At 45.3% G+C, this 70,943-nt stretch overlaps 1 protein-coding gene and 1 pseudogene across 3 annotated transcripts; both read left to right on the top strand.

Moving 5' to 3' along the window:
- The first annotated feature begins 19,316 nt into the window (after positions 1-19,316).
- On the top strand, positions 19,317-33,938 carry LOC148143027 (uncharacterized; annotated as a pseudogene). Its single transcript, XR_015751082.1, has 4 exons — positions 19,317-19,469; positions 21,060-21,570; positions 26,176-26,346; positions 31,793-33,938. The product of XR_015751082.1 is annotated as an uncharacterized LOC148143027 (transcript).
- An 8,229-nt stretch (positions 33,939-42,167) lies between these two features.
- Positions 42,168-49,720, top strand: LOC148143026 (uncharacterized). Of its 2 annotated transcripts, none has more exons than XM_087973937.1 (2): positions 42,168-42,212; positions 48,216-49,720. In XM_087973937.1, the coding sequence occupies exon 2, from the start codon at positions 48,589-48,591 to the stop codon at positions 49,639-49,641; it is 1,053 nt and encodes a 350-aa protein (XP_087830063.1). In that variant the 5' UTR covers positions 42,168-42,212; positions 48,216-48,588; the 3' UTR covers positions 49,642-49,720. The 2 variants fall into 2 exon arrangements, with proteins under 2 accessions (XP_087830063.1, XP_087830062.1); XM_087973936.1 differs by lacking the exon at positions 42,168-42,212 and adding an exon at positions 47,477-47,585.
- The last annotated feature ends 21,223 nt before the right edge of the window (positions 49,721-70,943 follow it).

The raw sequence follows: 70,943 nt of genomic DNA, 5'->3' as shown, positions 1-70,943 counted from the left end.
GAAACTGTCCTTGGGGCTTTGAGATACCTTTGGTGCTCTGTCATTGTAGTGAGGTTGAAGTGTATTCCTTTGTCGGTGTGTGCTGTCTGGTTTGGCTTGCGAGCCTGCATGGGCATTCTGGGTGTTTTAGGTACAGTTTGGCCAATTTTGCTTTTGTGGGCCTATTGTGGGTTGGCAGAGTGGCAGATCTTTTTCCACAATTTCCCCCCCTTTTTGTTTTGCTTAGGGGAGGGACGAGAAGGGCAATGTAGCCGGAGCCAGGGGGATTGTCGGGTGGGGGTCACGGTATCAGACAGATAGCTCTGTGTCCGAGTCTGGTCCAGGAGAGGCTATTTTAGGGACAGGGATGTTCTCCCAGTGGATCTGTGCTACCTGAGTGGTGGGGGGGGGGACAGAGGGTAACAAAATTGTACATAGGCGTGAACAGCATAGTTGGATAGCCATGGCTAGCACTCTAAGCCCAGCAATGATAGCGATGAGGGCTATCAGTCCCTGCAGTCAGGCTCTGCGCGTGCCCTCTTTCACAGTGAGTAGGTAGTCCAGGGCCATCCTGTTCTGCAGAGTCACAGTACAGATGGCAACAGCCTCCACATTCAGCTGGGTGAATGTGTCTCCTGTGGAGTTTGCCACCTCCTGTACTGTGACAGCGAGTTTGTGGGCTTCTACCTGTAACTGTAAGGTTGCGGAGTGGGGTGACATCAGGTAGAGAGCTGCTTCAATGGCAGCGAGGGCTCGTCTGCTGCGTGGCATGGGCTTTGGGAAGGGAGGGGTCTGGGAGTGATAAATGAATGGTACCGCATACCCAACATTGTAGCTCCCTGTCCAGGACAGCAGTAGGCTTTGTGGCCACAGATAAAATAGGTGCCGTTGTCGGTCTGGAGATGGAGTGTCTGGGTCCCTGTCCAGCTGGTGAGGAAGGTGGTATTCTGAGTGATCCTGTTGAGGACTTGTCGGTTTAAAATGCTGCCTTCTGCAGCGGATCGGCATGCTGCGGGAGTTAGGAGCAGGGAGTCAGTGCACCAGCTCCAGCCAGCCTCCCATCCAGATGGCTGTGTGTGTTTCAAACAGATGGATCCTGCAGGTGGCCCGTGTGTGTTAGTGTCAGCAATGGTCAGGGCTGGGGGTTCATGGGAGAGGTTGTAGGTCGGGTAAAAGCACCCTTTATATTTTTCCAGGTGGTAACCCGCAGACCTCCAGCGGGCTGGGCTGTTGCCCCCATATTTGGTCATTGCTGGTGGTATTTTGAGTGTGGTAACTTCAGGGGACCTGTCTGGTTCCAGGCACCATTCCACCATGTCAGAGATATTTAAGGGGATTGAGGCTAAGGAAATGCCCCCCGTGAGAGTGGACAGGGACCTAGTGCAGACCCAGCAGCGGGTCTGATTAAATCGCTGGGCATACCCATGGGCCATTCTGAGGAAGGTGTTGGCCTGCAAATCACAGTGGGTTATGAAATGTGCTGCCCCTGTTTACCAGCAAGCCACAGTGTGATGGTCAGACTGATCAGATGGTGATGGCTGCCGCGAGCAGCTGGATTCATCCTCGGGGGTGGTCGGAGTGGTGCTTCCTCTGTGTGGTCCCTGTTCAGAGGTTGTGGAGCCCTCTTGCAGCGGGTGGTATGTGTCCATTCGGGCCATCCTTCCAGTTTCACAGCAGTCCGGGTTGTCATCAGGATCAGGTACGGACCTTTCCACCGAAGAGAGAGAGAATCTTTTTTTCTAGTGATTTTATCATGACATAGTCCCCAGGTCAGAACAGATGAATGGGCAATGATTGGGGTGTGGGCAATGCAGCCCTGACCTGGTTGTGTGAGCACTAATGCTCCTGCTAAGGGCCTGGACATACTCTAGTGGGGCCCCTTGTGTCAGAAGCAGGGCTGTGTCTGTGGTGAGTGTCAGGGGTCTGGTGGCAGTGGGCATAGGCTGCCCCATAAATACTTGAAATGGGGTGAGCACAGCTGTTCAGTTTGGCTGCGCATGTGTAGCATGGAGGGCAAGTGGCAAGGCGTCTGACCAGGTCAGTCCTGTTTTCTGGGTGGTTTTAGTCAGTGTGGTCTTCAGGATGCCATTCATCCGCTCGACCATGCCTGACGACGGATTGGTTGGGGATGGGGTGTCGCCGTGGTATCCCTAGTGTCTCGCTAATGTCGGTCTCAAGCCAAGCCATGAGTGTGTCCCCCTTTCCGTCTCTATGCTGCTGGGAACTCCAAATCTGGGGATGACATCCTTTAGGAGGCATTTTACTATCATACATGCATCACCCTTTCTTATGGGAAATGCTTTCACCCATTTGGAGAACATATCTCTGATGACCAGGATGTACTTGTAACCCTGTTTTTGGGGCATGTGTGTGAAGTCAATCTGTAAGAGGCTGAAAGGCCCCTCAGGAACTGGCAGGTACTTGGCAACTGGCTTCCCTGCATTGTTCTGCAGGCAGATGAGGCACTGTGACAGCAGGACTTGGGCAGCGGCAGTGAATCCTGGTGCATACCAGGACTGCGTTACAGTGTGTATCATGTCCCTCTTGCCTGTATGGCCAATGCTGTGGGCTGCTAGGGCCAGTGTGTGTAGGTGGGCATTTGGGCAAATGATGCAGCCATCAGGGTGTATTAGCAGGTTGAGGGAAGGAGATTGTGTGGCCCCAATGCAGGCCCAACTGTCCTTTTCCTGCTGTGAGCAGTTTCTTGGGTAGCTTGCACAGCCTCCATGGGGTCAGAGAATACTGGGGCCTGCGCTATTCTGGGGGCCTGCAGGATATAGATGGTGGGGTGCAGTGCGACTTCCGGGCTGCTGTGTCAGCTGAGGCATTCCTGAGGGTGACCGGGTCAGTGGCAGAGGTATGGGCACGGGATTTGATAATTGCTAGGGCTGAGGGTAACAGGGCTGCTTTCAGGAGATTAGAAATCAGAATAGGGTGTTATAGTGGCCTCCCTGCTGACGTGACGAAGTCTCTGTTTCCAGAATGTGCCAAAATCGTGGATGACTCCGAAGGCATATCTGGAGTCAGGATAAATGTTTGCTGTGTGTCCTTTAGCCATGACACCAGCCCTAGTGAGTGCAAACAGCTCTGCAGCTTGTGCAGATGTGCCATTTGGCAGTGCAGCTGACTCTAGTACTGTGAAAGGAGTGCAGAGGGCACATCCTGCCAGTGTGCAGTGGTCTGAGGGCCTGAAGGATGAGCCATATGTATAGAATATGAGGTCAGAGTTGTCTGGAGGTGTTTCAGAGAGGTCAGGGCATGGGGCAACGACCTGCTGGACAAGGTCTAAACAGTTGTGTTCATCCGTAATAGTGGTCAGAGTGAGTGGAAGCAGGGTGGTGGGGTTTAGGGCAGGGGCACATTGTCGGGACATGATGGCTTTGGATAGTAAAGCAACCTCATAGCCAATTCTCTGGGTGGCAGTGAAATGTTGCTGCTGGAAATGGAGTAATCTAGTTACAATGATGCTAATCGGAAAACAGTTATCATAGGAATGTCCTAATTCTCTACACAAAGCAACATTCTGACAGTATCGATGGATCAGGAGCTTCCATTCCTCTTCGCAGGTAGGTGCTAATGTCTCCTCTGAAGCGGTGAGGTGCTTCCATTGTCCTGTCCTGGGAGCAATGCTCTTGCTGGTGCCTCTCTGTCTGACCTGTCCTTTGTGTGGTTTTGGTATTGCTGGGTTGTGAAACTGCCCTCAGGGCTTTGGGATAGCTGTGGTACTCTGTCATTGTTAGTGGGTACTTGAGGTGTACAGGTATTCCCTTGTCTGCAAGTGCTGTCTAGTTTCGCTTGTCAGCCTGCTTGGTCCCTGCTAAGGCATTCTGGGTGTTTTGGTACAGTTTGGCCAATTTTGCTTTTGTGGGCCTATTGTGGGTTGCCAGGGTGGCAGATCTTTTCCCACATACAATTACCAGGAATACTTGGAATCTTGAGAAGGATTCAATTGAATTCTAGAGAGATGTTGCATCCCTTGGACTATTCCCAGAAAGTGAATGAACTATCAAGACTCCAATTAATTGGTAATTTTTATTTGTTTAAAAATGTGAAAACTTAATGAAGAGTTCTTCCAGTTAATCATTGGGTATTCAAGTTTCTCTTCAGAATTAAAGATCATAACAAAACTGGGTGTCATTGTGGGATGTTGAATCTGTAGTATGTGCTTGGTAAAATTTGGATGAACAATATTTCAAAGTGAATTTTATCATGTTAAGTACTAAGACTTTCTGGAGAGGAAAGATTTGCCCTTGTGTGTTTTGCAACACTTAATCAAGGTCAGTTCAATAGAATACGCAGACAAGTTGATGCTCGAGTTGGGAGCTGTGGCAAAATATCAGAAATAATGCAGGCAGTATAGCACGGCAATTAAGGTTAGAAAGTTAGCTAAAAAAATTATAAAAACAGGTTGGAAAGTTTTGTCAGCTTTTCTTAAAAAGAAAAGTTAACAAAATGAGTCTGGGGATTCAGTAACGGAGGATAAAGAGATGGCACATGAATTGAAAAGAGTTTGAATCTGACTTCACTAGAGAGGATACAAGTAACACCCTGGAACTAGCTGTAAATCAGGAATTGAAAGGGAGGGAGGAACTGAAGAAAATTACAATCACCAAGAATTAGTACTGAGTAAACTGTTGGAACTATGAGCTGATAAGTCCCGGGTATTTGAAGGAATTTATCCTAGACTCTTTAAGAGAAATTAGCGAGTGAAATAAGACCATAAGACATAGGAGTGGAAGTAAGGCCATTCAGCCCATCGAGTCCACTCTGCCATTCAATCATGGCTGATGGGCATTTCAACTCTACTTACCCGCATTCTCCCCATAATAGTTAATGTATTGGTTTTAATTTTCCAAACCTCATTAGTTTCAGGGATGGTTTCTTTAGATTGGAAAAATCCTTTCTTCAAAAAGGGAGACCGAGAACAGGAAACTGCAGACCATTTAACTTAACATATGTAATGGGGAAAATGTTCAAAGCTATTATCAAAGATATTATGACAGGGCACTTGTATAAGTTCAAGGTAATCAGGCAGCGTGAATGTGTTTTTGTCAATGGGAAATAATGTTGTAATAATTTTTTGAAGAACGGCCTCTCCGTACTGCGACTGAGCTGATGAATCTCCAGTGCCCACAGGGAATGGAATCCCTTCCCTCAGTCCCCACATTTCCACAACTTCTCCGCAGTTCTGGTGACTTTTTGGCTCTGTGTTTCCGATGAACAATTGAAAGTGTGATCACACTCAGGAAACGTGTACAGTCACTCCCTCCTGCGAATAGTGTAATGTTTCTTCAGTCTGTGTAACTGGTTAAAGCGCTGCCCACAGTCAGCTCACGGGGAGACTCTCTCAACAAGGGTAAAAGACGTACAAAGGTTGAGCAGCGAGACAAAATGCAAAAGCAATAAAATGTCGAACCACGGGGAAAACGTATTGTGGCTCGACCCCTTTTTTTCCTATTGGCATTTGAACACTTAAAATCTGTCAGGAACACCAGCATCCGATAGAGCATACAGCGCATGTTTGCCGGTGTCAGCAAGCCATGCGCATGCTCGCCGGGTGTCAGCAAATTCACTGGGTATGATCATCGCAGTCCGCACAAAAAGGCGCGCGATCTTCTTTTGATTGACCAATAGGAAGTACAGGAGGACCGGAAAGAGTCTAGTCCTCCTGCCAATCAGAGCCACCCCATTGTCTGAATGCGGAAGTTGGACTCTGAGTTTCTGAAGCTGCTGCTGAATGAAGATTGAGCTTCACCCCAGACTGCAATCTCCTTCCTCTGTCCAACATCTGTGAGTACGGCACTCTTTTCTCTCACCACCTTTTCCATTTCTTTTTTTTTTATTCAGGGCTTGAGTTGTTGACTTGCAGCAACTGAAAGGAAAGGCAGTGAATCGGGGTGGACAGACTCGAGAAACGTTGCTCCACGTCTGTGTCGCAATTGGCAAAATAGACATGCAGGAGGCTGGAAGAACAAGCCAGGTCGCATCAGGAGGTGGAGAAGTCGATGTTTCAGGTGTAACCCTTCTTCAGGATTGGGGATAGGTGCAGATAAAGAGTGTCCTTGGGGCAGGGTGGTGAATTGGGGATAGGTGAAAGGTCTGACCTGGTTGGTGAATGGGAGGAATAAATCTGGTTCATGAGTGATGAGGGGGAGGAGCTGAGAAGGGAGTCGTTTGAGGGGGGGGGGGGGGGGAGGAGAATGGGAAGTGAGGTTATTTGAGACTGGAGAACTCAATGTTGAGTCCTCTAGGCTATAGGCTGCCCAGGCGGAAGATGAGGTGTTGTTCCTCCAATTTGCTGTTTGGTTCATTGTGGTAATGGAGAAGGCCTAAGATAATCTTTTCAGAAAGGGAGGGGGAAGGGGAATTAAAGTGGGTAGTGACTGGGAGGTCCAGTCAACCTCTGTGGACCTGCCTGCGATGCTCAGCAAACCGTTCCCAAGTTTATGCTCAGTCTCCCCAATGTAGAGAAGACCACAATTGGAAAACATGAGAAAAAGAGTACAACAATGTGAAGTTGTGCAAAAGAGCAGAAAGGAAGTGTATTATTTAAATGGTGATATACTGAGATGTGGAGGAAGTGAGATCTGCAGATATTGGTGATTAGAGTCAGTAAGTGTGGCGCTGGAAAAGCACAGCAGGTCAGACAGCATCTGAGAGGCAGGACAGTCGATGTTTCAGGCACAAGGGAATAGGGAATGATATGTGGATGTAGAAAGGGGGCTCAGTGTCTTTCTACACCAGTCACTGCCAGTTGTCAGACAGGTGCAGCAAGCAATCAGCAAAGCAAGTGGTATATTGACAAGAGGAATTGTGTTCAGAATTGTGGATGCCTTCCTGCAGTTAGGGGTCATTGAATATATTCAAGGCTGAGTTCATCTGAGTTTTGAGCAACAATAAAGTGGATGTTTATGGGAGAAAGCAAGAAAATGTTTTTAAGACAAGTACAGAACAGTTACAGAGTCATACAGCAAAGAAACAGACCATTCAGTCCAACTAGACCACGTTGAATATATTCACAAACTAATCTAGTCCCACCTGACAGTGTTTGGCCCATATCCCTCCAAACCTTTCTTATTCATGTAATTAACCAAATGTCTTTTGAAAGTAACATCACTTCCTCTGGACATTCATTCCACACGTGAACTACTGTATTTAAAAAAAAATAGCTGCCTCAAGTCTTTTCAAAACCTTTCTCCTCTCTCCTTTCAAAATTTGCTGCCTAATCCTGAAACCCCCACCTGAGGGAAATGACACCTGCCATTCACCTCATGTATACTTCTCATGATTTTATAAACCTCTATAAGGTCACTTCTCAACCTCCTGTGCTCCAGTGAAGAAAGTCCCAGCCTATCCACCAAGATGTAGGAAGATTCATATCCAGTTATGGTCTGTTCAATGCTGGTTCAGGCTCCAAAGACCAAATGACCAACTCCTGCTCCCAATTCTCACGCTCTGTGTCCAAAGTTAAAAATCAAAAACACAGGGTTATGGTCCAACAGGTTTATTTGGAAGCACTAGCTTTCAGATTGCTGCTCCTTCATCGGGTGGTTGTGAAGAATACCATTGTAAGACACTGAATTTATAGCAAAAGTTTACAGTGGGATGTAACTGAAATTATATATTGAAAAAGACCTGGATTATTGTTAAGTCTCTCCTCTTTTAGAATAACCATGTTGGTTTTAGTTCTTTCATATGTAAATAGCAAAACCTTTTTTAAAAGTTACATTCCCAATTGGTATCATGTTGTCCCAGATAACGTATTGAAGGTGTGAGTTTCCCTGTGTGAGGCTGTCTGTACCACAACGGTTAGACTGATTCTAATCTTAAAAAATGGATTAACAGAATCTTACTTGGATTCATGCAGTTTGTGTCCAGGACAGCAAGAGACCATCAGATATAGGAACAGCAATTAGGCCATTCAGCCCATTGGGTTTGCTCATATCATTCAATCATGGCTGTTAAGTTTCTTATCCACATTCTCCTGCTTTTTCCCCGTAACCCTCGATCCCCTTGATACTCAAGAACCTATCTATCTCAGTCTTAAATATCCTCAGTGACCTGGCCTCCACAGCCTTCTGTGGCAGTTAATTCCATAGATTCATTACTCTCTGGCTGAAGACGTTTCTCCTTACCTCCAATGTAAAGGGTCTTCCCTTTACTCTAAGACTGTGCCTCGAGCCCGAGTCTCTCCTCCCAATGGAAAGATCTTCCCAACGTCCACTCTGTCCAGGCCGTTCAGTATTCTGAATGTTTCAATTAGATCACCCCTGAGTGTGGGCCTGTTAAACAGCATGAACCAGACCCTTCAGGATGAGATACAGCAGGGATTTGGTTCTACAAAGTGAGAAGGGAGGGAGAGTGTGTGGGATGGAGATTTTCAGCTTCGAGAGAATGAGAGGAAGCAGAATTCACTATAAATTAGAATTGATCAGATGGTCCAATGGGCCAAGGAGTGGCAGATGGAGTTTAATTTAGAGAAATGAGGTTTTGCATTTTGGTCAAGCAATCCAGGCAGGACTGGCACAGTGAAGGGGAGTGTTGTAGAACAAAGAGACCTTGGAGTGCAGGGTCATAGCTCCTTGAAAGTGGAGTCGCAGATGGACAGGATAGTGAAGAATGTGTTTGGTATGCTTTCCTTTATTGGTCAGAGCATTGTGTATAGGCATTGGGAGATCATGTTGTGGCTGTACATTGGTAAGGTGACTTTTGGAATAGTGCGTCCAGTTCTGGTCTCCCTGCTTTTGGAAAGAACTTGTGAAACTTTGAGAGGGGTCGGAAAAGATTTGCGAGGATGTTGCTAGACTTGGAGGGTTTGAACTACCCTGGAGCATCGGAGGCTGAGGGGCAGCCATATAGAGGTTTATAACGAGCATGGATAGGGTGAATATCCAAGGTCTTTTCCCCAAGGTAGGAGAGTCCAAAACTAGAGGGCATATGTTTGAGGTGAGAGGGGAATGATTTAAAAGGGCCCTGAGGGGCAACTTTTTCACGCAGAGGGTTGTGCATGTATGGAACGAGCTGCCAGAGGAAGTGGTGAGGCTGGTACAATTATCTTTAAAATGCATCTGGCTGGGTACATGAATAGGAATGGTTTAGAACCATAAGAGCCACATGCTGGAAAATGGGACTAGATTAATTTTGGATATCTGTTTGGCACAGACGAGTTTGACCAAAGGGTCTGTTTCCATGCTGTATGACTAATTGTCTTCGGTGAAAGCAGGAGTCTGGTTGTGAAGACTGGACTTTCAGAGCAAATTTCAAAGATTTTTTGCCCTTACTGGGAGCAGAAGAAATTACAATGAAATATTTGATTTGTGAGAGAGCAACTGAGTGAGCATGGATATTTGGGATTTTGGTGGAAAGTGGGAATTCATTGCATGACTGAGATACAGGCAAACTCTGACCTCTGACCTTTAGTGCATTGTCTGAGCTGAGATGCCACCTTTTGTTGTAAAGCCTTATGTTATCTTGAGAGGGTGCCTTACAGGAAGTTCTGGGATTTACATATTAATGATACCTGCAATCCATTCTAAAAGATGAAAGACTTAACAATCCAGATTTGACCGATATATCATTTCAGTGGCAGGCCACAAATGTCTTTCCATAAATTCTGTGCCTTATAGTCTTATTCTCCACAACCACCTGATGAAGGAGCAGTGCTCTGAACGATGGTCCTTCCAAATAAACCTGTTGGACTATAACCCGGGTTTGTGTGATTTTTAACCTTTGCCCAGGTTCGGGTGGATTGACCGTGCTAAATTATGCATCGTGCCCAGGGATGTGCAGGTGAGGGTGGATTGCACATGTTAAAGTACCCATCATGCCCAAGGAGGTGCAGGTTTGTGTGGGTTAGCCATGCTAACTTACACATAGTGTCCAGGGATGTGCAACGTAGGGTGGATTGGCCAAGGGGTATGGGCCAAGTGCTGGCAAATGGGACTAAATTGATTTACAATATCTGGTCAGCATAGTCGAATTGGACCAAAAGGTCTGTTACTGTGCAGTATATCTTAATGATTCTGGCTTTCTACGAAAGTTTGCCACGTCTCTTCTGTTCAGTTTCTCTCTAGTGTCTGTGTTAATACCTTGACGTGTCTGGTTATTCCTCAAGCTGCATTCCCGATTCATCCTGAATTGACACATTTTGTTTTGCTTCCCAACATCAGACCTGCTCACTCTCAGTATCCCAATGTTGTGAAAGATGTTAACTTTCAGGTGGAGTTATCCAATATGTAAATCTTGACGTTTTTGCTGTTCTGATCCTGAATCAGCACCTTCAGGAGAATTACTTAGAGCGGAGTGAGAACAGAGAGGGGGAGAGGGAGAGAAGGATGTTGCTTTCAATTTTGTGGAATTACAAAAAAGAATGCTCCACAGAAAGTAGAATAGCTTGTTCTGAATTTCTACCCTGCACTGACAGTGATGACTTTTGTAATCTCTTTTTCCAGAGTATTTGAAGATCCGAAGACACAAGTTTCAAAATGAACAGATGAAGGCCTTATGCCTGAAATGTTGACTCTTCTGCTCCTCGGATGCTGCCTGACCTGCTGTGCTTTTCCAGCGCCGCACTTTTCAACACTGACTCTCCCCCATCTGCGGTCCTCGCTTTCACGTCAATATCTGACAGTCACTCAATCGACTGGGACAGCCACGATTTTTGATTACAATTCTGTGAGAAGGAGCAACGCTTTTTAGTTCCTATTTCAGTACATTTTCATTATCAGTGGGACTGGATGAGAGACCCTACTGTTGCTGCGTACTAGAGTGGAGCCTGAAACAGTTATACGGCCTGGAAAGACGAACTCACAGCAGTGAGGGGCAGTACATGTGTTTGCTTGTGGCTGAAGCTTTGGACATGGAGAAACCGTGGAAGTGTGGTAACTGTGGGAAAGGCTTCCGTACTCCGTCTGACCTGGAGATTCATCGGCGCATCCACACCGGGGAGAGGCCGTTTTCCTGTCCCAAGTGCGGGAAGGGCTTTACCCAGGTCTCTGCCCTGCTTCGGCACCAGCGGATCCACACGGGGGAGAGGCCTTTCAGCTGCCCTGAGTGTGGGAAGGCCTCCAGCGATTCATCCTCCCTACTGACCCACCGGCGAGTCCATACGGGGGAGAGGCCCTTCAGCTGTCCCGAGTGCGGGAAGGCCTTCAGCGATTCCTCCTCCCTGCTGACCCACCGGCGAGTCCACACAGGGGAGAGGCCCTTCAGCTGCCCTGAGTGTGGGAAGGCTTTCACTCGCTCTTCCCACCTCCGGAGCCACCAGCGACTTCACGTGCCATCGCAGGGGGACTGACAAAGCGACTGCCGAGTGCCGTTATCGACTGGACTATTAACCCAGTTCTGGGATCTGTTGGGTTTGAATACCACTGCGGCAGATGGCGGAATTGGAATACGGTCAGAATCTAACGATGAAACCATTTTCTGTGGGTGGGGGGGAGGGGAGAAAACCCCAATTTGATTCACGCCCTTTTTAGGGAAGGGCACTGCCGTTGTGGGAAAGGATTAACTCAGTAGTCCCAGCTGCATCCTTTATCTGGTCTGGCCTACACCTGACTCCAGACCCACAGCAGTCTGTTTCACTCCACACTGCCCCCGTTCCCGGCCCCACGGGTTAAGGCTGTACCAAGGATCCAATTACAAAGGGACAACTCTGTGCTGACCGATAGTAAAGAAAGTGAGGTGGGGTGGGGGGGGGGGGCTTTGACCTTGAACTGTTTAAAAAGCAGCTACTTTCTCTACATCTTTTTGCTGGGGGGGGATCTGAAGCTGTAACAAAGTTGGGTCACAATAAAGATTACCTGAACTTACTGCTGGGCTCAGACTCTCATTGAAAGCTTTGAGCTCCAGATGGTTTTTTGTTTTAAAGCTGCTCATTTCTTCCAGCCTCCTGCACCAAGTTTCTAATGTTGTGTATCAGATGGAGCAGTGAATGAGTAGCTAGTATCATTAGAAATTGTAAATGTTTAAGGAGTACAGGTACTGCATCGTTTCATCAACATTGTAAAGGTTACTGGCAGCACTGGGAGGTGTGGGCTGTGTTCACTCGAAACTCTTATCTTTAAAATTGAGATTAGCTAAAATGATATATTCAGAAACATCATTGAAGTCTAAACGCATTTCAATTTTTTAAAAGAGCTGCTGAAATCTTTCTGAAACTTGCACTGGAATATGTGCAGTTAGGCCACAGCTCAGGACAGGCTGTAAGGGGTGAATGACCTATTCCTCATTTTGTGAAATTGGTTTCAACTATGGAGACATAGTTATAGAGTTGTAGCGCCTGAAACAAACCCTTCAGTCCATATCTTAAATGAATCTAGTGGCCCATTTGCCAGCATTTGGCCTATGTTCACCTGTACCCTTCCTATGCATATCCCCATCCAGATGCCTTTTAAATGTTGTAATTGTACCAGCCTCCACCACTTCTGCTGGCAGTTCATTCCATACACGCACCACCCTCTGAGTGAAAATGTTGCCCCTCAGGTCCCTTTCCCCACTCACCTTCAACCTTTGCCCCTTTAGTACTGGACCTTGGGTATTCACCCTATCCATGCCCCTTACAAATGTCTATAATTTTGAGGAGAAAATGAGGACTGCAAATGCCAGACATCATTTTCCACCGCCCCCCCTCCCCCCCCACTTTATCCCAGTCCTGTGCCTTCAACTCAGCACGCCCTCTTGACCTGTCCATCAACTTTTCAATCTATCAGCTCCACCCACTTCTCCAACCTATCCATCGCCAAACCGTTACTACCCGATGCCTGGAGGAGGAACACCTCATATTCTGCCTTGCAACCCTGCAACCACACAGGACAAATGTGGATTTCAATAGTTTCCTCACCTCCCCCACTTTATCCCAGTCCCAAGCCTCCAACTTGGCGCTGCCCCTTCTGACCTGTCCATCATTTTTTCCTATCTATCTGCACCATAACCCCCTTTGAACCATCATCTTGCCACCCCAACCCCCACCTCACACACACATATATACACACACACACACCTACCTTCATCTACCTATGGCATTCTCAGCGACCTTGTCCCCCTACCCCACCCTCTTACCATTTATCTCTCAGCACCCCCGGCCCACAAGCCTCGTTCGTGATGAAAGGCTTATGCCCAAAACGTCAATTCTCCTGCTCCTTAGCTGCTGCCTGACCTGCTATGGTTTTCCAGCACCACACTCCCGGCATAATTTCAAGGTAATTGGAGGAAGGTTTCGGGGAGATGTCAGAGTAGTTTCTCTACTCGGATAGTGGTGGCTGTGTGAAATGCACTGTCAACAGTGGTAGTAGAGTCAGATACATTAGGGACATTTAATCGACTCTTGGATAGGTACATGAAAGTTAGTACAATAAATGGTATGTAGGTCAGTCTGATCTTAGAGTAGGATAAAGGGCCGGTACTGCATCGAGTGCCGAAGGGCCTGTACTGTGCTATGTACCTAAGTAGAGTCAAAAGTTTTGTTTTATCAGCAGTACAGTCAGATCCGAGCAAACAAGGACATGCAGGTCATACTGCGCTTAGACAGAGTGAGGCATACAGGGTTACAGCTGCACAGGAGGTGCGCAGAAGCAAGGTCAACATTAGATTTCAAATTGGAGAGCACCATTCAGCAGTCTAATAATGGCAGGGAAGAAGCTATTCTTGAACCTATTGGTACATGTGTTCAAGCTTCTGTATCTTCTGCCTGACAGAAGATGGTGCAGGAGATCATTCCCGGGGTGGGAGGGGTCTTTGAGGTTGGTAGCCTTTCCACGACAACGAGAAGTGTAGATGGATTTCATGGGTGGGAGGTTGGCTTCCGTGATGGACTGTGCTGTGCACACCACCTTCTGTAGTTTCTTCTGGTCCTGGGCAGAGCAGTTGCCATAGCAGGACGTGATGCACCCAGATTCAATGCTTTCTGTGGTGCATCTGTAAATGTTGGTGAGTGTCATTATGGACATGCCGAATTTCTTGAGCATCTTGAGGAAGAAAAGGCGTTGTTGTGCCTTCTTGACCGTTGCATGGGTAGGTTAAGATATTTAGCCACTCCTTTCTCATTCTTACTAACTCCTTTACTTGATGCAGTCACAATCAGTTTCATACCTTGTGCTAATCTCTTTTGAAGGTCTTCTTCAGAAGGATAAAATATTATGAGGGGCAAAGGTAGTGTACATACATAATATGAAATCTTTAAACTTGAATTCATTTTAAAGAGCACAACAACGTATTTATGGTAAAAATGGGTAAACTTAACAGGTTTTATGAAGGGTGAAAGTGGGAAGTATGTGGAGGTGCATGTTAAAACAGGACCGAGTCTGCATGGCTTTGACAACAGGAGGTCATGTCTGACAAATCTATTAGGATTCATTGTGCAGGTAGTGAGTAAGTTAGACAAAGGGAGAGCCAGTGGATGTGAGCGATTTGGATTTCCAGAAGGCCTTTGACAAGGTGCCGTGCAGGAGGCTTCTAAGTAAGATGAGTCCCTGGTGTAGGAGCAAGGTACTGGCACGGATAGAGGATTGGCTGACTGGCAGAAAGGAGAGAGTTGGCATAAAGGGGTCTTTGGAGTTCCAAAGGGGTCCATGCTGAGAATGCTTGGACAGGCCAGGAGAATGGTCAGAGAAGGGGCAGATGGAATACAATGTGGTAAAGTCTGAGGTAGTGCACTTTGGTGGGAAGACCAGAAACAGAGACTCTTCTCAAAATGGGAAAGGCTTCGGAAATGTGAAACAGAAAGGGATTGGGGAATCCCAGCTCAGGGGGAGGATTGTACCATTCATTCGGGGTGGTGTAGAAAGGATCGTACCATTGAGACCTTGGAGGATTGTACCCTTAATGGCTGTGGGGGAGTAAAGGATTATACCATTCAGAGGGGGACGATTGCATCATTCGAAGGTGGAGGGGTGTGGAGGAGGAAAAGGGGCGGGGAGGATTGTACTATTCACATCACGGGGTGTGGATTATATCATTCACAGGGAGAATTATTTATTTTTATTTTTCAGAATTTCCAGGATACAGGACATATGCCAATTTTCCCCACCAGAAATCGACTGAAACTGGGTGCACTAAAAAAATCCAGCAGGAAGATTATCAGTAAAAAGGTCTCGTTTCGGTCAAAGCAGTTATAGACTTAGAGTCACACCGCACAGAAACAGACACTTCAGTTCAACTCATCCATGCCGACCAGATGTTCCAATCTGGCCCAGTCCCAAGTTCCAGCATTTGCTCCATATTCCTCTAAATCCGAACTATTCAACCTTTTAAATGTTGTAATTGTACCCACCTCCACCACTACCTCTGGCTGCTCATTCCATACACGCTCTACCTTCTGCGTGAAAACGTTGCCCCATGGTTCCTTTTTAAATCTTTCCCCCTCTCATCTTAAATTTATACCTTCTAGATTTGGACTCCTCCATTTCGGGGGGTAAAAGACCTTGGCTATTCGCCCTATCCGTGATTTTCATGATTTTTTAAACCTCTCAGGTCACCCCTCAGCCGCCTCCACTCCAGGGGGAACAGCCTCAGCCTAGTCAACTTCTCCCTATAGCTCAAATCCTCCAACCCTGGGAACATCCTTGTAAATCTTTTCTGAACCCTTTCAAGTTTCACAACATCCTTCCAAGAGGAAGGATGCCGGAATTGTACACTTATTCCAAAAGGGTCCTAAACATTCTCCTGTACAGCCACACCATAACCTCTCAAATCCTATACTCAATACTCTGACCAATAAAGGAAAGTATACCAAACACCACCTTCACTATCCTATCTACCTGCAACTCCACTTTCAAGAAACTGTGAACCTACTCTCCAAGGTCTCTTTGTTCAACAACACTCCCTAGAACCTTACCATTGAGTGCTGCTCTGATTTGTTTTTCCAAAATGCAGCACCTCGCATTCATCTAAATTAAACTCCATCTGCCACTCTTCAGCCCATTGGCACATCTGATCAAGATCCCATTGTAATCTGAGGTAACCTTCCTCGTTGTTCACTACACCTCCAATTTTGGTGTCATCAGCAAACCTACTAACTATACATCTATGTTCACATCCAAGTCATTTGCATAAAAAAATACAGAAAGGAGTGGACCTAGCACCGATCCTTGTGGCACTCCAGTGGTCATAAGCCTCCAGTCTGAAAAACAACTCTCCACCACCACCTTCTACCTTTGAGCCAGTTCTGTATACAAAGGGCTAGTTCTCTCTGTATTCCATAAGATCTAACCTTGCTAACCAGTCTCCCTTGGGGAACCTTGTCAAACACCTTACTGAAGTCCATATAGATCATGTCCATTGCTCTGCCCTCATTAATCTTCTTTGTTACTTCTTCAAAGCACTCAATCAAGTTTGTGAGACATGATTTCCCATGCACAAAGCCATGCCGACGATCCCTAATCAGTCCTTGCCTTTCCAAATATGTATAAACCCTGTCTCTCAGGTTTCACTCCGACAACCTGCCCACCACCGATGTCAGGTTCTCTGGCTTTTCCTTATCACCTTTCTTCAATAGTGGTACCACGTTAACCAACCTCCAGTTTTCTGGCACCTCTCCTGTGACTATCAATGATACAAATATCTCAGCAAGGGTCCCCACAATCACTTCCCGTAGCCTCCCACAGAGTTCTCGGGTACACCTGATCAGGTCCTGGAGATTTATCCACCTTCGTGTTTCAAGACATCCAGCATCACCACCTCTGTAATATGGACATTTTTAAAGATGTTATAATCTATTTCCCTACACTCTATATTTTTCATGTCCTTCTCCAGAGTAAACATTGATGCAAAATACTTGTTTAGTATCTCCCCCATCTCCTGTAGTTCCACACATTGGCTGCCTTGCTCATCTTTGATGTGCCCTATTCTCTCCCCAGTGACCCTTTTGTCCTTAATGTATTTGTAAAAACACTTTGGATTCTCCTTAACCCTATTTGCCAAAGTTATCTCATGTCCAGTTTTTGCCCTCCTGGTTTCCCTTTTAAGTATACTCCTACTACCTTTCTACTCTAAGGATTCACTCAATCTATCCTGTCTATACCTGACATATGCTTCCTTCTTTTTCTGACCCAAACAATCAATTTCTCCAGTCATCCAACATTCCCTACACCTACCAGACATTCCTTTCACCCTAACAGGAATATACTGTCTCTGGATTCACGTTATCTCATTTCTGAAGGCTTCCCATTTTCCAGCCGTCTCTTTACCTGCAAACATCTGCCCCCAAACAGCTTTTGAAAGTTCTTGCCTATTACTGTCAAAATGAGACATTCTCCAATTTAGAATTTCAACTTTTAGATCTGGTCTATCCTTTTCCATCACTATTTTAAAATTAAGAGAATTATGGTTGCTGGCCCCAAAGTGCACCCCCACTGACACCTCAGTCAGCTGTCCTGCCTTATTTCCCAAGAGTAGGTCAAGTTTTGCACCTTCTCCATAGATATATCCACATACTAAGTCAGAAATCTTTCTTGAACACGCTCAATAAATTCCTCTCCATTTAAACCCTTAAACCTATGGCAGTCCTGGTCTATGGTTGGAAAGTTAAATCCCCTACCATAACCATATAAGGGGAAATGAGTTTAAAACTGGGCACAATCCTCCAGGTGCAGTTTCAGCAATGCTATGTTTGGTTGCAACAACACTTCCTTCCCTTTATGTTCTATTCCTTTAGCGATAAAAGCGAATGCTGCATTCACTTTCTTACTTATCTACTGTACCTGCATGCTAGTTTTCTGTGACTCATTAATGAGGATACCCAGATCCCTCTGCACCAGATCACCCCAAACCCTCTCTTAAATAATAGGTTGCTTTGCTGGTTTTGTTTTTGATCAAAATGCATGACCTCACACTTATCCACCTTAAACTCCATCTGCCACATTTTGGCCCACTCTCCTAACCTATCCAGATCCATTTGTAAGGTTCATATATCCTCATTGCAATCTACCATCACGCCTATTTATGTGTCATCCACAAATTTGGCAAATGAGCCTTTTATACGTGTATCCAAGTCACTAATGTAGATTGTAAATAGATGGGGTCCAAGGACCCAACCCTGTGGCACCTGACTAGTTACTTCTTGCCATCCAGAAAAAAAAACCCATCAATTTGGACTGTCTGTCTTCTGCCCATCAGCCAGCCACCTATCCAAGCTGATAAATCAGCCCATATCGCATATGATCTAACCTTGCGAGTTAACGCTTTCTGTGGCACTTTAGCAAATGCCTTCTGAAAAGCCAGATATATTACATCTACAGGACCCTTATTATCCACTTGTTACATCTATGAAGAACTTAGTCAAATCTGATTTGCCCATCATAAAACCATGCTGACTCTGATGGATAGAGTTTTGACTTTTCAAACGTCCTGATATTGCTTCCTTGATAATTGACCCTAACACCTTCCCAACAACAGATGTTAAACTAACTGGTCTGCAATTTCCCACATATTGCCTGCCTCCCTTTCTGAATACAGGCATTACATTAGCATTTTTCCAATCCACTGGAAACATAAGATCCTAAGATATAGGAGCAGAAACTAAGCCATTCAATCATGGCTGAAACGTTTCTCAAATCCATTCTCCCGCTTTCTTTGATCACCTTGACAATCAAGAACCTACCTATCTCTGTATTAAATAAACTCAATGAATCTTTCTCATGTCCAGGGAATTTTGGAATATTGTAACTGATGAATCCACAATCTCCACTGCCACTTCCTTTAGTACCCTAGGATGTAGGCCATCAGGCCCAGGGGAGTTGTTTGCCCTCAATCCTAACAGTGTACCTATCGACGTTGATTGTTTAAGTTCTACCTTTTGTATAGCCTTTGAATTGCTCGTTTCAATACGAATCGTACTGCTGTCCTCCAACGTGAAAACTGAGGAAAAGTATTGATTTAGCAGCTCTGTTATTTCAGTGTTCCCCTTATTAACTCATCTGTTTCACCTTCCAAGGAACCAACATTTACTTTAGCGACTCTGTTCCCTTTGGCAGACCGATAGAAGCTTTTGATATTTTATGCTATGTTTCTTTCGTAATTTACCTTACCTATTTCTATTCATCTTCGAAAATCCCTTTGTTTGTGTCTGGAAGTTTCCCGATGTTTCAGCTTTCCAAAGGTCTGGAGTAACATTCCTGAACAGGCTGGGGGCGGGGAAAACCAACCCCCATTGTCCCCTATTGGTTGGAGGGCTCCCCCAGCCACGCCCCCTCAGATGGTGACGACGCCGTCTGGACCACGCCCCCTGTAAGTTGGCGCATGTGCAATGGGACAAAGACAGTGTGACTGAGTGTGGGAGAGGAATGGCGCCGGCGGCTGAAGGAACAAGAACAGGAGCCGCTGGAAAAGCTGAGCAGGTCCGGCAGCACGTGTCGGGAGGAATGTGAGGAGGTGTTTCGGGTCCGGGGATCCTCCTTCAGAACAGGACCAGGTTTCAGGAACATCCCGGGGAGGTCGCCAGGCCCGAGCGCCAAGACCTGGCTCCTGCCCCCGGGGAGAGGAGACAGTGAGACAGGGTAGGATTGGGACCCGCGGGAGGAGGGAGACTGGGGAGTTTATAAACTCCTAGGGGGAGTCCTCAGGCCTCCAATAGAAGCACCACAGGCCCAGTGTTTACTTCACCGGCGAAGGAGCTCTCGGGTTGCCCGGGCAACCGGCCGCCAGCTTTGTGAGGGTCAGGCGCCTGTTGTCTTGGGACGGGGTTGTTGGATTGTTGTATAATATTGATCTCCTCTGTACTTTTAATCTTGAATATTTTAAAAATGTACACTGGCTTCAATTTGTGAATTCTAAGTACAGAAGCAAAATATAAACATCTCCTTACATGCCTCCCAACATGTGCATAGGAGCCAAGACTGCCTCAGGATTTACTGAGGTGCTGAATCAATAGCTCTTTCTCTTTTCATTAATGAAGGTGGTGCCCAGCAGACTCCTGCACACAGCCTGTTCTGTCAGCCTTTATGGGAAAGATAGGATTGCAAAACCGAGACACCAATGTAGCCAAGTAATCTGAAGTCACACTTTGGTGCTTTAATCGCCTCAAACGCATGCCATTCAGAATAATGTCAAGGCTATAGGGGTACCAGGCTCCCCAAGATAGCCAGAATGGATAACATACAGGAGAGCTGAAGTGTTATCCTTATCAAGCCTGTAATGTCTTCACAAATCTCTAACAAGTTAGTTAAATGCAGTGTCCCCGTCAGAAATCCCATGCAGACTCTTCCTACTCAATCCACCTTTCTCCATGTGACTACTAATTTTGACCAGAATAAGTATTACTGGAAGCTTCTCCACCAAATTTAAACTGGCAGGTGGGACTAGATTGGGTTGGGATATCTGGTCGGCATGGACGGGTTGGACCGAAGGGTCTGTTTCCATGCTGTACATCTCTATGACTCTATAATTGCTGAGATTAACTTTACAACCTTTCTTAAACCAGGCTGCAATGTTTGCAATTCTCCAGTCTTCTGGCACCTCCTCCAAGTCCCTTCCTTCAAGATTGTTGGATGCATTTCATCAGTGCCTTGTCAAACTTTAAGTACCAAATGCTTATCGAAGACTTCTTTCATGTAAATTTTGAACTCTTGGGAGGTCATGTTGTGGCTGTACAGAACATTGGTTAGGACACTGTTAGAATATTGCGTGCAATTCTGGTTTCCTTCCAATGAAAAGATGTTGTGAAACTTGAAAGGGTTCAGAAACGATTTACAAGGATGTCGCCAGGGTTGGAGGATTTGAGCTATAGGGAGAGGCTGAACAGACTGAAGCTGTTTTCCCTGGAGTTTTGGAGTCTGAGAGGTAACCTTATAGAGATTTACAAATTTATGAGGGGCATGTATAGGATAAATAGACAGTCTTTTCCCTGGGTTCAGGTCTGTTTCCATGCTGTACATCTCTATGACTCTATGTTGGTTGCATCTGTAAGATCCTGAATCAGCACCTTGAGAATTAGAGCGGAGTGAGAACAGAGGGGGAGAGAGAGTGGGATGGTGCGTTCAATTTTGTGGAATAACAAAAGAAAAGTATAATCTGCAGAAAGTAGAATTGCTTGTTCAGAATTGTTACACTGCACTAATTGTAATGACTTTTGTAATCTCTTTTTACAGAGTATTTGAAGATCTGAGGACGGAAATTTCAAAATCGCCTTATGCCCGAAGCATTGACTCTTCTGCTCCTTGGATGCTGCCTGACCTACAGTGCTTTTCCAGCGTCGTACTTTTGAACTCTTGACTCTCCAGCATCTGCAGTCCTCACTTTCACATCAATGTCTGACAGTGACACTGGGACATCGGGACTGCAACGATTTTTGACTGTGATTCTGTGAGAAGGAGCAAAGCGTTTGCTTCCGGCTTGAATACATTTTCAGAATCAGTGGGACTGGATGAGAGACCCTACGTTGCAGCGCAATTAGTATGGAGCCTGAAACAGTTATACGGCCTGGAAAGAGGAATTCACGGCAGGGTGGGGCTGTACCCACATTTGTGTGCGGCTGAAGCTTTTTGGCCATGGAGAAACCCGAGGAATCCCGCCTTGTGAAGAAACCGTGGAAGTGTGGCGACTGTGGGAAAGGCTTCTGTGCCCCGTCTGCTCTGGAGACTCATCGGCGCAGTCACACCGGTGAGAGGCCCTTCAGCTGTCCCGAGTGCAGGAAGGGCTTTACCCAGGCATCTGTCCTGCTGACCCACAGGCGAGTCCACACGGGGGAGAGGCCTTTCAGCTGCCACGAGTGTGGAAGGTCTTCAGCAATTCCTTCGCCCTGCTGAGGCACCAGCGAATCCACAAGGGGGAGAGGCCACTCTCCTGCCCCGAGTGCGGGAAGGCCTTCAGTGATTCCTCCCACCTGCTGACCCACCGGCGGGTCCACACAGGGGAGAGGCCCTTCAGCTGCTCCGAGTGCAGGAAGGCCTTTACCCAGGCCTCTGCCCTGCTGATCCACCAGCGGCTCCACACAGGGGAGCGGCCCTTCAGCTGCCCAGAGTGCGGTAAAGGCTTCAGCGATTCCTCCACCCTGCAGACCCACCAGCGGGTCCACACAGGGGAGAGGCCCTTCAGTTGCTGTGAATGCGGGAAGTGCTTTACCCAGGCCTCTGCCCGGCTGAGACACCAGCAGTCCCACACCAGCGGATCCACACGGGGGAGAGGCCCTTTAGTTGTCCCGAGTGCGGAAAGTGCTTTACCCAGGGCATCACACTTCAGAAACACCAGCAGGTCCACATAGGGGAGAGGCCCTTCAGTTGCCCCAGGTGCAGTAAGGTGTTCACCTGCTCCTCCCACCTGCAGAGGCACCAGCAAGTTCACGTGCCATAGCAGGGGCATTGAAGGAGTGACGGCTGAGTGCCATTATCGACTGGAGTATTAACCCAGTTCCGGGGCCTCCCGGGTTCGATGGTGAAATTGGAATTCAGTCAGTAATCTGGAGTTCCAAGTCTAATAGTGAAGCCACTTTTGGGGGGGAGGGGGAAGAAAACCCCCATCTGATTCACTCACGTCATTTTCCGGGAAGGAAACTGCCGTTGTGGGAAAGGATTCACTCAGTCGTCCCAGCTGCACCCTTTACCCTGTCTGGCCTATGGTTGACTCTACACTGCCTCCCCCCCCACCCCCACTCCGTTCTCTTCCCCATTGGGCCCCTCCCTCTCCCCAGCAAATGAACAGGGAGAAACCTACTTGGATACAGAGTATACGTTGAAATTGCTGAATGAGGCAATACTTCCTACAGGTTAAGAAAGGGAGTGTGTGCGCTTTGACTTTGAGCTGTCTTTAAATAAAAAGCTACTTTTTCCACGCCTTTTTGCTGGGGGGAATCTGAAGCTGTAACAAAGTTGGGTCACAATAAAGGGTTACCTGAACTTACCGCCAGGCTCAGACTCTCATTGAAGGCTTTGAGCTTCAAATGGTTTTTGTTTTAAACCTGTTGATTTCTTTCAGCCTCCTGCACTAAGTTTCCAATGTCGTGTATCAGATGGAGCAGTGAATGAGTAGCTAGTATCGTTGGAAATTCCAAATATTTCAGGAGTGCAGGTACTGTGTCGTTTTATCGGCATTGTAAAGTTTACTGGCAGCACAAGGAGGTGTGGGCTGTTAATTAGAAATGATGTGGAGTTGCTGGTGTTGGACTGAGGTGGATAAAGTTAAAATCTACACAACTCCAGGTTATAGACCCAACAGATTTATTTGGAAGTGCTAGCTTTTGGAGCGCTGCTCCTTCATCGGGTAGCTGTTGAGCAGGATCATAAGACATAGAATTTATTGGCAAAACATTACTGTGTCATGCAGTTGATAAGATTTCCTGAACCAGTCCAGTTGCAATTCAGTCTTTCATCTTTTAGAATGGGTTGTAGGTTTCGGTTCATTAACATGTATATCCCAGAACTACTTTTAAGTCACATTCTCCCGATGACTTAAGATTTTATAAAATTAGGTGACATCTCAGCTCAAACAATGCAAGAAAGGTGTGAGGTTCAAGTCTGTCTGTATCCCAGTCCTGAGTCACACATGTTCTATTTCCCAAGTAGGAATTTATAAAATATTACATAGATTGACTGCCTGCAGATTGTGTTTTGCTCAAATAGCACAATGTATCTGCAAATGCAAATTCACGGCATAGGTTTGTGTGTGTGTGTGTGTGCGCGCATGAGAGGGACAGTGTGTGTGTTTGCATGTGCATGCTTGATAAAGTGTGTTGATGCAATGGAGTATAAGTCTGTGAGAAGGTGTGTGCATGGATTTGTGTGGGAGGTGTATGTGTGTGAGAGAGGGTCTGCGTGACTGGGTGTGTATGTGTGCGTGTGGGAGTGAGAGACAGTGTTAAGTGTCGTGAAGATCCCGGTTGAGACCGTCCTCATGGGTTCCAAACTTGCCTATCGGCCTCTGCTTGGCCAGTAGAAACAATTAATCAGTTACTGGGTGGCATGCTGGCTCAGTGGTTAGCAGTGCTGCCTCGCAGCATCAGGGATCCAGATTCGATTCCTACCTTGGGCAACTGTCTATGTGGAGTTGGCACATTCTCCCCATGTCTGCATGGGTTTCCTCCGGGTGCTCCAGTTTCCTCTCACAATCCAAAATATATGCAGGTCAGGTGAATTGGCCATGCTAAATTCCACAGTGTTAGGTGCATTACTCAGGGGTAAATATAGGGAGGGGAATGGGTCTGGGTGGGTTACTCTTTGGAGGGTCAGTGTGGACATTTTGGGCCAAACGGCCTGTTTCCATACTGTAGGGAATCAAATCTAATCTACACACTCACACATTGGAGAGGGCAGAGTGAGACTTGTCTTTCACTTTGCAGAAGGTGGGAGGTTCTGGATGCTGTGATTCAGGGTAAACACACGCTGGAAGACCTTTGGCTCAGAGAGATGGAGTTGGAAGCCAGGCTGCAGACATGTCACGGGGAAAGTTAACCGGACACTTTATTCCAGGAGATGGTCATTCTCCTCTGGACAGAGCCTTCTGATTAGGTCATTGGACAGGGTCAGAAGGGTGAGAGTGTGAATCACAGAGGTAAAGGGGATCTGAGATTGGGCAGCGGGGAGGAGCTACCTGGCTGAGTGGTGGGAGGGGAGGGGGCGTTGGGGGTAAGGGGCAGAATATTGACAGGTGATTGTCGTCTTTCTCTGCAGTTAGCAGCAGGAGGCCAGATGGCATCAGTGTCTGTCTGGCACCTGGTTCAGGAACCGACGTGCTCAGGACAGGAGAAGTGGGAATGGGAGGCTGCAGTGGGTGTGGTCCACAAATCTCAGGAGGGCAGAGCTTCTGCTGAGGGCGCATGAGAAGTCAGAAGCTATGAAAACAAAGCAGAACATCAAAGCTCTGGGTGGCATGGTGGCTCAGTGGTTAGTACTGCTGCCTCACAGTGCTGGGTTTGATTCCAGCCTCAGGCGACTTCAGCACATTGTCCCCCTTGTGTCTGCGTGGGTTTCCTCCAGGTGCTCCAGTTTCCTCCCACAGTCCAAAGATCTGCAGTTTAGGGTGGATCATCTGTGCTGAAGTGTCCAGGGATATGCATTTTCGGGTGTGTAAGCCATGGGGAACTGCAGGGTTGTATGGTAAGTGGGTTGGTCTGGTGGGATGCTGTTTGGAAGGTCAGTGTGAGGTGAATGGGCTGAATGGCCTGCAGGGATTATGTGATTCTACTGCTTTAGCCATTTGTATATTGAAAAATGATTACTGTGGTCCTGGGAAAGTTGGGATTTGTAGTGTCACTGTCCTCTGTCCATTCTCTTTCTGTCCCCCTGTCCATTTTCTCTCTCTTGACACCCACCCTCAGCTCCTCCCCCCCCCCCCCCCAACTATTCTCTTTCCCACCACCTATTATTTCTCATGCCTCCATCCCTCTTTGTTCGCTGTATCAAGCCCTTCTAAGGAGAGAGAGACAGATGGTGATAACTCTACCTGGGAGATGGGGGTGCACAAGAAATGGCTGATCTTTAACATTGAGAATAGCTACTCAGAAACAACATTACGGCATGTTCAATTCTATTTTCAAAAAAGCTGCAGGCATCTTTCTGAAACTTGCGTTGAAAAATGTGTAGTCTGGCCACAGTTGAGGACAGGCTGTAAGGGGTGAGTTGCCCATTCTAATATTGTCAAATTGGTTCAGACGATGAAGAAATAGAGTCATGGAGCATGGAATGAAACAGTTTGGTCTGTGCCGACCAGATATCCTAAATTAATCTACTCCTATTTGCCAACACTTGGCTCAAACCCCTTTAAACTTTCCTATTCGTACACCCATCCAGATGCCTTTTAAAAGTTGTAATTGTACCAGCCTCCACTCTGGCAGCTCATTCAATACATTTACCATCCTCTGTGTGAAACAAGTTACCCCTTAGGTCCCTTTTAAACCTTTCCCCGATCACCCAAAACTAATGTCCTCTAGTTCTGGCATTTCTTGAGGCAAATTAAATGTCTCACGTTTTTTCTCATCCTTTGGTCCCTAAACCTATGCCCTCCAGTTTGTGACTCCCCTGACCGAGGGAAAAGATATACAAAATATATACAAAAGATATACAAATGTCGAGCCACAGGGGGGAAAAAATTGTGGTTCAACTTTTTTTTCCTCTGATTGGCATTTGGACACTTCAAATCTGTGAAGAGCATAATGCGCATGCCCCTCGGTGTCAGCAAGCACTGCGCATGTCCGCTGGTGTCAGCAAAAGACTGTGCATGCTTCTGGTTGTACACACAAACGACTCATGACCTACTTTTGATGTACCAATAGAGAACTCGGGAGGACCGGAAGTTGTCTTGTCCTCCTGCCAATCAGAACACCGCTATTGTCTGAATGCGGAAGTTGGATAATGAGCTTCTGAAGCCCCTGCTGCTGCTCCTGTCTCTCTGAATGAAGATTGAGCTTTACCCCAAACTGCAACTTTCTTCCTCTGTCCAACAACTGTGAGTACAGCACTCTCTTTTCTCGACATCTGTTCCACTTTTTTTTCATTCTGGCGTTCAATTGTTGACTTGCAACAACTGAAAGGAAAGGGAGTGAATTCAGGGAGGGGACAGAGTGTAGAAATATTGATCGACAGTGTGGTGCTGGAAAAGCATAGCAGGTCAGGCAGCATCCGAGGAGCAGGAAAATCGACGTTTCGGGCAAAAGTCCTTCATCAGGAATTTTCCTGCTCCTCAGATGCTGCCTGACCTGCGTGCTTTTCCAGCACCACACTCTCGACTCTAATCTCCGGCATCTGCAGTACTCACTTTTTTGTCTAGAAATGTTGGTCCAGATCTGTGTCTCAATTGGCAAATATATGGCAAATGCATTACCACAATGTGATAATATAGCTTTTGCTGTGGAAAGCAGAAAGGAGGTGCATTGTTTTAATGGTGACATGTTGGGATATGGAGAAAGTGAGGAGTGCAGATGCTGGAGATCAGAGTTGACAAGTGTTGCCCTGGAAAAGAACAGCGGGTCAGACAGCATCCGAGGACCAGGAGAACCGTTCATCAGGAATGTTATGTGGATGTACAAAGAGGTTTCAGTGTCTTTCTACACCACTCAATACCCGTTGTCAGACAGGTGCACTAAGCAGTCAGCAGGGCAAGTGGTGTATTAGCAAGAGGAGCAAAAATGTGTTGCTGGAAAAGCGCAGCAGGTCAGGCGGCATCCAAGGAACAGCAGAATCGAAGTTTCGGGCATAAGACCTTCTTCAGGAATTGAGTTCAGAAGTGGGGTGGGGCCTTCCTGCAGTTAGGGGGACATTGAATATATTCAAGGCTGAGTTCATCTGATTTTTGAACAACAATGAAGTGGATGGTTATGAGGGAACAGAAAAAATGGTTTTAAGAACAGTTACAGAATCATACAGCACAGAAACAGATACTTGCTTTCATGCTGACTATATTCACAAACTAAACTAGTCCTACCTTGTTTGGCCTATATATCTCTGAACCTTTCCTATTCATAAGAGCAGAAATTAAGCCATTCACCCCACTGGGTCTGCCCATACCATTCAATCGCGGCTGATAAGTGTCTCAGCCCCATTCTCCTGTTTTCTCCCTGTAACCCTTGATCCCCTTGATACTCAAGAACTGTTTCTGTCTCAGTGTTAAATATCCTGAGTTACCTGGCCTCATCAGCCTTCTGTGGCAATGAATTCCATCAGTTCACCACTCTCTGGTTAAAGAAATTTCTCCTAATCCCAGTTCTGAAAGGTCTTCCCCTACTCTAAGGCTGTGCCCTCGGCTGCTAGTCTCCTTCCAATGGAAACATCTTCCCAACATCAACTCGTCCAGGCCATTGAGTATTCTGTTTGTTTCAGTTAGATTCCCCTGAGTGTGACCCTGTTAATCAGCATGAACCAGACCCTTCAGGATGCGGTATAGCAGGGATTAGGTTCAATAAAGTGAGAATGGAGGGAGTGTGTGGGATAGTGATTTTGTACTTCCAGGGAATAAGAATTACAGAAAGTTTGCTATAAATTAGAATTGATTGGATGGGGCAATGGGCCAGGGAGTGGCAGATGGAGATTAATTTAGGGAAATGTGATGTTTGCATTTTGGTAAGGCAATCCAGGCAGCACAGTTAAGGGAGTGTTTCAGAACAAAGAGACCTTGGTGTGCAAGTTCATTGTTCCTTGAAAGTGCAGTCTCGGGTAGCCAGAGCAGTGAAGAAGGCATTTTGTATGCTTTCCTTTATTAGTCAGAGCACTGAGTATCGGAGTTGGGAGGTCATGTTGTGGCTGTACAGGACATTGGTTAGGCCAGTTTTAAAATACTGCATTCAGTTCTGGTCTCCCTGCTACAGGAAGGATGGTGTGAAACTTGGAAAGGGGTCAGAAAAGACTTGAAAGGCTGTTGCCAGAGTTGAGGGTTTGATCTACAGAGAGAGGCTGAATCGGTCAGGGATATTTTCCTGGAGCATTGGACATTCAGGGGTGACCTTATAAATATTTATAAGGGGCATGGATAGTGTGAATGCAAAACTAGAGAGCATATGTTTGAGGGGAGAGGGGAATGATTTAAAAGGGACATGAAGGGCAACTTGTTTCACGCAGAAGGTGGTGCATGTATTGAATGAGCTGTCATAGGAAGGGGTGGAGCCTGATACAATTACAGCATTTAAAAGGCATCTGGATGGGTACAAGAATAGGAAGCATTTAGAGGTATATGGGCCAAATGCTGGTAAATGGGACGAGATTAAGTTAGGATATCTGGGCGGCACATATGAGTTGGACTGAAGGGTCTGTTTCTGTGCTGTATGACTCTCTGGGTCTTTGGTGAAACCAGAAATGTCATTGTGAAGACTGGACTTTCAGAGCAGCCTTCAAAGATGTTTTGTCCTTACTGGGAGTAGAAGAAGTTACAATAAAATCTTTCATTTATGAGACTGCACCTGAGTGAGTGAGTACATCTGAGATTTTGGTGGAAAGTGGGATTTCATTGCACTGTGGGGATGAAACCCTACCCTATCCAGTCATTTCTGCTGGTAGTTGAGACCAGACCTCAAGATTAGTTGGAGTAGATTTAGGACAGAGATGAGGAACTGCTTTTCCCAGAGAATCGTGAATCTATGTAATTCTCTGCCCAGGGAAGCAGTAGAGGCAGCTTAATTAAGTATATTCAGGACACAGTTAGATGGGTTTTTGCATGGTAAAGGTATTAAAGGTAGTTGGGACAATGCAGGGAGGAGAAGCTGAGACAATGGAGAGATCAATCATGATCTAAATGAATGGTGAAGCAGGCTCGATAGGGCAAAATGACCTACTCCTGCTTCTATTACTATGAAACTCTAACCCTGCATTTCCCATGGCTAACCCACCTAACCTGCACATCTCTGGGCACTATGGACAATTTAGCATGGCCAATCCAAATCCAGGCCAGTGAGCAATACAGTGATGTGAAAAATGAACATCCGAGAACGACAGAAAGACATGGAGAGTAAATGTCCCAGCAATCAAAACTGGATTCTAAAGATCACAAAAACTGAAACTAAAAATGGTATGTCTGAATGTGTGCTGCATTGCAGCAAAAGCGAATGAATTGACTGCACACGTTGAAGGGAACTCCTTCAATTAAAATATGGGACTCCTTACAGAGATATGGCTCCAGGATGACAAGGATTGGATCCTCAATATTGAGGAGGTGATCAAATGGAAAGCAAGATAAAGGTAGAGGGTGCACAGGTAATCAAAGGACTGATCACAGGGTAACCTGGTGTCAGCTCAGATTTTAGGTCCTGATTTCTCACCTCTCCTGGATTTCTGCTGATGATTTCACCCCCCTTTTTTTAACACCTTCTGGAACAATAAGTCAATCCAGACCCACAATCTCCCAGCCTGTTAACCATCCAGACATCGAGTGTAATCATAGCAGGGAATAAAACAAGAATTGTGAACCAAAATTAGAAATAAGTCGGTGCTTGTGCTTTATATTGTTCAATAGGAAGTAAACCAGAAATTCTATTCTCCCAGGATTCCTACAGTGCCTTATTTGAGGAATTCTCTCACCCTTACATCGAGCTATTAGTACCCACTATGATTTACAACAATATTTATACCAACAGAAAAAAAAAGTATCTGTTGTCAAATTGATATAGAGATATACAGCATGGAAACAGACTTTTTCTCTCTCACATGCACAAGTCCATGGGGGTGAATTTGTATTTGCAGAATGATATTTGCATATGCATTCTATTTTCCTCAAAAAATGCACAATCTGCAGGCAGTTAATATATGTAATATTTTGTAAATTTCACATTGGAAATAGAACCAGTCTGACACTAGACTGGGATACAGACAAATTCTGACCTCACATCTTTAATGCATTGTTTGAGCTGAAGTGTCTCCTTTTGTTACAAAGCCTTAAAGTTATCCTGGGAAGGTGCCTTACAGGAAGTTCTGGGATTTACATATTAATGATATCTGCAATCCATTGTAAAAGATGAAAGACTTAACGATCCAGATTTGTTCAATATATCATTTCAATGCCAGGACACTGTAATGCTTTTCCAGAAATTCTGTGTCTTATGATCTTACACTCCACAACCACCTGATGAAGGAGCAGCGCTCAAAAAGCTAGTGCTTCCAAATAAACCCATTGGACGATAGCCTGGTGTTGTGCGATTTTTAACTTTGTCCAGGTAAGGTTTGATTGGCCAGGCCAAATTACCCATAGTGCCCAGGGATGTGCAGGTTAGATGTATTAGTCAAGGGGTAAATGTAGAGCAATAGTAGTAGGGGAATGAGTGTGGTGAGGTTGCCATTTGGAGGTTGGTGTGGACTTGTTGGAACAGTGAGGGTTCTGTGAAGAGAAGGGATTTTTGTTAACTGTTCGGGGCGGGGGGGGAGTTGGGAAGCGGTGGGTGGAGTGCGGGGTAGGAAATTTGTTCACTTGTAGCAACTGGAATGAACCCAGGGAGGGAGAAGACTCTGCAAACTCAGATATGTGTCTTAATTACCCGGGTAAGGAGGGTTGGAAGGATAGGGTGTTGCTGTTTTCTCTAGTGCGTCAGAGTGTGAGGGGTAACCTGATAAGACTTTTTTAAAATCATGAGGGGCATGGGTAAATAGACAAGGTCTTTTCCTTGGGATGGGGAGTCCAGAACTTGAGGGTAATAGATTTAAGGTGAGGGCAGGGGGAGGGAGACTGCAAAGAGACCTAAGGGGCAACATTTTCACGCAGAGGATGGTGCATGTATGGAATGAGCTGCCAAAGGAAGTGGTGAAGGCTGGTACAATGACAATATTTAAAAGTCATCAGCATGAGTGTATGAAAAGGAAGGGTTCAAAGAGATATGGACAAAGCGCAGGCAAATGAGACGAGATTAATTTTGGATATCTGGTTGGGCACAGAAGAATTTGACCGAAGTGTCTGTTTCTGTGTTGTACATCTCGATGACTGTGGCTTTCCACAAATGTTTGTCATGTCTGTATGTTCAGTTTCTCTCTGGTGGCGGTGTCAATGCCTTGATGTCTCATTTTGCTTTCCTCCCCAATTCCTGGGAATGTTAACCATTTTGTGTCTGGTTGTTCTTCAAGAACCTGCATTGCAGGTTCACCCTGAATTGACATTTTTTTGCTTCCCAAAATCCGACCTGCACACTCTCAGCAATATCCCAGTGTTGTGAAAGATATTAAATTTCAGGTGGAGTTATCCAAAACTCAGAGATGTCAGTCTTGACGTTTTTGCTTTTCTGCCCCTATAAGATCCTGAATCAACACCTTCAGGAGAATGAGTTAGAGCGGAGGGTGGGGGGGGGGGGGGGGGGGGGGTGGGGGGGGAGGTGAGAGAGTGGGATAATGCTTTCAATTTTGTGGAATAACAACACAAACAAAATGCTTGTTCTGAATTTTTATTCTGGACTGACAGTAATGAATTTTGTAATCTCTTTTGACAGAGTATTTGAAGATCTGAAGACGGAAGTTTCAAATTCAACAGATGAAGGACTTATGCCCAAAATGTCGATGCTCCTGCTCCTCAGGTGCTGCCTGACTTGCTGTGCTTTTCCAGTGCCGCACTTTTCGATACTGACTCTCCAGTATCTGCAGTCCTCACTTTGACGTCAATGTCTGACAGTCACTCAATCCATCGGGACCACAACCATTTTTGACTGATTCTGTGAGAAGGAGCAAAACGTTTTGGTTCCTGTTTCAGTCCGTTCTCAGCATTAGTGGGACTGGATGAGAGACCCTACTGTTGGAGTGCACGGAGTGTGGAGCCTGAAACAGTTATAAGGCCTGGGAAGAGGAATTCACGGAGGGGAGGAGCTCTACATGTGTTGTGTGCAGCTGAAACTTTGGCCATGGAGAAACCTGAGGAATCCTGCCCCATGGAGAAACCGTGGAAGTGTGGCGACTGTGGGAAAGGCTTCCATTTCCCATCTACTCTGGCGATTCATCGTCTCAGTCACGGGAAGGCCTTCAGCAATTCCTCCGACCTGGTGAGGCACCGGCGGGTCCACACCAGGGAGAGGCTCTTCAGCTGCTCCGAGTGTGGGAAGGCCTTCAGCAATTGCTCTGACCTGTTGAGGCACCGGCGGATCCACACAGGGGAGAGGACCTTCAGGTGCTCCGCATGTGGGAAGGGCTTTACCCAGGCCTCCACCCTGTTGGCCCACCGTCAGGTCCACACTGGGGAGAGGCTGTTCCTCTGCACCGAGTGCGGGAAGGGCTTCAGCAATTCCTTCGCCCTGCTGACCCACCAGCGGGTCCGCACAGGGGAGAGGCCATTCCCCTGCACAGAGTGTAGGAAGGCCTTCAACAGTTCCTCCGACAGGCTGAAGCACCAGCGGGTCCACACGGGGGAGAGGCCCTTCAGCTGCCCAGAGTGCGAGAAGGGCTTTACCCAGGCCTCTGACCTGCTGAGGCACCAGCGGGTCCACACAGGGGAGAGACTATTCACCTGCTATCAGTGCGGGAAGAGCTTTAGCCGCTCCTCCCACCTGCAGAGACACCAGAGAGTTCACATGCCATCGCAGGGGGTTTAAAACAGCGACGGCTGAGTGCCTTTATTGACTGGACTATCAACCCAGTTCCGGGAGCTGCCAAGGCACATGGCGGAATTGGAATTTGGTTAGAAATCGAGTTCAGAATCTAACAACAAAACAATTGTCAGGGAGGGGAGGGGGAACCCCCATCTGATTCACTCACAACCTTTTAAGGGAAGGAAACTGCTGATGTGGGAACGGATTCACTCACTCGTCCCAGTGCATCCTTTACCTGGACTGGCTTACACGTGACTTCAGACCCACAGCAGTCTGGTTGACTATTCTGCACTCCTTTCCCCCCCCCCCCCCCCCCAACTCCAGCCGATGAGGGGGGAGAAATCTACTTGGAGACAAGGTATGGGTTTAAATTGGTGTATGAGGTAATACTTCTTCTAGTTTATGGCTATACCAAGGATCCAATTACAAAAGGAGAAAGTGAGGTCTGCAGACGCTGGAGATCAAAGCTGAAACTTTATTGCTGGAACAGCACAGCAGGTCAGGCAGCATCTAGGGAACAGAAGATTCAACGTTTCGGGCACATGCCCTTCTTCAATTACAAAAGGGCAACTCTGTGCTGACAAATAGTAAAGAAAGTGGGGGTGAGGGGGCAGGGGGAGAAGTGTGTGCGCTTTGACCTTGAGCTGTTTTTTAAAAAAAAGATACTTTTTCTACACCTTTTTGCTGGGGGGATCCGAAGCTGTAACAAGGTTGGGTCGCAATAAAGGTTACCTGAACTTACTGCCGGGCTCAGACTCTCATTGAAAGCTTTGAGCTCCAAGAGGTTTTTGTTTAAAAGCTGCTCATTTCTTTCAGCTTCCTGCGCTAAATTTCCAATGTCATGTATCAGATGGAGCAGTGAATGAGTAGCTAGTATCATTAGAAATTGTAAATTTTTTAGGAATGCAGGCACTGCAATGTTTTATCAGCAGTGTAAAGTTTCCTGGCGGAAGTGTGGGCTGTGTTCACCAGAAACGTTGTGGAGGTGTCAGTGTTGGACTGGTGTGCACAAAGTTAAAATCTCACAACACCTGGTTATAGTCCAACAGGTTTATTTGGAAGCACTAGCTTTCAGAGCATTGCTCCTTCATCAGGTAGCTGTGGAGCAGGATCAGAAGACACAGATTTTATAGCAAAAGATCACAGTGCCATGCAACTGATAGGATATATTGAACAAACCTTGATTGCTGTTAAGTCTTCCATCTTTTAGAATGGTTTGCAGGTTTCTGTTCATTAATATGTAAATCCCAGAACCACTTTTAATTCATGTTCTCAAGATGATTTAAGGTTTTATAAAAATAGGTAACATCTCAGCTCAGACAATGCATGAAAGGTGAGAGGTTCGGTCTGTCTGTATCCCCCCAAACTTGAATCAGACTGGTTCTATTTCCAAAGTATGAGTTGTTAAAATATTACATGGATTGATTGCTTTCATTAGCTGCCTGCCGATTTTTCCACAAAAAGCACACGTTGAATCTATCTGCAAATATAATACTGCAAACGCAAATTCATCCCATGGACATGTATGTATGTGCGTGCATGAGAGAGTAGTGTGAGTGTGTGTGTGTTTTTGTATGATGGAGTATGAGCCTGTGAGAGGGTGTGTGCATTGGTGGATTTGTGTGTGTCTGAGAGAGGGTCTGTGTGAGGGTGAGAGAGTGTAGGGTGGAGTGGGGTCACCCAAGGTTATCCTCATGGGTTATGAACTTGGCCATCAACCTCTGCTCAGCCACTGAAAACAGTTAAGCAGTGACATAACACACATTGGAGAGGATAGAGTGGCACTTGTCTCACAGAAGGTGGGAGGCTCTGGATGCTATCATCCAGAGTAAACACACGCTGGAGGACCTTCGGCTCAGATAGATTCAGCTGGAAGCCAGGCTGCAGACACGGTGGTGGTGGTGGGTGGGGGGATCTTAACCGGACACTTTATTCTGGGAGACAGTCATTCCCCTCAGGACAGCCTTCTGATTGGGTCAGGGATTGTCTCTGTTCTCTGCAGTTGCCAGCTGGAGGCCAGATTACATTGGTGTCTGCCTGGTGCCAGGATTCAGGAACCGATAAGAAGAGGGAGAGAGAATGGATGGTGGTGTCTCTACCTGGGAAATGGCTTATTTTTAAAATTAAGAATAGCTAAAATGATATATTCAGAAACATTATTAAAGCATGTTCAATTTCATAAAAAAAGCTGCAGACATCTTTTGAAACTCACATTGAAATATGTGCAGTTAGGCCACAGGTCAGGACAGGCTGTAATGGGTGAATGGCCTATTCCTCGTCTTGTGAAATTGGCTCAGACTATGTCAAAAAAGAATCATAGAATTGTAGAGCACAGAAACAAAGCCTTCGGTTCTGACCGATATCCTAAATTAACCTAGTCTCTTTTGCCAGCACTTTGCCCATATCCCTGTAAACCTTCCTATTCATGTCCCTATCCAGATACCTTATAAATGTTGTAATTGTATCACTTCCTCTGGAAGCTCATTCAATTTAAGCACCAGTCTCTGCATGAAACAAGTTGCCCCATAGGACACTTTTAAGTTTTATCCCCCTCAAAACAGGATAAACAGAAGTTGTGGGATCAGTCTGAAGGAAATGAGTGACGTAAGCGAAGCAGGGAACAGACAATGGAATAAGGAAAAATATGGGGATTCAAACTGTATAAATTTCGAGAGTTTGTTGGATTTAGTGTGCATTTTGTCATTACCTTACCTGGTAATGAGACAGGGCACCCACCTATAGGTGTATAAATAAATGGCGGATTCAGATATTTGTCTCGGACTGAAATTATTAAAGCGAGTGAGCTTTTGTTTCTCACAATTGGGGGCTCGTCCGGGATTTTCTTCCATCACCGGGGGGAGTGGCTGGCCTTGGACACTGGGAAGACGCGTCCCGTTCCCCATTGAGGAACGGTCTCGTGTCCCGGTTTGGTCTGCTCCCTTGGGTGACTGATGTGAATCCTATAAGAGAGACATCTGAATCAGACAGTGATAGGAGCTCGATAGAAAATACGGTGACAAAAGGGGCCAGGCAACTCTGTGCACAGACCAAGGTAAGAAAATTGACTTTTAAGTATTGCCTTGGTGGCCGGGATTGAGTTTTAGTAGTTAATAAGGGACTAACGAAGGAACTCAATATGGCTTGCGCTTTGGGTAAGAAAAAAAGCCTCCGGAGAAACAAAGTAAGGAAAAGACAATGGAAATGGAGGCGGGGTCCCTTACAACATTCCTCCGGAAAGTCCTTTGGGCAGGATGTTGTGGAAATTGGCAAAATAATACTTGTACAAGGAAGAAAGATGATTAAATATTGTTGCTTTGTATGGACTAAGGACTCCATTCTTTGTCCCGCTGTCTTCTGGCCAAAGTACAGATCGGACGAAGACTGGGTTTGTGAATATCTGAGTTTATATGTCAATGTGTGAGAGAGTGAGAGAATGAAAAGAGCTGTACAGCTGGTAGGAAGTTTAACCCTTTGTGATTTGGTTTGAGTGAACATTTGTTTGTTGGTGATTGAATGTTTGTGTTTTATTCCCTGGAGCTTGAGTTCCAGGACTGTTTTGAATCTGATTTTTGTTATGGAAATTTAACATGATTTCTTTTAAGGTTAAGGATTCTATTGTGATTATGAAGAAAAAGAAAAGGAATGATAACTTCTGTTCTTTTTACAGATCATGACTGCCTTACTGTCAGTTTCTAACTAATCTCTTTTATCTTTACATAAAAGCGATTTATGGGGGACAGTTGAAGTTTCAGTTCAACATTAGATTGTAGTAAAAGCAAAATTCTATAGTTAATATCTGTGACCTTGGATTCAGCCATTGTTCATGCATTAGAAGTTTTTTTTTAAAAAAACTTGAGTAGACAAATTCTTTTAAGGCAAGTTCTGATTATTTTACGACTTATAGTATTGTAATTGAGCAATGATTGGTCAGGACTATTTAAGGAAACTAATTCTGGATCTAAATTAAAGGACTAAAACTGGGTAATTACAGTGAATTGCAAAATTGGGAACTGTATGCATTTTGCATTTTAACTATTAAATACTGAAGAAATGAACGTAAATATATGTAAATATATATAAATATATTTATAAGTTAGGAACAGGCTTTGAAGGTTAGTCAAGCATGAATTGGTGTTTGAAGTTATGGGGAGCTAGAAATATTGCAATATTTCTTTAAAAAAAAAAGAAAAGGGGAAAAACGTAACGACTTATCCCCTTTGGGAGGTACCCATAGGGGACAAAGAGATTGGGTTTGTAAGTGCCCCCTCACCAGTGGGGAGGTCAGAACATTTAAAAAGGAAATGGAGGTCCTGGTTGAGGATCCGGTGGGGTTGTCTGAACAAATTGATCAATTTTTGGGGCCCAGTCTGTATACCTGGGCTGAATTAATGTCTATTTTGAATATATTATTTACTGGGGAGGAAAGGGGACTTGTACGAGGAACTGCCATTAAAATATGGGACAGGGAACACCCGATTGGAGATGGGGATGCTGGACAGGGAGAGATGAAGTTTCCCCTCAGAGACCCCCAGTGGGAAAACCAAAACCCGGAGCATAGAGAAGAAATGAGGGAATTGAAAGACCTGATTCTAAAAGGAATAAGGGAGGCAGTTCCGAAGTCACAGATTTTGATTAAAGCCTTTGAAATTAGACAGGAGAAAGATGAGACTCCCTCAGCTTTCTTGCAAAGATTAAGGGACTCAATGCGGAAATACTCTGGAATGAACCCTGAGGACCCAGTGGCACAGGGTCTTTTGAAAGTACGTTTTGTGACAAGAGCATGGCCAGACATACAGAGAAAGATACAGAAGATAGAAGGATGGAGTGAAAAACCATTAGATGAATTGTTGAGAGAGGCACAGAAAGTGTTTGTAAAGAGGGAGAGGACAAGAGGGAACATTTGATAGAGGGTTTGAGCGACAGGGGCAGAGATGGAAGTCGCTACAGGCAGGATGCTATTATTGTGAAAAAATAGGGCATTTTAAGCGGGAGTATCCTGATCTACAAAGGGAAGAAAAGGCAATTCCGCTTATGAATTTTGATGAAGAATAGGGGTGTCAGGGGTTCCTGCCCTCAGGGGCCCACCAGGAACCCTTGATAAACTTGAAGGTGGGACCGTGTCGGGAGGAGGTAATCTCCCTAGTAGATACGGGGCAGCACGGACATCGCCGAATTTTAAACCAAAGAAAGTAGAAATGTTTACACGGTCAATTACTGTTTCGGGGGTGAAAAGGGAAGGATTTACTGTTCCAGTATTTGAACCTATGATGATAGAAGGTCCTAAGGATAGGATCACAGGGGAACTGCTGTATATCCCTGATATAGGAAGTAACTTACTGGGGAGAGATTTAATTATCCTTTTAGGACTGGAGATTGGAATTCAGGAAGAAGAATTAGTTGTACAACTGGCAATATTGACAGAGGATGCAGAGAGAGAGATAGACCCTATTGTATGGGCTAGAGAAGGGAATCGTGGAAAACTACAGATCCCTCCCCTTTTAATAAATTTAAAACGGAAAGGGGACGTTGTCTGTGAACGACAATATCCTATTTCCATAGAAGGTAAACGGGGACTGCAGCCAGTAATTGAGGGACTGATTAGAGATAGTTTGTTGGAGCCATGTATGTCTCCTTATAATACCCCAATTCTACCAGTGCGGAAATCTGATGGAACTTATCGATTGGTGCAGGATTTGAGAACATTAAATCGAATAGTACAGATCAGGCACCCAGTGGTGCCAAACCCCTACACGTTATTAAGTAAGATCCCTCATGATCACAAATGGTTTAGTGTGATAGATTTAAAGGATGCCTTTTGGGCTTGTCCCTTGGCGGAGGAAAGATTTGGGACTATCCCCCTATGAAATCTTATTTGAATTACCTTATCTGGGAACACAGGGAGAATTGCCAATTCCCGAAACTAAAGATTTGTTTTTAAAGAAGTATATACTGGGCTTGTCCTCCTCTTTATCTTTCCTCAGAAAACAGGGTCTATTGGCACAGACTCCGCCCCTTGAATTTGCTGTTCATCCCATCCGGCCAGGAGATTGGGTCTTAATAAAATCATGGACAGAGACTAAGCTGCAGCCAGACTGGGAAGGGCCGTACCAGGCTCTTTTGACTACCGAAACGGCAATAAGGACGGTGGAGAAAGGCTGGACTCACTACATTCGGATCAAAGGGCCAGTGGACCCTCCAGTTGAGGAAGAAGTCTGGACAGCCGAATCAACGCAAGACCCGCTGAAACTCAGACTAAAGAGACTTTGAGTAATTGACTATACAGTGGCGATGTGGGCGCGGGATTATTTCTGTAAGATTGTATATTAAGCCTTTTTGTATTTTAGCATAATGATCAGAATACTGGGAATGCTTAGAGTTATGATGCTAGCCCTCTTGGTATTAGGATTTTGTCACATATCATTTTCATATGTATTATTAATGGTTCCTGAGTCTGATAATCCACAAGTAATAGACACTGATATATGTAGCTTAGTAAATTGTGGGAATGTAGCTAATCAGAGACAATACCGCAACTCAGAGATACATCTTAAGTCCTATGGGGATGGCCTCGGGGATGGTACCTGGTATAATGGTCTTGTCACAATACACCGGGCCCCCTTCCGACCAGCACGCGATTGTCCCAATAAAAAGTGTAACCCCATATATTTAACGATAAGAAAACCACATGGCACGGAGCGGTTTTGGGAGGTGGCACTTATGAGGTACAATTAAATGAAACATTTGGGATTGAAATGAAAGCAAATAGGAAGGAGTTTGTGGGCTGTTGTTTTCGAATTAGCATAGGACAGGGAAAAATAGGTAGAATTACTGGGTAATGAGATACAACCCTTCACCCCTCCCGATGATCCTAAAGTAGTAAAAATTATAGAGGTAAAGGATTTGAAACAGACCATCGAGATAGAGACTGGGTACGGGGATACAAATGCCTGGGTTGAATGGGTAAAGTATACTGTAAAAAGTCTGAACAAAAGCAATTGTTATGCATGTGCCTCCGGTAGGCCAGTGGCCCAGGTGGTTCCCTTTCCGCTCGGGTGGAAGCAAGACAGGAAGTGCATGAAATGTATGATAGCCCTGTACCAGGATGAGACTGCATGGAATGATGGGAATTGTACCTCCCTATCTCTGATGTTCCCTCCCTTGGAGGAGAAAGATGCAAAAGTTCCCCCCACATTTTCCGCCGCAGTTGGAAATCACACGTCATGTGTGCACAGGCGAGGTACAAATCGGTCGAGAGATTTGGGGGAGCTGAAATTATGTACAGAGATTAAGAATGTTACCGAAACGGAGAAGGGAGGGAACTACTCAGCATTAAAGGTTCCCCGAGCGGATCTGTGGTGGTACTGTGGAGGAGAAATATTGAGACCCACCCTACCTCCGGATTGGAGAGGGATATGTGCAATTGTACAATTGGCAATTCCATTTACCCTGGCATTTGAGAAGGAAAAGATAGTAGGGAAAAAGGGAAGGGGTAAGAGATTACTGTTAGATAATTCTTTTGATGACAGGATTTATCTTGATTCGGTAGGAGTCCCGAGGGGAGTACCTGAATTCAAAGCTCGTAACCAGATTGCAGCAGGCTTTGAGTCAGCTCTCTTTTGGTGGGCAACAATTAATAAAAATGTAGATTGGATAAATTACATTTTTTATAATCAACAGCGATTTATAAATTATACAAGAGAGGCGGTTAAAGGAATATCAGAACAGCTTGATGCGACAAGTAGGATGGCATGGGAAAACAGAATAGCCCTTGATATGATTTTAGCAGAGAAAGGGGGTGGTGGTTTCCATCCTTACTTCCCTGATAGTAGTAGTCGGGGTATTGGTGGCCATTGGCTGTTGTGTCATACCCTTAATACGAGGGCTCACCCAGAGGCTGATTGAAACAGCCTTGGTGAAACGAATGCCCCTGAGGGGACATTTGACAGAGGAACTTTATCAACTAAATAATAAGGAGATGAGTGAGACTAAGATGGATGAAATCTCTGAAATGATGCTTGCGAATTTTGGGAACAATGTTTAAAAAAGAAAGAGACAAAAATGCAGAAGATAACAGATTATAATGAAAAGAAAAAGGGGAAATTGTGGGATATAAATGAATTAATGTTATTTCTGCAAGTATAAATTCTGATACAGAATAGGAATGAGAAAATACATATTCAGCAAAAAGAAAGCATGAGACGGGATTACAGAACAATGGTGGATATATGGGCAAACAGGAAAGCATCTGTTTCCCCCTGACACGGGGACACAGGAACAAACCCTAATCAAAGAGGTCAAAGTGGCCTCTGGATGGAAATAGATGCTGATAGAAGAAAAGATATGCCTAATCAATAATCTATAATAGACTGACGTCAAACACCCTTATGGGAGTCAGAGATAAGAGTTTGTCACGGACAAAACAGGATAAACAGAAGTTGTGGGATCAGTCTGAAGGAAATGAGTGACGTAAGCGAAGCAGGGAACAGACAATGGAATAAGGAAAAATATGGGGATTCAAACTGTATAAATTTCGAGAGTTTGTTGGATTTAGTGTGCATTTTGTCATTACCTTACCTGGTAATGAGACAGGGCACCCACCTATAGGTGTATAAATAAATGGCGGATTCAGATATTTGTCTCGGACTGAAATTATTAAAGTGAGTGAGCTTTTGTTTCTCACACTAACAACATCCTTACAAGTCGTTTCTCAACCCTTTCAAGTTTCACAACATTCTTCCCACTGAGTGATCCAATAGGCTGTGAACAATCTATTTTTGTTGGGGTGTAAGAGAGGGCAATTCTTAAGGCCAGTTAACTTTCACACTGTTTTTCTCTCAAATCTTTCCCCACTTACCCTACACCTATGCCCTCTCGTTTAGGACCCCGACCCTGGGGAAAAGATATACAAAAGTTGAGCAGCCAAACAAATGCAAAAGGACTAAGAAGTCGAGCCACAGATGGGGAAAAGAAAGTGGCTCCCGCCTTTTTTCTCCTATTGGCAATTGGACACTTCAAATCTGTCAGTAATACCACCTCCCATGGTCTCCAGCGTCTCTGTGGCAGCAAGCACTGCGCATGCTCCTCGGAGCCAGCAAGAAAACTGCGCCAGCTGCTCGCCGTCCGCGCACGCGGCTCGCGCCCTTCTTTTGATGGGCCAATAGGAAGCACTGGAGGACCGGAAAGAGACTGGTCCTCCTGCCAATCAGAGCGCCCCTATTGTCTGAATGCGGAAGTTGGAGCATGAGTTTCGGAAGTTGCTGTTGTTGCTCCTCTCTCTCTGAATCAAGATTGAACTTCACCCTCGATTGCAACTTCCTTCCTCTGTCCAGCATCTGTGAGTACCGCACTCTCTTCTAAATTCTGAGATTCAGTTGTTGACTTGCAGCAACTGAAAGGAAATGGGGTGAATCGGGGGTTGGGGGAACAGACTCTGCAAGCGTTGGTTCAGGTCTGTGTCCTCATTGGCAAACGCATTACCACAATGTGATGATTTTGCCTTTGCTGTGTTAGAAAATGCAGAAAAAAGGTCCATTGTTTAAATGGTGATATAGTGGGATGTGGACAAAGTGAGGACTGCACATGCTGGAGATTAGAGTCGAAAAGTGTGGTGCTGGAAAAGCACAGCAGGTCAAACAGTATCCGAGGACCAGGATTGTTGGTGATTTGGACACGAGCCCTTCGTCAGGAATGATGTGTGGATGTACAAAGGGGCGTCAACATCCTTCCACACCAGTCACTGCCAGTTGTCAGACTGGCAATCAGCAAGGCAAGTGGTATATTAGCAAGAGTTCAGAAGTTGGGATTGCTTTCTGTGATCAGGCAGCCATTGAATATATTCAAGCCTGCGTTCATCTGATTTCTGAACAACAAAAAAGTGGATGGTGATGAGGGAAGGCAAAAATAATGGTTTTAAGACCAGTACAGAACAGTTACAGAGTCATACAGCACAGAAACAGACACTTCAGCCCAACTAGTCCATGCTGAATATATTCACAAACTAAACTAGTCCCATGTAGTTTGGCCCATATCCCTCTGAACCTTTCCTACTCATGTACTTATCCAAATGTCTTTTAAATGTTGTTACTGTACCTATATCCACCACTTCCTTAGGACATTGATTTCACACACAAACTACTCTCTTTCAAAAAAAGGTGTTCCTCATGTCTTTTTAAAATCTTTCTCCTCTCTCCTTAAAAGTTTGCTCCCTAATCTTGAAACCCCCATCTGAAGGAAACAGCACCAGCCACTCACCTCATTGACAACCCTCTTGGTTTTATAAACTTCTCAACTTCCTGTGCTCCTGTGAAACAAGTCCCAGCCTATCCACTTAGATGTCGGTATATTCATATCCAGTTATGATCTGTTCAGTGCTGGTGCATGCTCAAAAGACCAAATGGCTACTCCTGCTCCCAATTCTCTCACACTGTGTCCAAGACAGCAAGAGACCATAAAACATAGGAGCAGAAATTAGGCCATTCAACCCATCAAGTCTGCTCATACCACACACCGTGGTTGATAAGTTTCTCAACCTCATTCTCCCACTTCCTCCCCGTAACCCTTGATCCCCTTGATACTCAAGAACCTATCTATCTCAGTTTTAAATACCCTCAGTGACCTAGCCTCCACAGCCTCATGTTGCAATAAATTCCACAGATTCACCACTCTCTGGCTGAAAAGTTTCTCCTTTATCTCCCTTCTAAAAGGTCTTCCCTTTTCTAGTCTCTGGTCTCTCCCACCAATGGAAACATCTTCCCAATGCCCACTTTGTTTAGGCCTTTCAATGTTCTGTATGTTTCAATTATATCTCCCCTGAGTGAGAGTGTGGGCCTGTGTTATGGACTAAGCCAGACCACTCAAAACATTCTTTAGCAGGCAGCCCCAGACCTTAACTTTGCAATTTGATTTGGTAAGTGCACAGTGAAAATTACCTGGAGTAAGTTAGCTCGGTTGACTACTAGATTTTAAAACAGACAAAAATTTATTCACAAAATTACACAATGAAACATAAAGATCAGAATAAATAACCCCTACAGAACTCAGCCTATCCAACTAGACTCAGTTATGCTGTTCTGAATATGCACAACAGTCCCAATAAGCCAACTCCCTTTGAAAACCAGTATAAATGGAACACATGCTTATAGGTTGAAGTTGAGAGGCGGAAAAGAGAGAGAGTTTCCGCATAGCTCCCTGTTGAACTGCCAACCAGTTCAATACTGAACTAAAACTGCTCAGCTCACTCCCCTTTCTTCATACAGGTCACTTCTAAAACATGACCAATTTGGCCTGAAGTCACACCTGTTTACATAAAAACAAAAGGCCTTTCAAAATCCGTTTCATCCACATTCAAACCAGACTGATCAGAACTCGGCCGGTTTATTACCTCTCTGAAAAAGTCATGGACAGAGTCTCCTTGAGCCAGGGAAAAGCTTTTAGTCAAAAAAGGAACTAGCTTTGTTCCACCTGTTAATCAGCATGAACCAGACCCTTCAGGATGAGGTACAGCAGGGATTAGGTTCAGCAAAGTGAGAATGGAGGGAGAGTGTGTGAGATGGAGATTTTCAGCTTCCAGGGAATAAGAGAGGAAAAAGAGTTTGCTGTAAATTAGAATTGATCAGATGGGCCAATGGACCGAGGAGTGGCAGATGGAGTTTAATTTAGAGAAATATGAGGTGTTGCATTTTGGTCAAGCAATCCAGGCAGGACTGGCACAGTGAAGGGGAGTGTCACAAAACAGAGATCTTGGAGTGCAGGTTCATGGTTCCTTGAAAGTGAGTTTTAGGAGGTCATGGAGCGGCTGTACAGGACATTGGTTAGGCCACTTTTAGAATACTGTATTCAGTTCTGGTCTCCCTGCTACAGGAAAGATGTTGTGAAACCTTGAAAGAGTTCAGAAAGGTTTTTCAAGGCTGTTGCCAGAGTTGGAGTGTTTAAGACACAGAAAGAGGTTAAATAGGCCGGTGAAAATTTTCCGTGGAGCACTGGAGGTTGAGGGGTGACTTTATAGATGTTTATAAGGGGCAGGATAGGATGAGTACCCAGGGTAGGGGAGTCCAAAACTAGACAGCATATGTTTGCGGTGAGAGGGAATGATTTAAAAGGGACCAGAGGAGCAACGTTTTCACAGAGGGTGATGGAGTCTGATACAATTACTACAAAATTTCATAGGCATCTGGATGGGAATATGAAGTGGAAGAGTTTAGGGGGATATGGGCCAAATGCTGGCAAATGATTTAGAGTAATTTAGGATTTGTTGGCACAAATGAGTTGGGTTGAAGGGTCTGTTTCTGTGCTTATGACTCTAATCATCTTCGGTGAAAGCAGATGTGTGGTTGTGAAGACTGGACTTTCAGAGCAGCTTTCAAAGATGTTTTGCCTTGTCTGGGAACAGAAGAAGTTGCAATTAAATCTTTTATTTGTGAGACAGCAACTGAATGAGTGAATATATCTTGGAAAGTGAGAATTCATTGAACTGTGGGGATGAAGCCCTACCCTATCCAGTCATTTCTGCTGGTAGATGAGACTCGGACTCAATAGGGGGAATAGATTTAGGACAGAGATGAGAGGAACTGCTTTTCCTGGAGAGTAGTGAATCTATGGAATTTTCTGCCAAGGAATCAGGAGAGGCAGCTTCATTAAGTATATTCAAGACACAGTTGGATGGGTTTTTGCAGTGGTAGGGGAATTAAGGGGAGTTGGGACAATGGAGGTAGGAGTAGCTGAGACGATGGATAGGTCAGTCATGAGCTGAATGAATGGCAGAGCAGGCTCGATGAGCCAATGGCCTACTCCTGCTTCTATTACTATGGAACTATAACCCTGCATTTCCCATGGCTAACCCACCAAACCTGCACATCCCTGGACACTTTGGGAAATTTAGCCTGGCCAATCCAAATCAAGGCTGGTGAGCAATGTCGTGATGTGGAAATGAACATCAGAGAATGCTAGAAAGGGACAAGGAGAGTAAATATACCAGCAATCAAAACTGGATTCTAAAGATCACAAAAATGGAAACTAAAAACGGTGTGTCTGAATGTGTGCTGCATTGTAACAATAGCGAATGAATTGACTGCACACATTGAAGAGAATAATTATGATCTGTGACTCCTAATGGAGACATGGCTTCAGAATGACAAGGATTGGATCCTGAAAATTGAGGGGGGGTAGTCAAATGGAAAGTAAGACAATGGGAGAGGTGCTAATGAAAGCACTGATCACAGGGTAATCTGGTGTCAGCTCGGATTTCAGGTCCTGGTTTCTCTGTCCTCTGTTGATTTTCCTGTTCCAACAGAGTAAAATGTGGGTCTGCTCTCAGCTCTGCTGGATTTCTGCTGAAGCTTTGACCCCACCCCCACCCCTTTACACCTTCTGGAACAATAAAACATTGCGAATTGAGACCCAACCCACAATCTCCCAGTCTCTCAAACCAATCAGACACAAGAGTGTAGTCATAGCATGGAATCAAACAAGAAAAATGAAACAAAGTTAAATATATAGGTGCTCGTGCTTAATTAGATTAGATTCCTATAGTATGGAAACAAGCCCTTCCACCCAAAACGTCCACACTGACCCTCCAAAGAGTAACCCACCCAGACCCATTCCCCTACATTTACCCCTATCTAATGCACCTAACATTATGGGCAATTTAGCATGACGAATTCACCTGACCTGCGCAACTTTGGACTGTGGGAGGAAACAGGAGCACTCGGTGGAAACCCACTCAGATCCGGGGAGAATGTGCAAACTCCACACAGAATCAAACCCAGATCCCTAGTGCTGTGAGGTAGCAGTACTAACCACTGAGCCACCATGCTACCCCCAAATGTTTGTTCATTAGGAACTAAACCAGAAATAGAGATTTCCCAGGATTCTTATACTGCCCTACTTGAGGAATACTCTCTCCCTTACATCTAACTATTAGCACCCAGCTATGATTTACAACAATATTTACACCAACGCAAATAAAGCATTTGTTATCGTACAGACACAGAGATATACAGCACGGAAAGAGACTTTTTCTCTCCCTCATGCATGCATGCACACACGTAACTGACAGGAAGTTCTAGGATTTACATATTATTGATACCTGCAACTCATTCTAAACGATGAAAGACTTAATCCAGGTCTGTTCAATATATCATTTCAGTGGCAGGACACTGTAATGTTTTTCCATGAATTCTGTGCCTTATGATCTTATTCTCCACAATCACCTGATGAAGGAGCACCGCTGTTAACACCAGTCCTTCCAAATCAACCTGTTGGGTGTTTGATTTTTAACTTTGTCCAGGTTAGGTTGGATTGGCCAAGCTAAATTACTCATAGTGCTCAGGGATGTGCATTAGTCAGAGCACTAGGGGAATGGGTGTAGGTGGGTTATCCTTCGGAGGGTCGGTATGGACTCCTTGGGCCGAGTGGCCTGTTTCCACACTCTGGGAATTCTCTGAAAGGAAGGGATTACCCAATTGCAAACTGCAGGGCTGCGCAGGCGCAGTGCGCGGGGCTGTTGTCGGCCTTTCCCCGCCCCCTCGCATCAGCTATGACGTCATAACGCGGAAGTGGCCCCGTCCGTTTCAGAGTGAAACTCCCTCCCTCTGGGCAACCCTTCTTCCTGGGAGGGAGTGGGGGTAAAATCTGTTCAGTTCGAGCAACTGGAGTGATTCCAGGGAGGGGGCAGACTCTGCAAACTCAGGAATGTGTCTTAATTACCCGGGTGAGGAGGGATGGGATGGGGCTGTTTTCCCTCCCGCGCCAGAGACTAAGGGGTGACCTTATAGACTTTTTATAAACGCATGAGGGGCATGGATAGTGTAAATATACAAGGTCTTTACCTTGGGATGGGGGAGTCCAGAACCAGAAGATAATAGGTTTAAGGTGGGGGGAAGATTTAAAAGGGACATAAGGGGCAACGTTTTCATGCAGGATGTCATGTGTGTAAGGAATGAGCTGCCAGAGGAAATGGTGGATGCTGGCATCTGGATGGGTGTTTGAATAGGAAGGGTTCAGAGGGATATGGGCCAAGTACTGACAAATGGGACTAGATTGATTTTGGGTATCAGGTTGGCACGGAAGAGATTGACCGAAGGGTCTGTTTCTGTGCTGTGTATCTCTATGACTCTGGCTTTCTACTAATATATGTACAGTTTCTCTCTGGTGTCGGCGTTGATGCTTTGATGTCTCCTTTCCCCCCACTTCCCAGAGACGTTAATGTGAGAACCGAGAGAGAGAGAGTGAGATGGTGCTTTCAATTTTGTGGAATAACTAAAGAAAAGAAAGTAGAAATGCTTGTTCTGAATTTCTACCCTGGACTGACACTGATGACTTTTGTAATCTCTTTTTACAGAGTATTTGGCGATCTGAGGACGGAAGTTTCAAAATTAACAGATGAAGGGCTTATGCCTGAAACGTCGACGCTCCTGCTTCTCAGATGCTGTCTGACCAGCTGTGCTTTTCCAGCACTGACTGTCCAGTAACTACAGTCCTCACTTTGTTGTCAATGTCTGACTGCAACAATGTTTGACTGTTATTCTGTGAGAAGGAGCAAAGATTTTTGGTTCCTGTTTGAGTACATTTTCAGCATCGGTGGGTCTGGGTGAGTGACCCTACTGTTGGCAGCGCACTGAGTGTGGAGCCAGAAACAGTTGTACAGCCTGGAAAGAGGAATTCACGGTGAGGAGGGGCTCTACACGCATTTGTGTACAGCTGAAGCTTCGGCCATGGAGAAACCTGAGGAATCCCACCCCGTGGAGGAATCATGGAAGTGTGTCGACTGCGGGAAAGGCTTCCGTGCTCCATCTGCCCTGGAGATACATCGGCGCAGTCACACCGGAGAGAGGCCATTCATCTGCCCCAGGTGTGGGAAGGCCTTCAGCAATTCCTCCGCCCTACTGAGGCACCGATGGGTCCACACCGGGGAGAGGCCCTTCAGCTGCTCCGATTGCGGGAAGGACTTCAGCTATTCTTCTGACCTAAAGACCCACCGACAGGTCCACACGGGGGAGAGGCCGTTCTCCTGCACTGTGTGTGGGAAGGCCTTCAGCACCTCCTCCACCCTACTGACTCATTGGCGGGTCCACACTGGGGAGAGGCCATTCCCTTGTTCCGAGTGCAGGAAGGGATTCACTCAGGAGGGCAAGTTGCGGACGCACCAGCGGGTCCACACTGGGGAGAAGCCTTTCAGCTGCCCCGAGTGTGGGAAGGCCTTCAACGATTCCTCTGCCCTTCAGACCCACAAGTGGGTCCACACACAGGAGAGGCCTTTCCCCTGCACAGAGTGCGGCAAGATCTTCAGCAATTCCTCCTCCCTGCTGAAGCACCAGCGGGTCCACACAGGGGAGAGGCCCTTCAGCTGCCCCGAGTGTGGGAAGGGCTTTACCCAGGCGTCGGTCCTGCTGATCCACCAGCGGATCCACATAGGTGAGAAGCCTTTCTGCTGCCCTGAGTGTGGGAAGGGATTCACTCAGATGGGCAACTTGCGCACGCACCAGCGGGTCCACACGGGGGAGAAGCCCTTCATCTGTCCCAAGTGTGGGAAGGCCTTCAGCGATTCCTCCACCCTACTGAAACACCAGCGTGTCCACACGGGGGAGAGGCCATTCCCCTGTCCCGAATGTTGGAAGGCCTTCAGCGATTCCTCCGCCCTGGTGAAGCATCGGCGGGTCCACACGGGGGAGAGGCCCTTCAGCTGTCCCGAATGTGGGAAGGGCTTTACCCGGGCAGCCACCCTGTGGAGGCACCAAGGAGTTCACGTGCCATTGCAGGGGGAATGAAGGAGCGACTATCGAGTACCAATATGGACTGGGCTACCAACCCAGTTCTGGAACTCCCAGGTTTGAATCCCACCGCAGCAGATGGCGGATTTGGAATTCGGTCAGAAATATGGAGGTCAGAATTTAACAATGAAACCATTGGGTGGGGTGGGGGGGAAGCCCCATTCTGATTCAGTCACGTCCTTTTTAGGGAAGGAAACTGCTGTTGTGGAAGGATTCACTCAGTCATCGCAGCTGCATCCTTTACCTGGTCTAGCCTACACGTGGCTGCAGACTGACAGCAGTGTGGTTGAGTCCACCTGCTTCGCCCCACTTCTTTCCCTCCCGGCACATGGGCGGGGAGAAACTTACTTGGAGACAAGGTCTGGGTTGAAATCGCTGAGTGAAGCAATACTTCCTCCGGGTTAAGGCTGTACCAAGGATCCAATTACAAAGGGACAAGTCAGTGGTGACCAATAGTAAAGAAAGTGGGGTGGGGGGGCTGTGCTTTGACCTTGAGCTGTTAAAAAGCAGCTACTTTTTCAACACCTTTTTGCTGAGGTGATCTGGAGCTGTCACAAAGTTGGGTCACAATAAAGGTAACCTGAACTTACTGCTGGGCTCAGACTTTGAAAGCTTTGAGCTCCAACAGGTTTTTGTTTTAAAGCTGCTCATTTCTTTCAGCCTCCTGCACTAAGTTTCCAATGTCGTGTGTCAGATGGAGCAGTGAATGAGTAGCTGGTATCGTTAGAAATTGTAAATTTTTCAGGAGTGTAGAGTGCGTCATTTCATCGGCATTGTAAAGTTTACTGGCAGCACCAAGGTGTGCGCTGTGTTCGCGAGATATGATGTGGAGATGCCAGCATTGGACTGGGGTGAATAAAGTTAAAAATCACACAACACCAGGTTATAGTCCAACTGGTTTCTTTGGAAGCACTAACTTTCGGAGCGCTGCTCCTTCATCAGGTAGCTGTGGAGCAGGATCATAAGACACATATTTTATTGCAAAAATCACAGTGTCATGCAACTAATAGGATATATTGAACAAACCTAGAGTGCTGTTAAGCCATTCATCATTTAGAATGGGTTGCAGGTTTTAGTTCGTTAATACGTAAATCCCAGAACTACTTTTAAGTCATAGTCTTGAGATGACTTATGGTTTTTTTTTAAAAAGTGATATCTTAGCTCAGACAATGCATTACAGGTGTGAGCTTCGAGTCTATCAGTATCCCAATCTTGAATCAGACTGGTTCTATTTCCAAAATAGGAATTTATAAGATTCTGTGCTTTTTGAGCAAAATTGAATGTATCTGCAAATATAATTCTGCCAAATTCACCCCATAGCGTTGTGCATATGTGTGCATGAGAGTGTGATTGTGTGCATGTCAGTTTGTGCATGCGAGTGTGCGTAAGACTGTGTGAACATTTGGTAGAGTGTGAGTGTGATGGAGTATAAGCCTGAGAGAGTGTTCGAGGGGGTGGGGTGTGTGTACATGTATGTGACTGAGAGAGGGAGCGTGTGTATGAGAGAGGTATGAATAAAAGCGAGCAGTTGCGTTTTGCTAAAACAAGGAAGGGCAGGACTTGTACAGTTAATGGTAGGGCCCTGGGTCATGTTGTAAAACAGAGACATTGGGGGAGTTAGGGTACATAGTTCTTTGAAAGTTGCATCATTGCTAGACAGGGAGGTTAAGAAGGCATTCAGCAGCATTGCCTCCACTGTTCACACCATTGAGTTGGGACATCTTGTTGAGGTACAGAATGTTGGTGAGGCCACTTTCCGGGTACTGAGTACAGCTCTGGGTGACCCTGTAAGAGGAAGAATACTATTAGAGAGGGTTTGGTAAAGATTTACCAGGACTGGAGGGTTTCAGTTGCAAGGAGAGGCTGGGACTTTTTTCATGAGAACACAGGAGGTTGAGGGGTGCGCTCACTGAGATTTATAAAATCATGGAGTGGAGGTAAGGTGAATAGAAAGGGTCTTCTTAGTGTAGGGGAGCTCAAAGGTAGGAGGAATTTTTTTAGGGTGAAAAGAGAGGTGCAAAAGGAACTGGAGAGCAACGTTTTGACAGAGGGTGGTTTACATGAGGAATGAACTTGCTGAGGAAGTGGGAGATGCAGGGACAGTTACAGCGTTTAAATTACATTTCGATGGGTACATGAAAAGAAAGGTTTAGAGGATTATGGGCCAAATACAGGCAAGTGGGACGAGTTCACTTTGAGAATCCATGGATGATTTGGACCAAAGGGTCTGTTTCTGTGCTGTATATCTCTCTGAATCAGAAGTGAAACCAGTAGAATTCTGAAAGGGGTTTGAAAGGATAGATGCAGATAAAATGTGCCTTTGTTGGGGAGGGTCACAGAATCCTGACAATGTGAAAGCAGGCCATTCGGCCCATCTATTCCACATTGGCCCTCCATACTGCATCCCATCCATACACACCCCCTTACTCCATATTTTCCATGGCTAATCCACCCGAACCTGCACATCTCTGGACACTGTGGGTAATTTAGCACTGCCAATCCACCCTAATCTATAATTTACCTTCTCAAGAATGTAATCTAAGTACAGAGCTTTTCGAAGAAAAATGTCAGTCTGACTGGACATTGGGACACAAACAGAATTCACACCTCTCTTCGAAAAGCTCTGCATTTCAATGGCATTCTTGAGAAGGTAATTAAAACCAAACTCTGGGATTAACATACCAAAGAGCAGAAACCCATTCTAAAAGATGAAAGATTTAATCTAAAATTGTTTAATATATCACATTTCCATAATACTTCACTCCTTTGACTACAAATTCCGTGACCATGATCTCATTCTCCACAACCACCTGATGAAGGAGCAGTGCTCCAAAAGATAGTGCTTCCAAACAAATCTGTTGGATTATAACCTGGTGTTGTGTGCTTTTTAACTTTGTCCATGGAAACTCATGAGTTGTGGGACTGGTAACAGTTGTCATTTTGTGATCTGTTCCAAGTGAAATTTATCCTCTGCGCAGGCACAGGTGAACAGTCTGTTCTTTGACTTTGGGGATGACCAGGCTGGCAGTTATTAAATGCTTATGTTAACCAGCAGAAGCAAACTGTAGATCAGCAATCGTTACTCTTTAGCCCTGGTCATCCTGTTGGGTCAACAGAGAGAGAGAGGGAGAGGATGTCACATCTAAAGTGCATATAGAAAAGTTGTTTTGCTTGTTCAGTCAGTTGAGTTGGTTCTGCACTCAGATGAGAGTAGATACTCCTTTTAATGGATCATAATTAAACACAATGATGGAACACCTTAATTTCAAGGAACGCCAAAGGGCAAATTGAACTGTAACCTTGAAGAGAGATGTTTTTCCATTTCTAACCTTGGATACCCCAACTGAGACATTTTTACTGATAGCTCCATAATCATTTTTCTGCTGGATTTTTTTCAGGGCAAATAATTTCTGGGAGAAAATTTCTATCCTGGGAAGGCAGGGAAATTTAAAGAAAAGGCTGTTAAAAGCATTTTAACTGTGGCCTCACGAGCTCTCGTGGGACAGTGCATTTGCTATAAACATTTCAGAGAAATTCTGTCTAACTGTTGGACTGAAAATAGTTTCCCCATTGAATGTTAAACAGCTATTGAGAACATTGCACATTATAAAGTGCATTCCTAAGGAACGGAGGAGGATTGAACTTGCCAACGTGAACCACATTTTGCAGAGAGAGGACATTTCTCAGGATCGAAGAGGTTGATAGAAGTCAGCAATTGTCAAATTATTTCATGAAAAGTACAGCTGGTATGGGGAGATGATTGGGGATCACAGAAGAGGAGTATCTGTAATGAGCACATAGAAACAAACTCTTCAGTCCAGGCCAAGCAGATATCCTAAAGTAACCTAGTGACCTATTTGCCAGCATTTGGCCCATATCCCTCTGATTCCTTCCTTATTCATGTCCCCATCCAGATGCATTTTTTTTTCTTCAGAGAATACTTGGGTGAGAGCCAAGATATTGCTATTGCTCATCCTTTCCCTTCGTGCTAATTGTAGCTGGAGAAGCCTGAAATCTGAAAAGGATTTCCTGAAAAAAACATTGATTGAAGGTTGGGCTCAGTGATGGATTTTCTAAAGCTTTGCTATTGTAGTTTTCAATTTGCCAAAAAAACTTTCAGTCATTGTTGTCCAAGACAAAGTAGATATTCATTTAAGATATAATTGAGATATATATGTTCTTCACAATGGTTTTCCTTCATTACCAGTGATTGTCTGTCATTGGTACATTGAGCATCATCTTTTTGTGATTCAACAGATATGATTTGAATTGAATTCTGTAAGATGGTTTTGTATTTTATTTAATTTTGTGTGAAAGATTTCCTTTTCATGACTTTATTAAAATATCTTAATGTATTATAATGAAGCAGCTAATTTATTCTGAAATTATTTCAATTAGTTGGTCAATTGCTGAATAATAGCTGCATAACTGTTGTAAATATTGATACACAGGAAAGCTATTTTGTTTAATATATTTGTAAAGATCTTATCAAAACTATAAAATTGTTTTTCATAGGAAATAAAATTTGCAATGTTTTATTAAATGGTTGAAAGTAACTTTGCACTTAATTGCTCTGTTTGGGATTAAACATTGTTACTTTGAAAGATTATTTTTATCAGAGTTTATGGTGAGTGTATTAACAAACGAATGTTGCCATTTTCTCTTGAATTACCTCAAGCTCAATTTGAAATTCTTGAATGAGTTGAATAAGGGGTACAAAGTGAATATTTATTGCACTTTGCTGAAATTCTCTGCACTGCCAATGTATTTGATTAAATAAGATATGTATCTCTCTTGAAAACTTTGTATTTCTTTGATATTTTATTTGTCAGTGCTAGTGCCCAAACATCCTAAATAAAAACGTTTTGGCATTTGGTGAAGTTGTGAATTTTCAGTCTGTTTCACAATTAAAGACACAACCAATCTAAAGATTAAATACATATAACAACGTCAAAGAGATTGTGATAATAGAAAGTCAACATGTAGAATTGCCAATGAAACATAAACCGTGACTGCTCTGAATTTGGTACAGACTGAATATCAATTGAAATGATCAGAATTAATAGACATGATGGCATTGTGCGCAAACTGTGTGTAGTGTGAGTTCAGAATTTTTCTGATCACTTAATTCTGACACATGCAGTGATGGCAGCACCATAATCTGTTTTATTTGTTCATGGACTGTGAGCATCACTGGCAAAGCCGGTATTTTTCATCATCCCTTATTTTCCTTAAATATTGGGTGAGGACAAGATGAGGTTGAGTTGCAAGGTCTATTGGCTTACCCTGTCCCCGACAAAACAGAGACTTTGGCAGGAGAACAAAAATTGGAAGTTTACTTAAATATTGATCCTCTCGTTTATCTCTCTCAAAAGGCAATTGTTTGGTCCATCAAATTTGTAATGGATCTTTTATAGAGTCATAGAGATGTACAGCACAGTATTCTTCCAGTAACAGAGTGACCAGAAGTGTACTCAGTACTCTAGAAGTGGCCTCACCAACATCCTGTACAACCTCAACATGATGGGCCAACTCCTATACGCAGTGGGGGGAACAATAAATGCAATGGTGCTAAATGCCTTCTTAACCACCCTGTCCACCAATGATGCAACTTTCAAAGAACTATGTATCTGAATGCCCCTCCACCTCAATGTTTCTCTGTTTCACAACATGATCCAGGGCCCTACCATTAACTGTACAAGTCCTGCCCTTCCTTGTTTTAAGAAAATGCAAGCCGTCACTTTTATTCATACCTCTCAGCTAACCGACGAAGGAGCAGCGTTCCGAAAGCAAGTGATTCCAAATAAACCTGTTGGATTATAACCTGGTGTTGTGTGAATTTTAACTTTGTACACCCCAGTCCAATACCAGCTACTCCACATTGTTTCTAGTGAATACAGCCCACATTGCCCAGTGCTGCCAGTAAACTTTAAAATGCTGATGTAACAACACATTACCTGCAGTCCTGAAAAGTTTACAATTTCTAACAATACTAGCTCCTCATTCACTGCTCCATCTGATACACGACATTGGAAACTTTGTGCAGAAGGCTGAAAGAAATGAGCAGCTTTAAAACAAAAACCTCTTGGAGCTCAAAGCTTTTAATGAGAGCTTGAGCCCGGCGATACGTTCAGGTAACCTTTACTGTGACAACTTTGTTACAGCTTCAGATTCCCCCCAGTAAAAAGGCATAGAAAACGTAGCTGCTTTTTAAACAACTCTGGGTCAAAGCGCGCAAACACCATCCCACCTCACTTCCCTTACTATTGGTAACCACCAAGTTGTCCCTTTGTAATTGGATCCTTGGTACAACCTTAATCCAAAGGAAGTGTTGCCTCAGTCAGCAATTTCAACCCAGACCCTGTCTCCATGTAAGATTCTCCCAGCCCATCTGCTGGGGGAGGGTGGTTGGAGAGTTGGGGCAGTAGAGAGTCAACAAGACTGCTGTGGGTTTGGAGTCACCTGTTGGTGAGACCAGGTAAAGGATACAGCTAGGGTGGAACAAGCAAATATCCACAGAGCTGCTTTTGAGGCGATGAGCCAAGAGTTTGGAAATGAGACTAGAACAGTGAGGGGCTTTAAATCGTGATCGAAATGAAGCAGGCACCTGAGGATTAATGTGTTTTATTTCCCAATGCAAGATACTGCTTCACAAAGTTGGGACAATGGAAGAAGCAATGATGGTGATTATCTTTGGCTGTTCACCTTGTGAATGTTCCCATTGCTGCGCATGTCCGTATAACGTCAGAACTCTGCAGCATGGGAGCGCAATGGATGACGCATCTGACTCCACCTACCTGTTTGAAATGCAGCTCACAGCTTCTTCACACACCCCAATTAATCTTTCTCATTGTCCTGAAGCCGGCATACGGTTTGAATTCCCGATCTGCAGGAACGAGACTCTTTTCACTGTCTCGCGTCAGTAAGTGTCCCTGAGAACATCAAAGGCACGTCACAGCGCTGTCAGAGGAGGGGAAGCTGAAATAGGCTGACAAGCCCAATACTCACCTTTCCTGTGGGAAACATTCCATGAGAAATATTAGGCCTCTAGTTGTGGCCGAACATTTACGTTGCTGCCTTAGACACCCTGTGGGGTTTCCCCGCCCAGGGTGGTAACCTGCTGACTATGCTTTCTTCGCTGGCGATTTTAAATGACTTCCTGTTGGTTGCATTATCGCTCAAACTTCACAAAACCCGTCTCAATAAAGTCCCGTTTTCTCACGTCTGGGAATTTATTGCCATGCAGGAAACTCGTGTTCTGAACAAAAACCATAGCACACTCAAAACGTCAGCTCTGTTTACCTTTCCACAGATGCTGCTCGACCCGTTGGCTTTCTGCAGTATTCGCTGTGTTTGTTCTTCACAAATGCTGCTTCCCATTAAAAAACTTCAATCCCTGTCCTCTGGTAACTGATCCTAGTCAGTGGCAATAGGTTCTTCTGATCATGAACCTGTCCATTCCCAGCACTTCTTCTACCAGCATTGCCAACAGCCCCTGGATATCTCCAGTTAACCTTCTTTGCTCCAAAGAGAACATTCCCAAAATGGAAATACCTCATGGCTGGACATGATGCAAGTGTTACAATCGGGAAGAGATTTTAGCAAAATATTGTCAGTTAGCAGGTGGAAATATGTTCATGAAATAAAACAGAAATCCCAGTCTCCAGCTTTGTGAATCTTCAGAAACGCTTTGGGAAATGGAATTAGAGGAGAATGAAGGAATGAACTGTCCGACTGAGCAGAGACAGTCCAGACACCGCCCCCTTTTTAAGAGGCCGGGAGATTGACTCTATTATTCTCGGGCCATGAACTGATCTGAGACATTGATAAAATTCTCGTTCCTGCACATCAGGAATTCAAACGCCTTCCGGCTCCGGGTCACTGTGAAAAGTCGGGAACAGGCAAGACACGGAAAGGCTCAAAGGGCGATGGCCCCGGTGTCGGAGGGCGAGTTCCTAGTTATGTTGGAGAGGACAATGTTCATGCTGGGCACGACAGACAGAATTATGCATTGACGAACAGCCTCCTCTAACAGACTGTGCAAGCTGTGCGTTTGCGTATCTCTATATCGCAATTGGTCAGCCCGTTCGGCTGTTAACCGGAAGGTTGGTAATTCGAAACCACCCAGGGTTGGAGTGTTTGTTGCTCTCGCTCCTACCGCTTTCTTGGCTGCGAAGGTGTCAGTTTTTAATGGTGTCAGGAAAATGTTTCCCAAACGGAAATCTTCTCCACTGAGGAAGCACAAAGGGGTTTCTGAATTGATTGAATTTCTAACGTAAAGGACTACGAATGCTGAGAATCCGAGACAGAGAGAGAAACGGCTGGAGAAACTCAGCAGGTTTGGCTGTACCTGGATGAGGAAAAAGGAGTTCTGAAAAGTTGTCTCTGATTCTCTTTCCACAGATGCTGCCTGACCCGCTGAGTTGCTCCTGCAATTCCTGGTTTTGTTTCTAACTGAACGTCCGTTTCATCTTTCGGGATGAAACACCCAGACTCGCCATTTGCAGATATTTAACCCTTTCGAAACCTGTGGAGTGATTGGATTCAAACAAACTCTGCAATGATTCACTCTTTCTCAGCTCCACAGGCAGAGAGACCTGGGAAATGAAGCTGTCAGTGTGGTTCTGTATTGGTGGGCCGAGTGGTGAATGCGATGGACATGAAATCCATTGCGGGTTCCCCACGCAGGTGTGAACCCTGCCGACTACAGTTGAGAACTGTCGTCAAAAGGAAAGGGAGATTGCTCCGCGGCTTTTTTAAAGATGCAAATCAGTGGAGGGGTTGAAATATTTCAATCACGTTGAGACTGGTCGGGAATCTGCAACCCACTGCCTGTCAGGGTGGAACAAGCAGATACCCACAGAGCTGCTTTTGAGGATATGAGCCAAGTGTTTGGAAATGAGACTAGAACAGTGAGGGGCGTGAAGTCGTGATCGAAATGAAGCAGGTACCGAAGGACAAAGGTGTTTTATTTCCCAATGAAAGATACTGCTTCACAAAGTTGGTACAATGGAAGGGAAGCAGTGACGGTGATTATCTTTGGCTGTTCACCTTGTGAATGTTCCCATTGCTGCGCATGTCCGTATAACGTCAGAACTCTGCAGCATGGCGGCGTCAGATACGCACAGGGCCGGGGGTGCAATGGATGACGCATCTGACTCCACCTACATGTTTGAAATGCAGCTCACAGCTTCTTCACACACCCCAATTAATCTTTCTCATTGTCCTGAAGCCGGCATACGGTTTGAATTCCTGATCTGCAGGAACGAGACTCTTTTCACTGTCTCGCGTCAGTAAGTGTCCCTGAGAACATCAGAGTCACGTCACAGCGCTGTCAGAGGAGGGGAAGCTGAAAGAGCCCCACACGCTGCTCACGGGCACATTTCACTTTCCCCAACTCACCGCCCCAACCACTGCGGCTTCTGGGAGTGGAAAGGGAACAAACACCAAAACCCAGTCTCAGTTTTGTAAATCTTCAGGAAATAAGAAAGCTGTTCATCCCTTTGGATCTTCCATCCTGGGCTGACAGCGTTGATTTTAAATGGCTGTCCAGTCAGTGCCGATTCGTTTTGGCTGAAAAAAATATTCCTTATCTCATCCTAGCATTTCTTGCCACAGAGAACTGTGCGGCAGAGTTCATGTATATATTTCCTTGTATGGTATTTTGTAAATAACATTTGTTTGCTGGTTGTTTGTATCGGGTATTTCAGGTTCATTAGCCGCTGTTTAAGTGTGTTGGTAGGTTTGTGGGCTACCATGATGCTGAGAGCGTTGAGTTGTCTGGACATCATTTCACAGATGTCTTTAATGTAAAGTAATGTGGCTAGGGTTTCTGCACACGTTGCGTCTGCTTGTGTCAATTTGTTGATGTGAAATCGGCACACTGGGTTTATTGGTTCGGCAAAAGTGCGGATTGCAGATGCTGGAAACCAGAGTTTAGATCAGAGTGGTGCTGGAAAAGCACAGCAGGTCAAACAGCTTCCGAGGAGCAGGAAAATCGCCGTTTCGGGCAAAAGCCCTTCATCAGGAATAGAGGCAGGACGCCTCCAGGGTGGAGAGATAAATTGGTGGGGGTGGGGGTGGGGGGGGGAGCTGAGCAGAAGGTAGCAAAGAGTACAATAGGTGAATGGGGGTGGGGGTGGAGGTGGCAGGTCAGAAAGGAGGGTGGAGCGGATAGGTGGTCAGGGAGATTGGCAGGTAGGACAGGTCAGCTGTAAGGTTGGAACTGAGGTAAGGTGGGGGGAGGGGAAATGAGGAAACTGGTGAAGTCCACATTGATGTCCTGGGGGTTGAATGTATCCGAGGCGGAAGATGCGGCGTTCTTCCTCCATGCATCGGGTGGGGAGGGAGCGGCGATGGAGAAGGCCTCGGACCTGCATGTCCTCGTCAGAGTGGGAGGGAGGTGGGGGGAAATGTTGGGCCATAGGGCGATGGGGTTGATTGGTGCGGTTGTCCTGGAGATGTTCCCTCAAGTGCTGTGACTTTGCTCTGCGAGGAGTCTCCAGTCTCCCCAATGTAGAGGAGACCGCACCGGGAGCAATGGGTACAAGTAATGATATTGGTGGATGCACAGGTGAAAGCCTTCGATATACCGCAGCTCGGGTTCGATTTTCGGGCAGGTAAGTCATTTCCAGCAGATCTGACAGCATGCATTGACATTTCCCTGGTGGTCTAGTGGTTAGGATTCGGCGCTCTCGCCGCCGCGGCCCGGGTTCGATTCCTTCAGGGAAGCAATTTTCTGTGGGTTTTGTTGGCTACCCGTTCTTCTTAAATGCGCTGTCCAGTTATTGATTGGTCTTCGAAGTTCCTGGGTGCTCCAGTGTGTCGTGTCTCGTTGAAATAGTGTCCTGATTCAGATTTGTTTGTATGTGTAGGGATGATTGCTTCTGTAGCTAAGTTCTTGGTTCGCGTGCGTTGTTTTCCTGTAGAGGCTGTTTTGAATTTACCATTGACTGTTCGCTCTACTGTGACATCGAGAAATGGCACTTTGTTGTTGTTCTCCTCTTTTGTGAATTTTATGCCCGTAAGGATATTGTTGATGGTGTTGTAGGTTTCCTCTAATTTGTTTCATTTTTTGATAACAAAAGTGTCATCACTGTAGCGGACCCAAAGTTTGGGTTGGATCGTTGGAAGGGCTGTTTGTTCGAGTCTCTGCCTTATTGCTTCTGCTGGGAATCCTGATACTGGTGGTTTCATGGGTGTTCCGTTGATTTGTTTGTAGGGCTTGTTACTGAATATGAAGTGGGTGATAAGACACAGTTCCACGAGCTGGATAGTGCTATCTTTGCTGATGAAGTTGGTGCTGTGTTTGTGACTTTGGTTCTTCGAGTAGTGTCTTCAGTTTTCTTTGGCCACGTTGGTGTTAATGGATGTGAACAGGGCTGTTATGTCAAAGGACATCATTATTCCATCCTCTTCGATCTTGGTGTCTTTGGTGTTCAGGAATTCTTGGATGGAGTAAATGGAGTGACGTGAATCTTCGACTTGGTGTTTTAGTCTTCAGTGGAGGCCTTTGACTAGTCTGTATATTGGTGTTCCAAGTAGTGAGAGACTATGGCCTGAGGGGGGCTCCTGGTTTGAAGAGGAGGAGAACAACAACAAAGTGCCATTCTTAGGTGTCACAGTAGAGCGAACAGTCAATGGGGAACTTCAAACTAGCGTCGACAGAAAAACAACGCACGCAAACCAAGTGCTTAACCACAGAAGCAATCATCCCAACACCCACAAACGAAGCTGCATCAGGACATTATATCATCGAGTCACTACACACGGCAGCACAGAGAAACTACGAAGAGCACAAGAGAAATACGTATATAGTGTATTTAAGGAGAACGGATACCCAATAAACCCAGTCCGCTGATTTCTCATTGATGCTTCCAAGCTGGCTCTCAAAAATTCGGTTTGGCCCTCCATTCTTTCCTGCTTGTTTTTTGTGGGTTTCGAAAGCTTTCCCAATCCTCTGACTGAGTATTGGAGTTTGGAAGTTATGTTGTGGCTGTACAGGACATTGGTTAGACCACTTTGGAATATTGTGTGCAATTCTGGTCTCCCTCCTATCAGAAGCATATTGTGAAATTTGAAAGGGTTCTGAAGCACCAATGGTTCCGCAGAGGGGAAGAGGCCCTTCTGCTGCCCTGAGTGCGGGAAGACCTTCAGTGATTCCTCTGCCCTGCTGACGTACCAGTTGGTCCACACCAGGGAAGGCCGTTCTCCGGCCCCAAGTGCGAGATGGCCTTCAGCAGTTCTTCCCACCTGCTGAGACACCAGTGGGTCCACACCGAGGAGAGGCCATTCTTCTGCCCAGATGTCACAGTGCAGGAAGGGCTTTGCTCTTTCCTCCGACCTGCTGGCCCATTGGTGGGTCCACATTGGGGAGAGGTCGTTCAGTTGCCCTAAGTGCAGGAAGGCCTTCAGCAATTCCTCAGCCCTGCTGAGGCACCAGTCCGTCCACACCGTGGAGAGACCCTTCAGCTGGCACGACTGTGGGAAGAGGTTCATGTTTTCCTGCAACTTGTGGAAGCACCAGCGGGGGCACCAGCGCTCCCAGCAACCAGATCCCACCGGTGACACTGCCTTCGGTCACACCCCAGGACTGAACCTCTGCCAGTTCTGACAGTGGGTGCAGTGGGAGAGTAGGTGGGCTATTTTTGTTTTCTGCTGGACTGCAAATGCCTCCCCTACACCCCACAACCACAACCCCATGGTGCCTCATGGTTAGCACTGCTGCCTCATGGCACCGGAACCCAGGATCAATTCCACCCTAGGGGGTCTGTGTGCAATATACGGAGGGTAGAAAAATGGATCTGAGTAGGTTACTCTTCGGAAGATCAGTGCAGATGTGTTGGGCTGAAGGACCTGGTTCCACATTGTAGGAGTTCTACGATACAATGAGCTTTGCTTTCAATGGACACTGCAGCTCATTGAGCCCGGGACTGCACATTGCCAATGAAATGTTCCAGAGAAACCTAAGACCGCAAGACCATCGGAGCAGAAGTTAGTCCATTCGGCCCGTCAAGTCTTCTCTGCCATTCTTTAGTGACAAAAGTAGTGTAGATGAGATTAGCTACAGTGTGGAAACAGGCAATTTGTCCCAACAAGTCCACCCCGACCCTCCGAAGACTAACCCATCCACACCCGTTTCGCTTTGACGAATGTACCGAACTCTATGGGCAATTAAGCATTGCCAATCCACATGACCTGCACATCTTTGGTTTATGGAAGAAAACAGGATCATCCAGAGAAAACCCACGCAGACACTGGGAGAAAGTGCAAACTCCTCACAGACAGCCACCCAAGGCTGGAATCAAACCTGGGTCCACGGCACTATGAGGCTGCAGTGGTAACACTGAGCCACTACATGTTGCAACCCGGAGCAGGCAAGCAGGAGGTTGGGAGAATACAGCAAGCCAGGCAGCACCAGGATGTGGAGTAGTCAGCGTTTTGGGTATTAACCTTTCTTCAGGACTGAAACGCTAACTTCTCTATGAGAAACGATTTACGGGAATATTGCTGAGGGTTGGAGGGTTTGAGCTACAGGGAGAGGCTGAATAGGATGGGGCTGTTTTCACTGGAGCATCGGAGGCAGAGGAGTGACCCAAGAGAAGTTACAAAATTATGAGGGATATTGACAGGGTAATAGACAAGGTCTTTTCCCTGGGATGGGGGAGTCCAGAACTAGAGGGCATAGGTTTAGAGTAAGAGGCGAAATATATTAAAGGGACAACGTCTTCATGCAGAGGGTGGTATATATATGAAATAAGCTGCCAGCGTATATAGGTCAGGTGCTGTCAAATGGGACTCGATTAATTTAGGATATCAGCTCAACATGGACAAGTTGGACAGAAGGGTCTGTTTCCATGCTGTTTGTGTCTCTGACTACTGGTCCTGAAGTAAGTTTAAAAGAGAGTCCAAGTAAATTTGAATAGTTCAATCTTGTTGAGCTCACCTCCTGAAAAGTTTCAAATGAATCCCTCTGAGAGATACTGTTTAAACATGCTGAGTTGCACAAAGTATCCCATCAAGTTCAAAACAAACCCAGAGTTGAAGAAGTCAGAAGTCAGAACACCAAGGGGACCAAAACTGATCACAATATTCCAGGTGCAGCCTCATCAAAGTCCTGTATAACTACAACATAACTTGCCAACATCTATACTCAATTCCCTAATTGATGATGGCCAGTGTGCTGAAACCTTTCTTCACTGCCTTGTGTATCGATGTTATCAGAGATATAGGACCTACTTTAAACTGATCCACAATCCAGCTTCTGGGAGCACAGAAGCAGAGTAGTGCTGCGTGAGTGTGCTGGGCAGATGAACCAGAGATCGATGGGTCAAAACCATGTGACGCTATTGCTCAATGTCTCCGTAAGCTGCTTTCATTTACAAAGGTGGTCTGTTCTGTGTCTTGCCTTTGCATCTGCTTCCCAAAGCTTCTTCAGTGGAGGAGTGGCAGCTGGAGCCCAGGAGTTCAACGACCCCCCGGAGCTGAAGGAAGGTCCAAGCTCCAAGAAGCCGGCGGTAAGGCTGGAGGCTGGGTTTGATCAAGGATTGTATTTTTAACTCATTTAAATGGTATCTACTGTATGGGGTTATGGTTTACATTAAAACCGGAGGATCATATCAGAGTGTTTATATTTAGCAGTGCTAGTTGATAAAATACACTCTCTGGAGGAGCACCTTCTATGATGCTGCATTTCGTGCCTTAATGCACTTCTCCCATTTCTTATCTCCCATCTTGATTTTATATTTTTTGGTCAAATTTAATTTCATATTAATCAGACTTGGTATTCACTGTGTGCTATTAATTTGTTTCTTCGAATATTGTAAGTCAAAATTAATGCTGTAATTTCATTTCTGGTGTCAGAGTTTGACATTGAATGTGCAGATGTGAATTCCAGTAAGCTGTGAAAATACATCAAGAACTTGTGGATTTTAACAAAAACAGCAGTTCACTGATATTCATGGCATTGTCTCATTTGGGAGTGATGATTCAAATCTGACCAACAAACCGTTTCATGCAGTCACCCAATTTAATTAAAATATTCTTTAATTTAATTAAAGAAAATAACTCTGGAAGGCTAAGATTTATGCAATCTATTTATAAGATTATTTCCACTGCAGGCAATATGGTCTCATCCACATTGGGGAAACTGGACGCCAACTAGCGGAATGTTTCAGGGAACAACTCTGGGACAATAAAACCAAACGACCGACGGCCCTGTGTCTGAACAGTTTAACTCCCCCCTCCCATTCCACCAAGGACATGCAAGCCCTGGATCTCCTACACTGCCAAACTCTTGCAACCCGACGCTTGTAGGAAAAACGCCTCATCATCTGCCTTGGGACCCTCCAACCACATGGGATCAATATCGATTTCATCAGTTTCCTAATTCCCTCTCCCCCACCTTGTCCAAGATCCAACCTTCCAATTCGACACCAACCTCTTGACCTGTCATACCTGTCCACCTTGCTTCTCACCTATTTGCTCCACTCTCATCTCTGACGTATCACCATCAATCCCTACCTCTATCTATCTATTGCACTCCCAGCTGCCTTCCCTCCAGCCCCACTTCCTTCCCAGTTATCTCTCAGCCCCCTTGGGCCACCCTTTATTCCTGATGAAGAGCTTATGCTCTAAACCAAGACTGTGATGAAGCAACATCCTCAACAAATAGGAAATAGCTCCCAAGTCAGATTTCATTCCCTCTTCTGTTTCCCCATTCTTTCAGAAATAAGAAATGTCTTTTTTCACCATTACTTCAGCCAGCTTTAAAGAATCATTTCAACCTGTTTTTTTAACAATTGTGGAGGTGACCAAAAGCAAACATTTCACTCCTCTTCAATGTCCCATTTCTCCTCCTATGAGCCATTTTGTCATGTTGTCTCTGTTACAAGCAGCCGAGTGCACTTGGTTTCTGAATTGAAATTTGGCCGTTGAAGTGAACAGGATTAATATTTATCGATGGCTAGCTGTGTTTGCACTAACTGTAATCATCCACCAATATGATGTCTTTTGTTCCACCAAAACTGGAAACAATGATCTGTGTTTATATTAGGATGTAGAAAGTCATCCCAGCGATCTTCACGTTATTATAGTTTACTGAGGCCATAACAGCGTTCTGTGGCAGTTTGATGTGACTAAAACTTGGATGGAAAGAATGTAGATTGATGAGAAGTCGAAATGGCAGAGTCTCTGGCCACAATCGATCTGTCTGGCTTGATTATATGAGTGGCGGCTCTTCAAGAGCAACTTCCACTCCATCACTTCAACCAGCAAGAGGAGATAATTGTGAACACAACATTCCAACTGTGACATATACGCATTGCTTCGATGTTATTGATCAAAATCCTGGAACTCACTCCTGAACCTTTATTATAGGCCACATCATATTTGTGAAGCAATTTAAGAGGCAGCTCACCACCACTTTTTCAAGGACAGTTTGGAAAGATTTGCTGGCAGAGCCAATGATATTCGCACAATATCGAGGACCGTCTAATCGTATGGATAGATGCTTGGCTAACCAATAATGCAGTAGGGATAAGGGGCATGTTCAGGATCGCAACTCGTAACGAGCAATGTGCCACAGGGATCAGGGCTGGGGCCAAAATTATTTACAATATGGATATGAATTACTTGGAAACATGAAGTGAATGTACTATTGCCAAGACTGCAGTAGAGACAGTTGATTGGAATGCAGGTGGTGAGGATGACATGGAGAGGGATATCGACAGGTTAAGCAAATGAGCAAACCCTTAGCAGATGGAATAGAATGTGGGAAAATGAGGTTGTGCACTTTGACAGCAGGAAATGTGCTGAATGTTAAATGGAGAAAGTTGCTGAATAGGAGGATTTGGAAGCATCTATGAACTCTTCATCTAAGTTCAGTGAGTAATAGGGAAGGCAAAAGGGAGATTGGCATTTAAATGGAGTATAAAAGTAGGGAGGTTATTGTGAACCTCCGCCTGGAGGTTTTGATTGAAAGTGCAGTGAAGATTCAACCAGCTGACAGTGGATCTGAATCACATGTAGATCAGACAAGGTTCGGACAGCAGGAAACCAGATAAGTTTTTAAAACAAACCACAACGATTTCATCATTAGACTCTTAATTCCAGATTTATATTGAATTCAGATTCCACCATCTGCCGTGGCAGGTTTTGAACCCAAATCCCCAGAACATTAACTGGCTGAATAGTCTGGTGACAATAAAGTCGGCCATCGCCTCCCCAGGACACATTGGCTTATTGTGTTTAGAGGTAACAAAGGAGCGAGAGGTTGCAGCAGCTGCGACGTTGTTGATATTACACAAGGGAACATCAGGACTCTCAGTAATGGCACAAACTGAAGTCAGTGTCCTGTCTCAGAGGGAAGGGCTCGGGAATCATAAAAAATAGAAACAGGAATACGCCATTCAGCCCCTTGAGCCTGCTCCTCCATTCAGTAGGATCGTGGCTGATCTGACATTCCCCACATCCACTTCCCTGCCCTTTTCCTGTAACTGTTCATCCCCCGGCTGTTCACGAATCTATCGATCCTTGTTTTAAATGTGACAAGAAGGATGTCAACAGAGTTACTGGGGTTGGAGGGGGTGTCAGGTCGAACTTGGGGATTAAAACAATGGCTTCACCCTTCACAATATTTAACTAAGGGAATGTTTATGGTTATCCAATGCTGGAAATTGGGCAGGCATTCAGATGAAATTATTGGTAAATTATAAATGACAGAGGAGTCAGGAGAGAAGTGGTGTTCAGGCACAGTTGGATATCATCAGTATAGATGCCAACACCAGTAGCTACGGTTAAATAAATAAGAACGGAAGACGCTAAAAGCAGACCCTCCCAGAGCATACAGCGATATTGGAGAGGATCAGTACTGTCATTAACTCTGATCAAGGCTGTCAGCAGGTCGACGGGGGAATGTTCATCCCTGTCACCGTTACAAAGGATGTCAAATATGACCTTGATAAGAACTGTTTCAGGGGTATAAACCAGACTCTAGGGCTTTAAACACAGAATTCTGGAAAAGCTGGGAATGGCTTATTCAACAATGTTACATCCAAACCAACACTTCCATTGGTGCGATAATAATAGAAGTGTTTTGGTTTTTATTTAGATGATTCTCAGCAACACTGAGTGAGAAGCAACAAAATTAACACAAGAAATATTGCAATTCCTACAATATGCCTGCTCCCAATAGGAGGCCACCTGGTGTTCACTTAACTGTCTACAAGACGCAATATTGGAAAGGAATGACCCAGTTCATAGCTATAAGAAGGGAGACACAGACTGCTTGATACAAACATACAATGGGCGGGAGTAGGCCACTCGGCCCTTCGAGCCTGCTGCAACATTCAATAAGATCATGGCTGATCTGAATTCAACCTCAACTCTACATTCCTACACATCCCCGACAATCTGTCATCCACTTGGTTATCAAGAACCTATCTACATCTGCCTTAAAGATTTTGAATTCACTGCCTTTTGAGGAAGACACACAACCATCAGAAAGAAAAAGAAATCATCCTCATTTTTGTCTTCTACTTTTAAAATATGACCCTCTACTGTCAGATATTAAGATAGGGATACAAACTGCATTCAAATAACTTCTATGGTACAGTGAACTATCTCAAAGTGCTTCACGTGAACATAATGAGAATTCCTTTAAAAATCACAAGAGTGGAGCACAGATTAGGACAGGTGACCAAAGACTTGGTCAAAGGGGCAGGTTTAGGGCAATCTTTTAAACAGGTTCAATTTCCCAAACATCAGAGGACAAAGACGTAAAGGGCAAACACAAAATAGCAAAGGATGGGAAGCAACACTGTGAACATAATGTCACAGGATGAGTAATCCAGGGAACATGAGTTCAAATCCCACCACAGCAAGAGGTGAGATGTGAATAATTCAAATCATAAATGGGGAACACAAAATTAGTCTCAGTATGGTATCGATGGCACTGACGTCAATTGTCATAAAAGCCCATGTTCACCAATGTCCTTTCAGGGGGGAGACTGCCGTCCTTACCCGGTCTGGCTTACATGTGACTCCAGACCCACAGCAATGTGGTTGACTCTTAAATTGCCCTCTGAATTGGCATAAGCAAGACACCTTGCACTTAGGGATGGATAACAAAATCAACCTTGTGAAAGTGTCAGAACAGAAATTGCTGGAGAAACTCAGCCTGTCTGGCAACACTGGTGGAGAGAGAGAGAGAAAGAAACAAAGTCAATATCCTGGCCTTCGTCCAGAACTGTTGTGAAGAAGGGTCACAGCACTTGAAATGCTAACCCTGCTTCTCTCTCCACTTGTGCTTCCAGTCCTATTGAGTTTCTCCAGCAATTGGTGCATTTTTGTGTTTCAGATCTCCAGCATCTGCAGTTCTTCATTACACTGACTTAGGGAAGCTCAAATCCGATAAAATAATAAATCAGAAGGGCTGGAATTACTCAGCAAGTCTGGCAGCAGCTATGGAGATAAGAATAGTTAGTTCTTCGGGTCATTGAATGAACTGACATCGGGGACAAACTTTTGGGGAAGCTGCAAGAGTAAAAGGCACTGGTGTAACTTCAACATCTGGGAGAACTCTCTCAGCCATGGAGGTCAGACTGACTCAGCATTCTGGTCCTGCTCATTACCTGTTAACTTCTCCATTTGTTGTTCTTGTTATATTTCTACATGGTTGACACATTCCTATGTTTTAAAATGATATTCGAAACTGACAGGAATTTTCCATGTAAGTAATCATACATTAGAGGGTTTGGAACGTGAATGTAACTTTTAAACAAAAAGTATTTATTCATGCATGGGGTGTGGGCATCGCTGGCAATGTTTGCATTTATACCATCCTTAACCACCCTGTGGTTGGTTGGAAAAGTGAATGAAGGTGTCTGAGATTGTCTTGATTAGCACAGCAATCTCAAAGATGGGTGTGCTCAGGTAGAAGTACTCTCCACTCCCACAGCCAAGTCTGCATTCACTTCAATTACAGATGCCATCTCACACTCCCAGGACAAGGACAGCATGGGATTACAATCAGAATAAAGCTTCCTCTACTCTTAAATTGAAAGTGAAGCTACCTCAACACTGTCCCCAACAAACACTGCTAAGACAGAGACAGCATTGGGTTAGATGCAGAGTAAAACTCCCTCTACACTTCCCCATTCATTTAGTCCCAGGACAATGGCAGCAAAGGGTTAAATAAACAGTAGAGCTTCTTCCATTATGACTGACACTTAGTACGTTCTACACCAATCCTCAAGGATAATTCAGAACTGAGACTATTATCTGGTACTGAATTCACACACCCTAATGGGAATGACAGCAACAGAAAATCAGGTAAAACACACACAATGTACAACAAAAGTAGACTGTTATTGGGATCTATGATAGTTAAATGACAGGAGACATGGTCCCTGCAATGATCCGAATGTGAGCTGAACAACTTTCTCACTTGAACAATATTCTCTGGGAATGCAATGTTCACCTCACTGCTGTCTATTCAGTTCCTCTGCTCTCGTTCAGGGCTGAGTTGCGGCTGACCACATGGTGGCGTAGGCGTCAAGAGGTTAGACAATTAAGGTCAACTTGGATTGAGGGCATCCTGTGTCATGCCAGTGAGGTCGAGGGTCGCTGATTTACTCAACTTCTAATCGGCGACAAGAGGATGTCAGGCTGGGCTTGTATCAGTTTGAGTTTAGAAGAAACAGATGATCTGATGAAGCTGTATAACATCTGGAGAGGACTTAATGTAAATGTAATGTCCACTCATTTCTAGCCAGAGACTAGCCTCTCATTTAATACAGGAGAGTTTTGTTTTTCTCTCAAGTGTTCTCGAGTCTTTGAAATTCATTTCTTTAGAGAGCAGCATGTGGTGGTGGCACGGTGGTTAGCACTGCTGCCTCAAGGCATCAGTGATCTGGGTTTGATCCCACCCTCGGGCCGACTCTCTGTGTGGAGTTTGCACTTCTCCCCTTGTGTCTGCGTGGGTTTCCTCTGGTGCTCTGGCCTCCTCCCACAATCCAAAGTATGTGCAGGTGAGGGTAGATTGACCATGGGAGATGCAGGGTTACAGAGAAAGGGTAACGAACTGGGACTGGGTGGGACGGTCAGTCAATGTTGACTCGATGGGCTGAATGCCTACTTGCACGCAATTGACCTATATCAATCAACAGTATACTCTTGCTTTATGGTTACCGACATCAAATTACATTCGTGGTTTTGGTTATTTCATCTCTTACGTCATCATATTCAACCAACTGCAGCATCTCGAAACTTGCTTAATTACAATATCCAATATCAGCAGA

Source organism: Chiloscyllium plagiosum, unplaced genomic scaffold (assembly GCF_037043375.1).
Source record: "Chiloscyllium plagiosum isolate Xiang-an unplaced genomic scaffold, Cpla_swu_hap1 HiC_scaffold_27, whole genome shotgun sequence".
Classification (NCBI taxonomy): Eukaryota; Metazoa; Chordata; class Chondrichthyes; order Orectolobiformes; family Hemiscylliidae; genus Chiloscyllium; species Chiloscyllium plagiosum.
Note: the sequence above shows the minus strand (reverse complement) of the source record. Positions and strands in the feature narration are given on the sequence as shown.

What these genes read in the sequence shown, in the direction of transcription:
- LOC148143026 (XM_087973937.1), top strand. Translation starts at nt 48,589, where the DNA reads ATGGAGAAACCTGAGGAATCCCACCCCGTGGAGGAATCATGGAAGTGT.